Source organism: Littorina saxatilis, linkage group LG11 (genome assembly GCF_037325665.1).
Source record: "Littorina saxatilis isolate snail1 linkage group LG11, US_GU_Lsax_2.0, whole genome shotgun sequence".
Taxonomy (NCBI): domain Eukaryota; kingdom Metazoa; phylum Mollusca; class Gastropoda; order Littorinimorpha; family Littorinidae; genus Littorina; species Littorina saxatilis.
In genome coordinates, this window is record NC_090255.1 from 32153609 (window position 1) to 32225697 (window position 72089).

Consider the following 72089-nt stretch of genomic DNA (forward strand, 5'->3'; position numbering starts at 1 on the left):
ATTGTATCCATATTTTTCAACCTTGTAGCCCCGGAAAGTCATAAATAGACCACAGCTTTAAACACAACTTCTCTAAAGTAGGCGGGGTAGGATGTGGTTGTGTGTGTTTGTGTATATATGTCACAGTCTAGTACTGTGCCACGGCATCTGTCTTTGTCTGCGGCAAGCCCTCTTTCGGCACAAAACACCTCAAGCAGCGCACAGATGAAAAATAGCAACACGTGCATTTGCAGCAGAGTTTCATGAAGCGCGCGTAAAAGGGGAATCGCTGAAGCTCGCATTTTTCATGATCCGCTAACTTCGACCATTATTTTTGATAATCACTGAGACTCGGCATGTAACCTCTACATATCGCCCCTCCAAACTCCCCGCCTCACCCTCATTCAGAAAACCAATTACTTTAACATTTGTTCACTGTTTTCGTAAGCCCTTAGCTACTGTACCCCCTCGACGTAATCATGAAGTCATAAGGCCCTATTACGTCACGTTGAGAGACGTTCTATTGTCATCAAAAGGGGGGCAACTGAGGGTGTCAATGTGTTACAAGGTTGACAACTCGTGGCGGTAGTGCTGCAGGTGGTCAGAGCAACAGTAGCCGCCCCTTGCTACTTGTCATAGAATTGATGTCTCGTCACCTGGGAAAATCGGGGTAGTAGTACATTTGTAATATTGAGTGGGTGGGTTGAGGGGGAGGGGAGGGGAAGGGGATTGTGGTACGAGGGAAGAAGAGAGGGGCGGCGGGGAGGTGGGAGGTGTTAGATTGTTGGACTTTTTCTTTGACAGTTAATTAGTGTGTTTGGACTAATTATTAGTATACAAAAAAAAAATATGGCTGCACAAACAGACACACAAACTGATATACAAACAAATCAAGCAATAAATAAACAAATGAACAGATATACTAACGACTGAACCAACCAACTAACACACTAGCGAACCTGCTAACCACCCCTCGCGGGTTAGGAGTCCCATATTGGTTGGGACGAGAAAGAATTTACCCGATGCTCACCAGCATGTCGCAAGAGGCGACGAACGTATTCTATTTCTCCTTTTACCCTTGTTAAGTGTTTCTTGTATAGAATATGGTCAATTTTTGTAAAGATTTTAGTCAAGCAGTATGTAAGAAATGTTAAGTCCTTTGTACTGGAAACTTGCATTCTCCCAGTAAAGTAATATATTGTACTACGTTGCAAGCCCCTGGAGCAAATTTTTGATTAGTGCTTTAGTGAACAAGAAACAATTGACAAGTGGCTCTATCCCATCTCCCCCCTTCCCCCGTCGCGATATAACCTTCGTGGTTGAAAACGACGTTAAACACCAAATAAAGAATCTGCTAACCTAAACAGTCGTTAACTAACTAGGAAAACTACCTATCGACCGACTTATCATTCACAGGAAAAGCAGGAAAATGTGGAATTTCGTGTGCGTGTGTGTGTGTGTGTGTGTGTGCGTGTGTACGTGTGTGTGTGCGTGTGTACGTGTGTGTGTGCGTACGTGTGTGTGTGTGCGCACGCCTGCTGTCGTGCGTGTACGTGTACGTGTACGTGTACGTGTGTGCGTGTGTATGTGCATGTGCGTGTGTTTGTGTGTGCGTGCGTATGCGTACGCGCGTATATAATTATGTACGATATATTTACAAATGTGTATTTTCTGATTGCAGATGCACATTCATGCCCTGGCCGAGAGGGAAAGGGTGAGAGTGACATCATAAACGAATGGCGTCTTATCTTCGAATGACGTCATTGCGACAGTTGAACCACAGGCTACCTTGACAAGCACAAAAGAAAGGTAGGTAGATAGTTTTGTCTTGACGAGTTCGGTCCATGGGAGCAACATCATTTTTCGTTGTCGTAATCATACGCATAAAACACTCATTCCAAACAGTTTTGACCGTCGACTTCTCTTTTGGTGGAATTCTGGAGTTTTGTAACTGCCTCCTACAAATACAGTTGATTTACCACTATCCGGGACAGTGGGAAAACCAGTATCTTCAATGTGTTCGTGCTCCGACCATATTGAGACCAGACAGATGCTTGCAGGAGCTTAATGTACCGATCTGTTTAACAAATAAAGTGACTGATCAGACTATTTTTTATAAGGAAGAATTTCCATTGAAGATAGAACCTAACATTGATTGTTTTTATTCATGTATACTCATTTATGCACCTTTGGATTCAAAGTGAGGAAAGGAAAAGTTTTGCGTCAAGATGATAATCGCTTTCATGCAAAGGCAGACTTTTTGTCATACGTTTGAGGACTTGCCAGACGGCGTAAAATGGTGTTTGCTCAAGTGGACCGAAAGAATAGTATTGTTCTGTGCAGTTGCTTATTTGAGTTACCTGTCTGTCTGTTTCTTTGTTTGTTAGAAGTTCCCTTCTTCTTTAACTTGATTGGTTTTACACATTTTATATTGTTTTCATGTCACTTTTCCATAGTTTTCATTATCTTCACCATCATCATTATCAGCATCATCGTCATCGTCAACGCCATCATCTTCATCTTCATCTTCATCAGCATCAGCATTAGCATCATCATCATCATACATCATTTGCAACCTACCAGAATGCAATTAAATGAATGTGACTAGGTTGTCTGCAAGAAACAGCTTACATGTATCTGAACAAGCATTCCAACTATTATACTTCTCACGCAAACCAGCGTACATTCGCTTGCATCAGAACAATACCAACTGACGATATGTACCGTCACAATTCAGATACAAATTGAACACTATTGTTGCATTCGTAAAGTGCGTGTGTGTGTGTGTGTGTGTGTGTGTGTGTGTGTGTGTGTGTGTGTGTGTGTGTGTGTGTGTATGTGTGTCACTGTGTGCGTGTGTGTATGTTTGTGTCTGCGTGTGTGTCTGTGCGTGCATTTTTACGTGCGTGTCTGCATGCGTCTGTGTTTATGTTTTTGTGTTCACAACACTAAATATACTAGTTGTGTTTGTCTTTTGTGGGTTGTTTTCTCAATGTGTAAGTATTGTTTATTTTTGCGTTTTTGTGTCTGCGTGCGTTCATTTCTTGTGTGTGTTTTTGTGTGAGTACTTGCGCACAGACTCATGTAGATGTGCTTTTCGTTTGTGTTTGTGTGTGCAAGACAAAGTAACTGATTATTAACCAATCAGAATCGCCGATTTTCGAAAACGCGTACCGGAGATGACGTTGCACTGACTCCGAGAACAAAATGTGAGAATGTTGACAACATAATCTCTCAGGATTTTTGTCTTGAGAGAACATGTTATTTACATTCAAACGATAATGAAAAGTAAGAGGGGTTTGCTTTTCATCATGGTTCAACAAAACACATGTAAACAGAAACTGAAGATGCTGCTCATCTATCCCTTGCGTTTTTGGTACACTCACGTTCTGCCGTAAGATCAAACAGCGAAGGGAGGTAAGCTCTCTGAATAGAAGACAGAAGGGAGAGTTACGTGGAATTGTTGTGCAATTAACCCTCAGACGCTGCATGACAGCATCAGATTTTCGTCCTGAAAAAAAAGCTCAACGTTTTTGTTTATTCCAGGTCAGTAGTTGTACAAAGGCTTCACTTTAAATATTTTAGGCCAAAAAAAAAAGGTCTGTTTACGGTAACATATAGGCCACAAAAATAGGGTCGCTAGGTCGGGATAATTTTTATTTTTTTATTTTTATTTTTTTTCTCCAAAAAAACATATTTTTACGTTATTTTGCACAAAAAAAACCCCAAAATTTTTTTAATTTTTTTTTCTTTCTCCCAAATGCCAAAAAAAAGTCTAGGGTCGCGCGAAAAAAATAGGGTCGGTCGGGTTACCGTAAACAGACCTATTTTTTTTTTTTTGGCCTTATTGAATCAATAAGTTTTTTTTTAGGAAAATTTTGCCTCTTCATTTTCATTATTTTGTTTTCCCATTGCTCGAATCGCGTAGAAAGAAAAATATCAGAAGCTTGATAAAGCTAGTTTGTTTGTGTCTTTGGTTACATGACACTACTAGATCACTGGCACGGTTGGCTTAGTGGTAAGGCGTCCGCCCCGTGATCGGGAGGTCGTGGGTTCGAACCCCAGCCGGGTCATACCTAAGACTTTAAAATTGGCAATCTAGTGGCTGCTCCGCCTGGCGTCTGGCATTATGGGGTTAGTGCTAGGACTGGTTGGTCCGGTGTCAGAATAATGTGACTGGGTGAGACGTGAAGCCTGTGCTTCGACTTCTGTCTTGTGTGTGGCGCACGTTATATGTCAAAGCAGCACCGCCCTAATATATGGCCCTTCGTGGTCGGCTGGGCGTTAAGCAAACAAACAAACAAACAAACAAACTACTAGATCATTTACGTAGTTAAACGAGACAGATGTATAGAAACTTGATAGAATTTTAAATGCTGATTCAATATTATTGCCTTTTGGCAATGCACACACATAATGCAATGTACTATGATTTATGACCTTCAATCGGACGTTTATTACTTGCTAACTTTTCATACTATCAATACCACAACAGTAGCAAAAAGCATTTATTCTTCACTCTTGAAGGCCGAAATATATCTGCATATAATTATCTTTTTCAAAGATTCCTGCAAAAGAATCGCACTTGATACAACTATGAAGTTTCTTTCGTGTATAAGATTCTTGCAAAAGAATCGCACTTGATACAAGAGAAACATTGGGGGTTTATATTAAGAATCATGAGAAATAACCACACCTGACAGATATAAAGAAAATGCTGGCCTGTCTTGTCTATACACGCACAGACAGAAGATTCAAAGATCAAACACTAGATCCTAAAAGGTTTGAGAACAATAACAGTTTTCCGCTACTAAAAGTGTATTTTTAATATCCCTCACGTGGTCTTTATATAAATCGTCATGGAACGCTTCACGCACTATTAGAAAACAATGTGTTCTTTCGGTTTGCCAAGCGTAAGAACATGTCGATTCTTTCTCTGCCGAGTTTAAGGGCACTGACTGTTCAATATAGCCTGAATGGTGATCGAAGATTGATTGATTTGCGCGCAGATCCTAGGCCGGATGAATGGGACATTTACATGTGCGCACAGACAAGTTGAGGCACGCACTCACGCTTACACGTACATATTGCGCACAGACACATGTGCACGCTGACCTTCACACTGAGGTACATGCGCGCACACACGCACGTACACGCACGTACACACACACACACACAGTCGCACGCACGCACGCACACACATGCACACACCACACACACGCACACACACACACACACACCACGCACACACACACACACACCACACCCACGCACACACACACACACCACGCACACGCACACACACACACACGCACACGCACGCACACGCACAAGTACATACACATACACATACACATACACATACACATACACACACACACAGATTCAGACACCCCCTCTCTCCCCGTTACACACGCTCCCTTCACACATCTCCCTAACAATTCCTTCCTCAACCCCCCCCCCCACCCCCACCCACCCAAAAAAAACCAACCTACCCCACCACAACTTTGATCTTACCATCGTAACAATCAGTACAGCAATCCTCGGTGTACAAATATTTCAAAGACGATCAGTTCTGTTCCCAGTCTTCTATTGATGAATGGGGGTCTGTCATGATTTATAGATTCATTCCTATCTTCATGATATATATGAATCGATATTTGTGACTGCGCCAACAGATTCACAAAAGGGTGTAATTCAATCATTCGTGTCAAAAAGCAGTAACTTAGCAACTGATACTTGTTTGATTTTTTAATAAGGGTTTTTGACTTTATTGATCGTGTTTAGCTCATGCTCAGTGAACAATCACTTGCTAACGAGTTATTTGGCCTTTTTTTTTTACGAGTTTGCAATTGTCTTGCAATACTTTCATTTCCTGCGTTTCATATAAATCAGTCTCGTTGCGATATAGAGGTTTAAACAAGATTTTCTTCAGACAGATGATACAATTATAAAAAGGAAGAAGACATGGACGCGAATGCTAGACTAACGCTTGAGTCATTTTGAGTAACTTTTAATTTTGAACGTGAAATTAAATACCTTAACTGTAGTTTGATTTTACAAGTTAGTATGGTTAGTTTTCGATTGCGTTTGATATCAAAAATTATCTGCATAATTATTAAAGAACATTCAATTTGCGAAATCGTGTGCACCTTTCGACAGAAGTACTCGATTGCGTTCGATTTCTTTCATCGGCAGAATACTTAACAACGTGAAGTACTTTAAAGTTGCACTGTCGAATGCTTAAGGATCACTTTGACTAACAGAATTTTGTTCGGACTTTGGAAAATCCTGCTTAACTCCAAATTTTAGTTTCGAAGTCCAGAAATCATCACTCAGGCAATATGCACTTAGTGTTATAAAATAAATATTTGTGTAACTTTGAGCGCACAAGTCTATTTACTGTACAAGTGTCGGTCAGTGCTAACAAGTGTACTGCTTTTCACTCTAGCACACAACGCGCAAACTGTAGCTCACTTTGAGTCACTTAAATGTTTTAATAAACGCTATTAGGTTCCACTGTAGTAAAAAAGGAATCCCCCCGCGGGTTAGGGGGAAGAATTTACCCGATGCTCCCCAGCATGTCGTAAGAGGCGACTAACGGATTCTGTTTCTCCTTTTACCCTTGTTAAGTGTTTCTTGTATAGAATATAGTCAATGTTTGTAAAGATTTTAGTCAAGCAGTATGTAAGAAATGTTAAGTCCTTTGTACTGGAAACTTGCATTCTCCCAGTAAGGTAATATATTGTAGCCTACTACGTTGCAAACCCCTGGAGCAAATTTTTGATTAGTGCTTTTGTGAACAAGAAACAATTGACATGTGGCTCTATTCCATCTCCCCCCTTTCCCCGTCGCGATATAACCTTCGTGGTTGAAAACGACGTTAAACACCAAATAAAGAAAAAAGAAAGGAATGGGTGTGAGCCTTGGGGATGGTGCGGGGGTCAGAAGCGACTTAAAAGGAGTATGCCGACACACCTTTACCTTTGACACTGGGACCATCTCTACAGCTTCAAATCCGTTTTTCATTAGTTGAATCTAAGCCCAGTGTTTTCTTCCAAACATTACGTTGTCAAGCTAATGCTTTGCAGTATTTCTATAGAGCTGCACACACAAACTAAACTAATGCCATTTTGAAGTCTCACGTAGTAGAGAGCGAGTCACGCCAAAACCATTCTCATACCGAGACCCGTCTTTTAACCGAGATCTGCCGAATTGTATGGGTTGGCCGGGACTCCTCTGTCAAAATCTCGGCGTGGGTCTCGCGCGTCTATTCTTCCAAGCTGAAGGTTTTTGCACGCATCGTTGCTCCGAGGTTTGGTATGCTGGGACATTTTAGCAACCTCGGCTTTTTTCAAAGCTTCGACACCCGTTCACTCGTATTCCTCCCACCCGATACCCTATTAAGTCCCCCTATACCTACCCCACCCGCCCCTCACCCCTAGCTTCCTTGCTCAACCCGCTCCCTGATCCATCTCGGGAGCCATCTTGATTTCAGTTTTTGGTTTTCCCCTCCCCCCTTCTTTTTCTGAGATATTCTTCGGCCGTATTTCAGCTTTAGTGTAGTGTTATTTAGTTTCACGTCGAGTCAAAACCAGGTATATATCCGTCAACTTAAAGACAAATATGGCTCCAAAGCAAAAGCAAAGTTATTTAATACCGGGTACACGTTCCTCGAAATGAACTTGAAGTGCACCACCGCACAATGAAATATGATGTTCCTCTTAAGATTTCGTCAGCAGATCGTTTCGCTCAAGCAGTTTTCTAGGGAAAAAAATGTATCATGCATTGAAAGTTTTATGAAGCCCTAGTCGTCCTTTTTATTACCGTCAGTGTTCTCAACTCTTCCTAGAAGTGTCTATTCACATAGAATTCACCGATTTTGTTTTTGACAACAGAGAAATTTGCGTTGTTTAGAATTCTTTTCGAGCTATGACTGACAGATCCTGTTACTTTACGTACTAGTACATATACTACTTAACTCAGGTCACAGTCACTACAGTGTAATTATCTGTAACAGGGTACGTTGTCTTCGTGTACTTCGTACCTGTGTACAAGTGGTACAGTAGTAGTTTGAAGTGTAGCAAACCAGAGACCGCCACGTCACCCATTGTCAAAGCACCCAGTACTAGCAGGTCAACCAGCAACCTGCCAGCAAGTTTTTCACTCGGCACTTGTTCGTTCACTCCCACCTCTCGATCCCCGGGCAGACTTACAGTGCCATAGCGATTCGCTGAAGCGTGCAGAAACTCCTAGCTCAGCCCCGCCGACAGCCTTCCACGCAACTGTCTTTTGCAGAGGCACCCAGGCATGCAAAGAAAAAGGGGACCAGCTTGGTTGGCATTCCTTTGCTGTGCGACTCGAGGTCCTGCCTGGCACAGTTGCAAAAAAAAAAAAAAAAAAAAAAAATCCAGGTAGATTTTCTCAGGTGTGTGTATTGTGCTTAGCCTGCTTGCATGGTGTTCACCTGACACTGACAGTCCGGTTTTGAGCCTTCCGATTCAGATTAGAAGGGGGGAATACTTTTTGAAGCCACACACACACAAAAAAAATCTGAATGCTGATCGTTGAGAGTGGGTTTAACTCAGTGATGTGACACAGGTTGACACTTTTCAATCGCCGGTCAAGGCATTTTGCTTTTCATGGTGAACTAAGTAATAAACGAAGCGTTGACACTGTCTGTACCCAAGTCTGCACACTTTTAGCGAAGGGTACAAGTACCACGGTGCAGGGACGATTGAGGCTTTGAGGGTTTATTTATTGTTTTCTACAAGTCTCGTCTAGATATATAACATTTTTAGAAGCAACTGGTGTCAGATTAATTGTCATACAACACACACGCACAAACACACACACAAAGTCGACTGCGCACGCACGCACACACACACTAACACACAAACATACACACACACACAAGCAAACACAAACTCACACACATACACACCCCACCACCCCCAACACTGACACACACACACACACACACACACACACACACACACACAATCCCAAGGGTTGTGACCTCAATAATAAAACCTGTGAGCTTAGTTCTGTGTAGCATTGTGAAGCAAAAGGCCTGCCAGTAAAGTATAGCTTGGTCCGCTGACTACATGGAAATTGGAGTGAATACAACCCGGAGTTTGGGACCATTCAAATCTCCCCGGTCTTTTGTCTGTCGCTGAAAGCCGACCCCGGGTGGGGAGGCGGGGTGTGATGGGCGGGTGAACAATGAGGGTGGAGGTGGGTGGGAGAGGATCGAGACGAGAGGAGGGGGAGGGGCGGTGGTCATGTGTGTGAGAGAGGGTATGTGTGTGTGTGTGAGAGTGTGTGTGTGTGTGCGTGTGTGTGTGTGTATGTGTATGTGTGTCTTTGTGCGTTTGTGTGTCTTTGCGCGTTTGTGTGTGTGTGCGCGCGCGTGTGTGATTATGTATGTGTATATTCTAGCCGGCTTCTACTGCAGTTGGGGTGAAGAAGCTACCACCACTGAGCCAGGCTGTAGAGGGCGCGTACAGAGTGGGGCAGGATAAGGGTAGAGATTTAACCGAACATGGTTGGGGGGTGGGTGGCTTCTCTCGCTGTTGAAATTCTTGGACCCGGGTGGGTAGTTAGGGTGGGTGAGGGTGAGCCAGGTTCTCTTGCCGTTCAGAAGTTGAAGGCTCCCCAGTGATTATGGCGGGCGGTAAATATAGACGCCATTGTGTAGAACGGCGCTCGCTATCTTGCTAGACAGGTTTTTAAGGCCGCGCAATAACAGCCTGGCAGGCAGACAGGCAAGCCAAGCCAAGCTAAACCAACCGCGTGACAGCCAGAGAATTCTAGAAGAAAGACTGGAACACCACTCTTTTTAGACCCACTGGTTTAAGCCTCCCCCCCCTCCGCCGAACACCCTCCTTCTCCGCCCTACTGCATGTTAGAACCCTGCTTTGTTGAGGTTTTCTGTTCGTAAGTTCTTTAAATTTATCTCCATTTCAGGACTCAGTTCAGTTTTCTAGACCCGATATTTCTCAGATTTGTGATCGTCTTAAATGGCGGGTTCGACAATCAGAGCGACACGTTCTGCCGCGTCAACCACAACCAACGCTAAAGGTAAAGCGTCACCTACTCCCCCCCACCCCACCCCCTCAAGCCCGCCACCCGACCCTTCTCTCCTACCCGTGGTGAGGTTGTAGTTCTCAAGAGCCTGTCCCAAGTACTGACGGAGCAGTTGAGCCCCGAGTGGAAGAGGTCCCCGCAAACGGGACGTTGCAAGGTCTCCCAGGTTGAGGCATTCCTCGACAGGCAGGTGCAGATTATTATGGCCTGGGAACGGCTCGACGACACAGGACCGAAGGAATGCGAGAGAGATTTTCTCTCCCAAGTCTGGCGAAGGGGTGGATTAAAGTCGAAGAAAGTGTAGAGCGCGCAGGGCAACTGTACTTCTACTCCCACCGCGCTTAAGTGTCGAGGTCATAGCTGTGGTATAGCTAAGACCGCAAGACGGATCACCGTACCCCGGGTAGAAGAAGCAAAGAGGCGTGGTTTTGGGGGGTAGAGAGAGGTCGAGAAGGCGGGTACAGTGAGGTGGTAGCTCGCGCGCTTTCCTTCCCACCCCTTTCTCGCATTTTTTTGGCCGGGGGTACCCGACGCTACCTACCCCACCCGGGGGCGGCGAGGAAAGCACGGGTGGTGTCTGGCTTCATTGGGTGTTGCAACCACAGCGTTCGTGCGGCCGACTACTGCAGCAGACATCTCGAGATTCCAATCCTGTAGCTTTCTAAATGACTTAACTTGTTTCAACCACCACGCAGCGCTTGAAGAAGTCGTCAAAACGGTGAACTTTCTTTGAGGTTATGGCAGTCTCGGCATGTTCGAGTTGGACAAGGTGTGAGAGAAACCACCAAGCGTAGCAGTGCCTAGCTTGCCAGTCGACTTCAGCTAGGTCCTTTCAACCGAGAAGCGTCCCCTCGGTCTTCGTCTTCGTTTTTGTTTGGTCATGGTCTGATCTTCTATGGGGGTGAAACCGACGTGTCTGTGCGCATGCGTAATTGTGCTGCAACTGAGAAAGCATTGAAGCATTGCTGAATTGGCTTGGCTATTATGTAGCCTGCATGAGAGACGCACATATATACCCACACCTGACACAGACGCCATAGAAGAAGGCCAGTCTGTGTGGGACCCCGGCATTGCCCAGAGCTGCTCCAGTGTTCTGTGCCCTGCGCGAATTATGGCGGTAAGGTTCCGATGAGAGGTTCACTACATTCTACGCTTTCAGTTTTAGGTTTTGACTTTTTTTGTTTGAAGATAAAATTAATTCTGTAGCAGAATACAAGTTTTGATGTATTAGTACTATTACGGAAGGTATTAAATGTTCCACTGAAATCTTAACTTGTCATCGAACATGTGTACTTGCTTTGTTGCTATCTTGAGTTGTAAATGTATTGTACAATCGTTAAATACCAAATAAGTCTTATTCTTCGTGAGTCACAGAAAGAGTAGTTTTTGTCGATTTAATGTTAGACTTAGTCTTCATGTATTTCTGTTTTTACAACGGTTGAGGTAAGCTATATTTTGTTGTTGTAAATATTTTGTTGAAAATCGAGAAGAAAAAATCCAGATACGTAGGGTGCATGTCAGCGTTCTTTTGGCAGTGGTTGAGGCAACGTTCTTGTTAGTCACAGGAATTGTGCTAAAAATAGGAATAAAATGCTAGTACAAACAGAGCTACGAGTCCGACATTAGTATCTTTCGACCCCCCCAGCGGGTTAGGGGGAAGAATTTACCCGATGCTCCCCAGCATGTCGTAAGAGTAAGGTAATACATTGTACTACGTTGCAAGCCCCTGGAGCAAATTTTTGATTAGTGCTTTTGTGAACAAGAAACAATTGACAAGTGGCTATGAACCCATCTCCCCCCTTTCCCTGTCGCGATATAACCTTCGTGGTTGAAAACGACGTTAAACACCAAATAAAGTATCTTTCGTTGCAAATTCAACGAAGCACGGACTTTTATCATTTATGACACAAATAAGATATATTCAACTACTACCAGTACTACAGTTTAATGCCAGTCGAGCGCGTGACACCATTTCAGTTTACACTGAGTCGAAATGGTCAAACGACACTGATAAGTGATAATATAAAACAGCGTGATACCTGGCAGAAACGGGAAGACTGGACAATTTCAATTTCATTATCAGCAATAGTCGTGTCATTGTCAAGAGCATGGCCCAGTTTCTCCGGAGGGGGTTATAGTACATATTTAAACTTGCCCACTTGGTCGTAGCTGTAAAACCGGTCGGTGTCATGGAGGTTTACTCTCCGCCGTTTGAATCTCTTTGCCAATATTGTTCTTCTTTTCGGTCGTAGTGTTTGGTTAGTTCCGTCCCACAATGGTTGAAGGTGATACTGCAATTGTTTCTTAAATAAATATCAAGTTATTCGTGGTTTAGTTAGATTTGTCGTTAATGGTAGATTATGTATTCTAAGTCTGTAAATTTCAGAGTGTGCTCTTAAAATGAAATCGCCCGTATGTATACCGGTGTGACGTTTTCATTTTTCGCCGTGTTATTTCGCTTCTCGGCCTCGTTGATCTGGTATAAACTCTACACTGAACAAAAAAACACCCTTCGATAGTACTGATGAGCGACCTTGTGTACCTTACATTCATTAGGCCAAATTTTTCCAACCAATTTTTTTTATTTAACTTAGAAATTTGATTCATCCTAAAATGTTTTTCTTCTTACTCAAGGGACGTAACCACTCAGTACACATTTTCGAAGAATTCGATTTTGGGGGTGAAATCTATTAAATTTTACCACCAATTTTCTTCACATGCAAGAAACTGACATGCTTTTCGTCCATAAATAATTTCACTTCTTAATTTTACCAGGAAACATTTCAGTCTTGAGTATATGTCGAGGGCGAAATATGTACACAGGCGAAAGATGAAACCGTGACACCGGCCTAGATTTATCCTCCGAAATTGTCTTGAATATTATTGCACATTTTGTTAGTTAATTGCCTTTTACTGTCACATTAGACTGATGTATTAATTTATATTTGAAAAGAGATGAATTGAGTTTGTATTTCGTAGCCAAAGATAATGTGTTTTTTGGCGTCAGCGACGTTAGCGTGGCAGTTAACATTTTTTTAATTAAAAATATGATTCAAAAAAGTCATGTAAAGTAATTATCTGCTTTTATGTGTAGGGGAGAGGTATGCACACTCTATCAGACAAAGCCATTTTGTTGTATATATATATACGAATATCCCGGCTTATCCCCTAGGCGAGTTTGGGGGTGTTTTACGATTTGTTTAACATGGCTTTTTAATGCCCTTTGACAACTTGGCCTGTGTTTCTGTTAGTCACCATGTCTTTGCTCTTCAGCTGTTGTTCTTATCGAACAATCGGGTTGGGACCGATTTTACACCCCGGCAAGAATGTGCAGATAACGACTGAGGTTAATAGAATGGGGGGGGGGGGGGGGGGAAGGGGGTGGTAGGTGTACAGGTGGATTGAGATCTGGGGGGGGGGGGGGGAGTGACAGTGCAGTGATAAAAGGAACTTGTATACCGGAGGCTAAGTTCGACAGTGTAGTCCATTGATTCAATAGTGCGATAGTTTGGGCTATCTGTGTTCCCCCCTCCCTCCAATCACACTTCCCCCTCCCCCTGAGGGGGTCACAGGCTCATGTCCCTCAATATTGCTCATCTCTGTGTGTGGGTTTTCTTGACTTGCATGTCACATCCGTGTCCTGTAAGACGTGTGGGACAGGCCTCTGAAAGAAGCTACTTGTATGTTAATGTATAGGTTTACACCACAGAGTTAGCCAGGTAGGTTCAAAGTATTGTGTACATAGACAGTTATGAAAATGTTAGATCTATTTCTTTGGTTGTATAATGTTGTGCGAATAGATATGCTTCTTTAGTGGCAGAAATGTACATGAGTTTTGGGTTTTATATTTGCCATGGAAGAAGACCTGTTCTCTGTTGCGGAGATCAACAGACCCATTCAATTGAAGTCAGTTGCTCACGTGTCCTTCTGCAATAAGGCTGTGACTTAAGTCAGGGATAGTGGATGTGAGCGGGAGGTCGTGGGTTCGAACCCCGGCCGGGTCATACCTAAGACTTTAAAATTGGCAATCTAGTGGCTGCTCCGCCTGGCGTCTGGCATTATGGGGTTAGTGCTAGGACTGGTTGGTCCGGTGTCAGAATAATGTGACTGGGTGAGACATGAAGCCTGTGCTGCGACTTCTGTCTTGTGTGTGGCGCACGTTATATGTCAAAGCAGCACCGCCCTGATATGGCCCTTCGTGGTCGGCTGGGCGTTAAACACCAGGGATAGTGGATAATATTTCTTCCTATAGGTATAGTTGTGGGGCTGGTCCTGCAAAGGGATTTTAAGTTTAAAACAATGGGCCTACAATGCAATCGTTTTATGATTATTCCAGGTGTGTTGCAAAGTACGTTGACAATTCTGATTAATTCATGTCACGTATTTGAATTCCTCGTCGTTAGCGCGTTCCACCGTAAAAATTGTTTTAAACAGAAACGCTTCCTGTTTGCTTTTGAAAAGAAAACTTTGAAGTGTGCAAATAGCTTTCAGTCCTTGAATAATATTGTCTCTAAACCCTCTGCTCTTCAAACTTATCTCTCGTCGAATTCACGGTCCTTGATTGAAAAGAAAACTTACCGTTTGCAGTTTAAATTTGAACCCTGCGGTGAGCTAGGCTCTCGGGCTGATATATATCTGCCTTGAATAATATTGTGCTTGAATCCTCCGTGGCCCAAAACCGATGTATCTTCAATTATGTTGCACTTTGTGTGGTTTGTGTGTCCCACTCTGCTGAATGATTTGTACAGAAAACTTACCGTTGGCAATCAACTCTTTAATTCAGAAGGACTCAAGTGGGTAAAATAAAGTATATCTAATAGTGCGTCTTAACCATCCCTGTTCAAACTTGTGTTGTGATTGGTGACGTCACTTTTTCAAACACTTATGTACACAGTGAAAGGGGAGGGGGGGGGGGGGCAGGAGATGGAGAACGATGAGACGAGCAGCCAAAGTGTAGATGATGGAAGATTGAGCTAGGTGATAACCAGGCTTTGATGACATGCCGAAAGGGAGGGGGGGGGGGGGGGGGCACATCTCGGGTTCAACACCTGTACTACTACACCTGGTCGCTCGTTACCATTCCATTGTTATCCCCAGAGAAAAGTTGACAGGAGTGAGACTCCATACGAGGCAGGTTGACAAAGTTTTATTTGGTTTAACTGGAGAAGTCAGTGGAGTTATCTCAACAGAGCAAGACGAGAAGGTTTGTTTGGGATTTTAATTGTTTGTAAAGCTTGTAAATGTATAGTTGATTTAACAAGCGTCAGGTAAGATTTCTGTACAAGGTAAGCTAACACGATGTACAAAAGGGTAATTTCGCTTTTGTCGAGGCCTCTTTTTATTGAACTAGCAAAAATCAGTTCAGTTTTCTTCACAACTTGGGCAAGTTGACAAGGTTGACAGCAGATATTTATTCTTTCTTCATTTGAAAATCTTCCCACAACAGTTCTTAGTGCCTCTTATATTCAACAACTAGTCCATTCTTGGCAAAAGCCGTTTAACGCCCATCCTGGCATCAGAGCAAAAGCGCTCAGCTGAGCTCAACCACCGTCCACTGAGTTGCAGACAGATGGTCAACCAATAATACGACCATTACCAAGCAGGTGCAAAGAGTTAATGACCAGTTACAGAGACGGCCAGTGTCCACCACAAGCCCATCAGAACGTCCCTCGGACATTCCGTGACCTTTCACGAGCTTCTCTAGACATTGGGATATTGTCACCGCTGCTAGCAGGGAGCAGGGGGTGACTGTGGGAACTGGCAATGGTCAAAAGGTCCCCGTTCGTCCATTTTCGGACATCAGTTGAATAAATCTTTACAATGGACTGAAGTTACTGCGGACCGTTACAATAGTCGATCGTCACTGGTCATCCAATGATCCATGAAATTCAGTAAATGTTCCTGAAATGTGCGACCAAGAATAGTAGCGGGCGAAAGCTACTGGACATACATGTTTTGGCCATGCGTTGAAAAATCTTTTGAAATTGCTGAGGTTTATTGGTTTAAACATAAGTTTATTTTAACAAAGGTTACAATCATGACATGTATACAAAGTTCACAGAAACAGCAACAAGCTAGAAGCTTCAGGTGGTGTTCCTGCATGACAGTACAACATAAGGCGGTAACGGCTGAAAAATGTCTCAATAAACCAAATCTATTAATAACGTAATGAACGTTGCATAATGATGATAAAGAAAGACAGTAAAGGAAGGAAGGAGGGGGAGGTGAATTATGTGATTGGGGAGGGTACAGTTTAATTGCTGAGGTTTATTGGCACCTCTTCAGATTGCTCTTATTTTAAGAGATGACTCATGCGCTTCCGTTTAATACTTTTGTAATTTAATCCATTTTCAAGACCTTCTTTCTTCCGTTTAGTAATAATAATAATTAATGAGCATTTATATAGCGCAACATTAGTCACTAGCTAGCGACTCTTCTTCGTTTCTGTTCAAGTATTATTCAAGGACTCTTCTTAGTTTCTGTTCAAGCTTTATTCAGCAATCTTCTTAAATCCTGTTTAATCGTAAACGAGACTAGCTATTAGTTCTTCCTTGTTCTTCTGCGTCACTTTCTTTGGCTGGTTGTGGCTATTCATATCTGAGGTGACTCGCATTACAGTTCAACTTTGTTTATTAGTGTCCTGTCCACGAATGAGACTTCTAAGGGATGAGCCCTGTTTTCGATTTTCTGTAGATCCTGTTTGAATTTCTGCTTTTACTGCATCGATGTGTATGATGTTCAAAAGTCTCCATTAACTAGTACATAGGGGTCAGTTTTGATTTTAATAAACAGCTCAATTTGGAGTCAACAACCACCCTCGAAATAAACTCAGGTTGACTCCAAATTGAGCTGTTTATTAAAATATTCGAATATTCAAAACTATCCAGCACATTCGGGTTCAGTTTTGATTTCAATAACTCGAACTTTCATAAAGGTGCGTCCAATATTTATGTGAGTACAGGAACAGCAATTCAGATCAACCGATAGTGACAGTACCCTCATTCACTCCAATATTCCCTACTTTTTTCACTTAAATGGATCTAAGTATAGTTCAAGTTAGAATGTACATGTAATTCAAATAATGTTTGAACGTCTACAGTCTTTGTCTCTCTTTGTCACACTCTGTCTGCGGCTCTCTCCTTGCCCTTTCTCCCACTTTTTCTCTTTCTCTCTCTCTCTCTCTCTCTCTCTCTCTCTCTCTCTCTCTCTCCCCACCCCCCCTGGTCTCCTACCTGTTCCTTTTCACCGTGTGTTCCAAGCAGCACGTTATTGCATTCCGCGGCCTGCTGCCTTTCCCTAAAAGTGTGTTGGGGGAGGGAAACCTGGGGGGCGTTTTATGGCCTATCGGGACCGGGGATCGGACTTTATTGAAAGGCCCTTAACCAGTTGGAGGCCCCTTTCCATAACTGTTGGTCACTGCGAACACCAGTGACACTATCGAGGTTGACTTGAGTGTATGTGTTAAGTCGTGGCACTCTCAGTATCGAGGAGAATTCTCAGTCTCGACCATCACCGAGGTATATGACTGCTGTGATAGTTTTCTTTTCCATGATGACGCTGCGAACACCAGTGATGCTAGGGTTGACAAGAGTGTATGTGTTAACTTCTGTGAGGAGGTGTCTTTCCCGAGGTATATTTATTACAGCCAAAAATGGTCTTACATTTCGGATTCCACAAAATGTGTCTATTTCTGTAGCGTTTTTTCTGTGACCACTATTGTTTTTGACAGAGTGAACACTTTTGTGTGAGGGAAGATTCTGGTCTACCATCATGGGTTTTATTTAGCTCACTGAGGTTTCGTTTCGTTGGTTGACATTATCGTCCTCTTGGGTCCCTTTGGCTAATGTCACATGGACATGCTATGAGGTATATTGCATGTTGCTCTTTTCTGTTTCCTATTACAAAACATGCCCATAGTAGGTCTCTGATGACGTTAAGCTGTTTTGGTCAATCGATCAGTCAGGCTATTATTTTAATGCTAAGGTTTGACAGAATCTGTGTGTGAACTCGCAGCACTCTGGCGAGGACGATTCTACTCGATCTTCTGCCGGAAGGTAAAGTTGTAGTTCATTTCCTTTTGCCCTTTTCTGTAAGTGACACAGGAGTCGTCAGAGTGTGCGTATGTGTTGCTCGCAACAATCTTGTGTGGAGAGGATTGGTCAGCATTGACTGCTTGACGCTCATCGAGGTAGAGTTCCTGTTCTTTCTGATGCATCAAGTCAAAATCACAATGTCCTTCATGCAGGATGCGTGGTTAGGTGGTTGTTGACTAGGGGATATAGCTCAGTTGGTAGCGCGCTGGATTTGTTTTCAGTTGGCCGCTGTCAGCGTGAGTTCGATCCCAGGTTCGGCGGAAATTTATTTCACAGTCAACTTTGTGTACAGACTCTCTTCGGTGTCCGAACCTCCCCCCGTGTACACTACATTGGGTGTGCACGTTAAAGATCCCACGATTGACAAAAGGGTCTTTCCTGGCAAAATTGCTTAGGCACAGTTAATAATTGTCTACCTATACCCGTGTGACTTGGAATAATAGGCCGTGAAAGGTAAATATGCGCCGAAATGGCTGCAATCTACTGGCCGTATAAAATTTCATCTCACACGGCATCACCGCAGAGCGCCTGGAACTGTACCCACGGAATATGCGCGATATAAGACTCATTGATTGATTGATTGGTTAGGTGGTTGTCGACTAGGACAGTACAAATAAAACTAAACGAAGGCTGTATGCAGGTAGAGACACGGCTGAGGTGCTGAATAATCCTGCACCGTTCGGAGTTGTATACGCTTTAGTAGTTCGCTAGCACTTTCCGATGTTGTGTATGTTGGAACATGCTGCGTTTATGGGCCATTTCACGTGAGTCTGAACTCGAAGTAGAATGGGCACATTGTGTCAAGCTAGACATTAAGGCGTTTGGAGTCTTAATTTGCCGGTTGTCAATCCATGCATTCGCTTGTCATCGTGAACAAAGGGTTAACGTCTAACTTAAAAAAAAATCTTTTTGAGGTGTGCAACCATTTGAAATGTGTTTTGGAATCCGAAATGTAAGACAATTTTGTGTGTTGTGTGTCGGAATAGACCTGTGATATTTCCATGGCCTGTGTTCGAATCTAACACAAACAGAATACTATTTTCTTGTCAAATGCAATAATCAGATATGAGGGTAGGAGAGAATAAGTAAATAATGTCTTAATTCAACAATAGCAATGACAATGGACGTGCTGATTACTGACATTAGTTTGTGTAATGGTGCAGTAGATGGCAAAGTATACCTCAATAATTATTTGCCACGAGTCAAACATGATAAAGAGTATTGAAGTAGCCTGCATTCAGATGTCAAAAGTCTAACAGAATAAAGAGTAACAAAGTAGTTTGCCTCAATCTGCCAAATGGGAACCGTGACTAAGAGTAATAAACTAGCTTGCCTCGAGCTGCCAAAAGCCGAAAATGACCAGCTTTAGCTTGCCTTCATTCTGTCAAAAGCCGAAAAAATGACTAAGCTGACCTCAACCTGTCAAAAGCCAAAAATGACAAAGACGTAAGCGAAGTAGCATACCTCAACCGTGAAGCGATTCGTAAATCAACAGCCACGTCAGAAACCGTGACTGAAAGATCAATTGTTGCTATGTGACAACAATAATTGTGAACAAGACAATCGAACAGTGTGTACAACAGTGAAGGAACGGTAACATGTCTTTTAATGATGAAAGTAGAGTAGTTGTAGTGTAGTACGGATCAGTTGTAATAAATATAGTTACGTTTAATAGTGTACATGAAAATCAGTAGGGTGAGGATCAGTTGTAATAACTATAGGCCAGTTCGATAGTGTAATTGTAGACCTTTAGATCAGATTTACTACCCAGTTCAGCTAAGCTCTGACAGTGTTTTAGAAGATCGATTCAATTGTTTTTTTTAGGTGAGAGCCGAGCCCTGCAGTGACGTTTGTTGAGATTCTGCTGGTCTCAAAATTGGGTGATACGCATGCTTGAAAGCGAACCACAATCATCAGTGCAGAGAATGTCGTCACGTACCAAGAAATCGTCACCAAAGAACTGAATTTGAACAAAAAACAACTGTTGAAGCCAAACTGAACACCCTTCTTAATCGCAAAACTCCTGAAGTGACGTCTACAGTGCGAAACGAGAACGCCAGACAACTCTAGCGAAGTATGCACAGAACACTCAGTTCGAATTGTCTGCCTGCAGCTCCGCCACAGGCATTGTTCCTCGAGATGTGCTAAGCAAACATTTTTGAATATTTAGCAATACTTTTTTTTGTGCCAAGGACATCTGACTTTTTAAATTGACAGTCAGCGTCCATTGGGCCATCAAAGAGACAGACGTTTTGTCTTTCTCCGCACACCATACATGTATTTTTCTCTCTCTCCCCCCCCCCCCCCCCCTCAGCGAATTGTCGAAATGTCCTTTTTTTGCGGATGGTTGTTGGTTTAGTCCATGTGAACTTATGAGCCTCATGACTAGATCCACACTCATCCACAAGGATTGGAAGAGCGCGTCAGTGCAACGGCCGGTTTAACTGATGTAATAACCAAAGAGTCGCGATCGAATTTGTGTGTGGAGTGAATGAAAGACGTTCCTTTGTTTCGCAGTGTTTGTCACTTGTGTGTGTTACTCAGTGTTTAAGTTTGTGTTTGATTTATATTTTGTGTGTTTTATGTGTTCCTTGTGTCAAGTGAATATGATTATTTATCAGCAAATATAATTATGTTGGATGGTAAGTTGTGTCTTAATGTTTTTTTTAAGTGTCCGTGTTTTGTGTCAGTCAATTTTCAGTTTGATGTGCCACAACATAGCTTTATACTTCAGTAGCTTTTGATATTACGCCCTTCCAAGAAGGCGTTACTTTGTTAGTGAATGTAGTTTTAGTCTCCCTAAATGATTTTAGTCAAGCAGTATGTAAGAAATGTTTAGTCCTTTGTGCTGGAAACTTGCATTCTCCCAGTAAGGTCATATATTGTACTACGTTGCAAGCCCCATGAGCAATTTTTTGATTAGTGCTTTTGTGAACAAGAAACACTTAACAAGTGGCTCTATCCCATCTCCCCCCTTTCCCCTATCCCATCTCCCCCCTTTCCCTCGTCGCGATATAACCTTCGTGGTTGAAAACGACGTTAAACACCAAATAAAGAAAGTTTCCCTAAATCAGCATATACACATACCTTTGAACTTTGAACTTTGAACTTTATTTATTTATTTATTTATTTATTATTCTACGAGTAATGTACCTTAGAGGACACTTAAGATTAAATACAAGCTAATCGAAGTCATTACGTGTTGAATGTTTTATAGTGAGCACAGAGACTGTATGGGTCGATAGATCCATTTGATTCCATACCAGCGATGACGGTACATTTTAATGTTTCCAAAGTCATCGCAGAATAGCAAAATTCACACAGAAACTGTCCAAGTCAACAGTCACACCAGTTAAGTCTTTCACAGTCTGTACAAGTCGCCACGCAAATACCTTAAAACCAATGTTCATAGGAATGCGAAGAATGCCAGTGCCACTGAAGGAAGTCTCGCAGTACCCGTTTTTAGTCCTGTCTAAGCATAGCTGTGACCGTTTAAACGTTTCTGCCTCGGTTATCATCTATACGCGGCAATTTAGGACTTAGGATTACCAATGAAGGAGTATGGGCCCTGCGTTTTGAAGGTTACGTTCCTGAGACGACTAACTTTTGTAACGCATTGCCAAATTTAAACAGCCTTCGTTTTTATTAGGCAAAAAAAAAAAGGTCTGTTTACGGTAACATAGGCCAAAAAAATAGGGTCGGTAGGTCGGGATTATTTTAATTTTTTTAAATTTTTTTAAATTTTTTTTCTCCAAAAAACCATATTTTTACGTTATTTTGCCAAAAAAACAAGATTTTTTTTTTCTCCCAAATGCCAAAAAAAAGTCTAGGGTCGCGCGAAAAAACTAGGGTCGGTCGGATTACTGTAAACAGACCTTTTTTTTTTTTTTGCCTTATCTTTCCGATTTCCTTCCACTCGACTTTCTTGACATAGGAATGACAGAAACGTTTTGCCCAGGCGCCTGTAGTAACCGAAACGAGCCATAAGTGATGAGTCGTTGAACCTAACACGAGCAAAAACTTGAATTCTATTCAATCGACGGAATGTGAAGTTTAAATCAAATATTTGCCAGGACGTGCATTTTTGAATAGAAGAAAAACCTGAGCAGAAGAAAGTGGTGCTCACTAATCAACTATATTTATTCAAGGATAGTGCAGTTATAATGCAAAGGTGCCCAGCAGAAAACATATCACACAAAGAAAGAAGAAAGAGAAGAAAAAAAAGAGGAAAGGGAAAAGTCGTATTATTATATGCAGTCTTATATCGCGCGCGTATCTCCAGACTCGGACTCAAGGCGCAGGTATCTGTTTATGCCGTGCGAGATGGAATTTTGTACACAATAAATCACGCATTCACATCGACCAGCAGATCGCAGCCATTTCGGCGCATATCCTACTTTTTACGGCCTATTATTCTAAGTCACACGGGTATTTTGGTGGACATTTTTATCTATGCCTGTACAATTTTGCCAGGAAAGACCCTTTCGTCAATCGTGGGATCTTTAACGTGCACACCCCAATGTAGTGTAGTTGTCCAGATTATTACTTTCAAGCCAGGACTGCTTTCAGGGCGGCTTTTAGAATACAAGGTTAATTTATAAAAAAAAAGAAGTAACATTGAGATGAATTAGCTGTTTTGGTAAGATTTTCTTAAGTAGCATACCATAAACACCACAACCCTACCCCCAACATAAGTCCATGAAATTCCCTCTCTATCCCCAAAAGCAAATGAAGTGAATACAATAAATGTATACAGATTCAAAAAGTCTCCAAACATCCACTCCCTGTGGTCAATACCAATGGAGGGTTTTCCCAACCGGGCCTCAAACATTCTTCGACACCGGTGTTATCTGAGTGTGTCGCAGTAAAATGCATATGAATACAGGCCGAAGACGTGTTAACTGAAATCCCAACACCCCCACACTTAAGTCCCCGGCGTGGATTTTATGGGCAGTTCGCCCCCTCTTCTTTCCGTTACGGTTAGAGCTGTGACCTGTCGTTCAATCGGAACACGATATGTGCTGGTTTGAATTGAAGTAAAATACAGCGCTCTACTCACGTCCCCTAAGGATTACGACCGCAAAAAAAAAAAAAAAAAAAAAAAATCTTGGAAGGAATGGAGTCTTAACATGGAGGTAAATTTACGGAGAATCTGAAAATAGTTCTTAAAAGAAGAGAGGTCCTGAAAGGAGGTTCCACTGTAAATGCAAAGATTGGGTGGCTGGGTGTGCTGTTGCGTGTTCCGATGTCACGAAATTTTCTTTCGCCGAAATATTTTTTCTCCCCCACCAACACGTTTCACTCATTTTTGTACCAAAACAAATTCTTATGCAAAACCATCCTCTGACTACGGGTTAGGGGTAAGTTTGGGAATGGGTTAGGTATGTAAACAGTTTTAAAATGCGTCAATTTCTGGCGATGTTTGTGAACGAAGATTTCGGGTATGTCTTAATACCGAATTCTCGCGGACGGCGTCGATTGAATTCTAAGTTCACAAATGAGTGAAACGTGTTGCACGTTGGTGGGGGAGAAAAAATATTTCGGCGAAAGAAAATTTCGTGACACCGGTATTATATGTGGAGGTCGAAAACTGAGTTCGTTTACCATTGCTCTCAAAGTTCGTCCTTGGTAAAGTCTCAGCGGTTTGCTGAAGCTAACAAATTTAGACATTTCAGTGGGGAAAATAGCAAAGTGCAAAGATTATCCTTTTCAGTGCTGAAAATTCTTTTTACGTTGACTTTTTGTGTCGCTATATGCGTAACGGGTTTTTAATGGAGTTTAAAGAAAAAAAACCACAGGTTTGCTGGGATTGCTTTCAATAGATCATTAGGAACAAGTTTTAGAAAAGTCGAGCAAAAACGAATAGTCGCTATGGGTTAATTGCATGGACGATTAATACGTGTTAGCAACAGTTTCTGAACGCTTTTTTTCTTCTCCAAAATGTAAGCCCAAGTAGTGTGTTCGGAAGCAGACCACCTCAGTAGCTATAAAGCCTCTCAAAAGTGGTAACTTCCGGCTTATCGGACGCCATGACAGAAAATGACGTCACGCTCATTTGAGAACTAAGCGTCATCCAGGAGCTAGGCCTGTAGGGGTAATTACTTTGTACTAGGTATTTGCAATGGAACCAATTCATTGTTGGCTGAAGCTCTTTCAGTCTTGGCACGCTACCACTGCTGTCTTATTTTAATCTGTCCTGGGGGTTGAATTCTTGAGGGTTACATGACTGTGTGCTGCCATTGTGTTTTTGTTACCCGTCTCGGCGTGGCGTGCCCTCTCAGTTCAATGAGCTCCCTTGTATTGTAAGTTGGCCGAGACTAATTTCGTTAAACCGATGGACTGAACTATGGTGGCGAACTACCGCCAAAAGCGAAGCCCCCCCTCCCTCTCATCTGTTGCAAGTGAAGTTATTACTTACACATTTTCCTGTGATGGGTCGCAAACATTTAGGTCAGACAAAATATCTGTTACAAGAAATGGCTATCAGCTCATACCTACCTTACAATCCATTTGAACCTGTTAGGATCCTCATCCAACTAATTTGAAGTTTTTCTTTTCCGATTAGCGTGTGTATTTAAAAAGAAAATGGTATCCACTACTTTTGAAACAAAAACTCGACCATTAAGGACAACCTTAAAAGTATCAAAGTCATAGTTTTGCTGTCAAATATTTAATCTACAATGTAGAAGTGGCCCATTCCCTGCATTTTTCTTTTACCACATCTTGCAGCTTAGCCCTTTATCAATGTGTGCTCATTTTGTGGGCTCCAATACAGTGGTGTATTATTTAGCGGTAGGTTGTCGAGTTGAAGCCTCTACTTCCTTACATCTCATAAGCGCTCTTCTGCTTTTGAATACAATTTTAGGATTAGTCGGTTAGGGGGCTTATGTATAAGTTGTAACTCTTCCTCCCTCTCTCCCCCTCCCTCCCTGTCTCCCCCTGTCTGGCTGTCGGTGGGTCTGGCGGTCTGTCCCGAGTCAGTCTGTCTCTCTTTCGTACATTATGTTCAGAAGTACTTAGCTCTAAATGAAAATAATGGAGATACTTAAATTTGTTCAGCTATGTCGTTCTTTGGTTTCGGTGACATCCAAGCTGACTTGAAAAGGATAGAGCGCGCGTCAGCATAGACAGGCGATACTTGAATTGCAGTAGGCTACATCGCACATCATAGACCCCCACACCCCTTCCTATAAAAAAAATCCATATCAGCGATATTTCAGTATATCCGACTATTCACAACCCCTTCAACGACCACTATCTTCCCTCCCTATCTAAACCTCTTCATACGGGTAGAATTTCGCGAGGAGGTACCCGGTTCAAACGACCCCAGTATGTCGTCTGGTGGGTCCTTGATCCCCCCCCCCCCCCCCGCCCCCCTCCCTCTAAACACACACTTTCCCGCTTCGTCCTCGATTCTGTACTTAGCTTACGTCAATGTTTGCTCTCGAAATAAGTCTCCCCGTTTCATACAGACTTGGTGACAGTGTCACTGCAGAGACTCAGCTTGAATATACACATAGTCTGTGTGTGCCTCAATACATGCTTGCGGAAAGGTTTTGTGTGCTAGAATACAGTTTGCGCTCAGTTTTTGGGAGTGTGTTTGTGCTGTTTGCATAAGCTATGAAGACGTTAAAGTGTATATTGCACAGGCTGTGGGCTTAGGTTTTTCTATAGGAGTTATTGTATACTTTTTTCCCACTCCTCAATGGCGAAAGGGCATAGATGGTTTCTGCCGTAAAATGTGTTCGGAAACGTTTAACTTTTTATATATGATATATATATGGTACATGTATAAGTTTTTTTTCTTCCTTATACTTTTTCCCCCTTGATTTACCCTGGCCCCGACAAACGGAATATATATATATAGCTGCTTTAACGGCCCAGCAGAAAACGATGTAAATGTCCTGATTGTAGGTAAAGGATTCATGGCATTGAACGTGACACATTTTTGCATTGTGGGAAAAGATCGGACGCACGCAGACGACGAGGTCCTAGTTTGTGGACACGTGTCTTGTCGTGGTGTCTAACAAGAACATATTCAATACAATACAATACAATAATCTTCATCTCTAAAAGAGAAATTACAAGCTTGACTGTGTCTGTAAAATCAATCAATTAATCAATCAACCATGCATGTAGTAACATTCACATCGCATATTCACATCATATCGTTACACGCAAACATTGTACCCACACACTTACTAAAATAAGCGTATTCTTCACCATACCTGTCCCGGCGACTGACGCCCTGGTAGATTTAAAAAAATAACTCCCTGAAACAAAGTGTTATTTTAGAATTTTCTTGTTAATATCGTACGCAGAATTTTTCGTTTCGTTTTTATTTGTGTACGCTTCTGATTCCTCAAAATTGGTAAATCGTTAGAGAGAGGGGTAACGATAGGTTGGAGGGACCTTGGTTGTGGCTTATTGTTCTGTTACTTGTCATGGGCGGGGATATAGCTCAGTTGGTAGCGCGCTGGATTTGTATTCAGTTGGCCGCTGTCAGCGTGAGTTCGATCCCAGGTTCGGCGGAAATTTATTAACTTTGTGTGCAGACTCTCTTCGGTGTCCGAACCCTCCCCCCGTGTACACTACATTGGGTGTGCACGTTAAAGATCCCACGATTGACAAAAGGGTCTTTCCTGGCAAAATTGCTTAGGCACAGTTAATAATTGTCTACCTATACCCGTGTGACTTGGAATAATAGGCCGCGAAAGGTAAATATGCGCCGAAATGGCTGCAATCTACTGGCCGTATACAATTTCATCTCACACGGCATCACTGCAGAGCGCCTAGAACTGTACCCACGGAATATGCGCGATATAAGCCTCATTGATTGATTGATGTTCTGTATTTGAGCAGCGTAAACGCAGCTTCATTTCTGCGTTCGCTATTGTTTGTCATTGTGTGTTTTTTGTGTTAGAGGAGGCTATCTGTCGTGTCGTGTTGTGTCGTGTGTCGAGTCGTGTCGTGTCGTGTTGTGGTGTGATTTGCTGTGTGTACTTACGTATACGTTTGTTGTGCAAGTGTGTGTGTGTGTGTGTGTGTGTGTGTGTGTGTGTGAATGTTTGGGTTTGGTTGTGTGGGTATGTGTTTGTGTGAAAAAGAGAGAGAGAGGGGGGGAGGGGTTATTACATCACCACAAAGGTAAGTGCCATTGATTACAACACTCTTATATTTTGTATTTGAAAAAACAGAAGAAAATAAAAGCAAGTAAAATCTCATTGATTACGTATTTGTATGTAACTGTACACATCTATATTCGTGTCTTGTTCGTGTAGTGTTGAGTGTTTGTTCATGTGTGCAAGCGATTGAGTCACGTTTTTATGTGTGTGCGCGCGCGTATATGTGCAAGTGTTTGTTTGCCTGTGTAAGCATGCGTATGGGCGTGTTGTATGTATGCATGCATGTATGTTAGCGTGCGTGCGTGCGTACGTGTGATTTTAAAAGAAAATCCAGGGAAGATGAACACTTCAATTCACTGTCCTGAAAACATACCTTAACGATTACAATCAGCAACATGACACAATTACAAGTCTCTCGGTGCATGTCTTGATTTTTATTTTAACATGCTTTGGTGATTTGTGTATGTTCGTGAAATTAATTGCTTGAAAAAAATAAGCAAAAACTAAGACAACGAAACAACAAAGATACAGCCCTAAAAAAAGTAGTTGGAACGGAGGAAAAGGACGATAAAAAGATCAGAGCTTTTACTTTATTGAATTACCAGTTGCGCACCCACACTGACACACGCACAAAAACACGCACGCACCCATACACACACTGACATACGCGCACACGCTGACATACACGCACGCACACCACACACACACACACACACGCACACACACACGCACACACACGCACACGCACACACACACACACACACACACACACACACACACACACACACACACACACACACACACACACAATCAGGCAGACACTCACTCTCTCCTCTCACACGCACAAATTAACACATACACTCGCATATCCAGTGACTCGATATTTCCGGTGACAGCTCGAATACGAAAGACATGACATTGTAAAGACACCTGTCCTGCTACCGCAAGAAACCTGTTTTCTAGAACTTTCGCCTTGCACCCTCCAAGATCTTGCTCCCATTATATGACCGCCCCCCCCCCCCCCCCTCCAAACATCGTTCTCACCCTTCCCCACCCTCCTTCTTTTGTTCCTTTCACACAGGACGTGTCCTCCTTCCTACCCTCTCCCCTTGGCCACCCCGTCCCTCGATCCTCCCGAGATCCTCCCTATTTGGCCCGGTAAAGAGCATACTGGCGAAGGTAATTTAAGTCTGGCAGGGACCGAGTTCAACAACTTGGTCAGAACAGGTGATGCGTGACCACCGCGGGCTGTGTTCTGTTCAAACAGTTTGAATCAAAGTGCGGCTGATCTTCTTCCTCTTCGTTCATGGGCTGAAACTCTCACGTACACTCGTGTTTTAGGGCCGGTGTAACACGAAATTTTTACTCCACGAAAAATTTACTCCGGAGTAAATATTTCGTACGAAATAATTACTCCGAGTACACTTTTCTTACGAGAAAAGAACTCCCCAAGGCGCGAAAAAATGACTCCCTCCACGAAATTTTTACTCTCCATTGTTTTTTAATTCCAGTAAAAATCTCGTATCTCGTACGCAAAAATGCGATGCGGGCGAAGGGATAATGCCAATAAGTGATCTCGCGCACACGAATGTCGCGCTACCCTCCTTCCACCCCTTCCACCACCCAGACTAACAGGGGACAAGGGAGTAAAAATGTCGTACACCTGGCATGGGAAGTTGAATTGCTCGTGTTGGGGTGAAGTAATTTATTCGTTATTTATTCGTCAGGGGAGTAACATTTTTGTACGAAATGTTTACTCGGAACTCAACTGTCTTGGGGAGTAATTTTCTCGTGTAATGGGGGAGCCCTTTTTTCGTAAAGGGAGTAACTTTTTCGTATGAAATGTTTACTCCGGAGTAAAAATCTCGTGAGAGTAATTTTCTCGTGTTACACCAGAAAAAAGTGCCGATATAGACAGGCTTTTACTGTGGAAAGGCAAATTACATAATATAGAAAAAAATCCTCGTCGGAGATCCTATGGGGTGATCGTTGTGGGCAGGTGATTGTTATCGAGAGGTGGTCGCCAGGGCAGGTTTGCTTGTATGTTGCAGAAAACGATTGTCAATGGGATTCTGAAACGCTATCTGAATCTCAATTGTTCTCAGGTTTGCTGCTTTATTTACTCCCGTCCTTAAAAAACTGCGGCCAGTTCTGTTGGTGTTGAATTCTTTACGAACATTACACCTGAACACTACCCATTTTTTCGTGAAGATTTTATAAGTTACGAAGTGAGTACACACCTGAATGGCCAAGCAGGGTGCTTTCAGACTTTAACATTACCGTGTACCCGTATCGCCCGATCTTCCCCTCCCAAACTTCCACCCCAAAAAGCAACGCTTATTTTTTTCTTTTATGTATGTTAATTGTAACCGCCATTTTGGTTTTCAAAGCGAACCTTTTTTAAATCTTTTTCTTCGAAGGTAAAGGATTTATGGCATCGAACGTGCCACATGTTTGCATTGTGCACAAAAAATAAGACTTCTCCCTGCTTATTTGGTAAGCCGGTTGGGGTTGAACATTTTGAATGCAGCATGAATAGTTATTATAATAAATCTGCATCATGTTCTCAATCTGTCATCCTCCTCTTTCACCCCCATTTTAGGGACGACCCCCCCCCCCCCCCCCCCCCCCCCCCCCCCCCCCCCGTACCCCTGTCATTCGATATCTCCCCCTGCAGTTTAACCTGTGCGTGTTTAATGTTAGGCCAAAAAAAAAAAAAAGGTCTGTTTACGGTAACATAGGCCAAAAAAATAGGGTCGGTAGGTCGGGATTGGTTTTTTTTTGTTGTTTTTTTTCCAAAAAACCATATTTTTAAGTTATTTTGCAAAAAAAAACAAGATTTTTTTTTTCCCCCAAATGCCAAAAAAAAGTCTAGGGTCGCGCGAAAAAACTAGGGTCGGTCGGGTTACCGTAAACAGACCTATTTTTTTTTTTGGCCTTACAACGGGTTATGAAATCTGGCTGACTCATCTTGAAGAGGAGGGGGGGGGGGGGGGGGGGGGGGGGGTACATATCTTATAACCAATTGTGAAGTGTTGAGAAGAAATCAAATTTGTTACATGCTATTTCATGGTTACGAAGGACCAGCGCGCGCAAGAAAACCCGTGTTTGTATCGCTAAACTTAAATTCATTGTGGGCAAGCTTCACGAGAACGTCTTTGAATGAGTGAATGATGAAACCTGCGCGTTCGCACTGACGAACACGCACGCACACACGCAAGCACGTACGCACGCTTGCCGCGGCACTCATGCACACACGCAAACCACACACACACACCGGCACACAACGCGGCGCGGACGTACGCACGCACGCACGCACGCATGCATGCACACAAGCAAACCACGTGCATGCATACACGTACACGCACGCACACACACGCACACGTGTGTTTGTGTGTTTGTTTGTTAGTGTTTGTGTGTGTGTGTGTTTGTGTGTGTGTGTGTGTTTGTGTGTGTGTGTGTTCATGCATACCTCCGTGTGCTCGCGTGCGTTCGTGTGGGTGTGAATGTGTGTGAATGTTTGTGCACTCAGTTACATAAAACATCTGCCTTATAAGCATCGATGAATAAACACTGAGCATTTGTATTTAGAGTCCATGTACCATGCTGACTTAATTATCCGTCGGATACGCATGAAAGGATCTATAGCTTGGGGACACTAGCAAGAAGGGTAGGGTACAGCAGTATTTTAACAAATAGGAGCGGGAAACGAAAAAGGGGGAGGGGGTGGGGAAAGTTGTAGGACTATGAAATGAGTTGCACAATTTGGGGTAATCTTATTCTCTTATAACTGTCAAGTCAGGTGAACAGCGAAATACGATCCCTAGTTTTCACTTCCTTGTGTGTGTGTGTGGTGTGTGTGTGTGTGGTGTGTGTGTGTACGTGTGTGGGGGGATGGCTATGTATTGCTATCGGGTTGCAGAAGGAAGGATGTATGTGGCGTTTGTTCCCAGGTATAGGCCCCAAAGAGGTGTATGGAATGTATTTGTTGCTCTTCCTGGTGAACATACAAACTCGGTGTCAGATAACATTGCAATGTGCGCATACAGATATAACAAACCGTATTTTTTGTTCGACCATCCTCCTCCTCATCCTGATCATCACCCTCATCGTCATTCTCCTCATCCTCATCACCCTCATCGTCATCCTCCTCATCATCCTCATCACCCTCCTCATCGTCATCCTCCTCATCATCACCCTCCTCATCCTCATCATCACTCTCATCGTCATTGTCATCGTCCTCATCACCCTCATCGTCATCCTCCTCATCCTCATCATCACCCTCATCGTCATCCTCGTCATCCTCATCACCCTCATCGTCATCCTCCTCATCCTCATCATCACCCTCATCGTCATCCTCGTCATCCTCATGACCCTCATCCTCATGACCCTCATCCTCATCATCACTCTCATCGTCATCCTCCTCATCATCATTAGACATCATCGTCGTCGTCTTCGCCAAATAAAGCATTTTCCCCACGTAACAAGAAGAGAAGTGAAATCCATTTCTAAAGAACAAGAAATGAAATTCTACAAAATGCAACACGTTGAAACCTATATATGAGTTTTCCTTTGCAAAATGCACACATAGCTCGTTTAGCATTTGCGGAGAAAAAGTAATCTGAAACATGTTGAAACGTGGCATGCCTTCATTTCGTTTTTAAAGTGCTTTTTTTTTGTTCGTTCAGGCGTTGCCTTTCAAACCATTCTATAAACGGCCAAAGCTGTGCCTTTTCATGGCCATATACGGTGAAAAGAATACTTGCATGGTTTAACTCTGGGCAGTACTGCTCCGGTGATTTCTTTTGCAGAGTTTAGTGTGGAGGTTTTCTTTTCAGGTATTGCAACACAAAAGATTGGAGTCTAGATTTGGGTGGGAGGTTTTTGTGTGTCAAGACGATAAAGATTTATTAATTTTGATGTCGCTTCGCTTCTTCTTTTCTCAGCCCCTCGATCCGACTCCGCCCCACTGCAGAAATATTAATATTATGAGAGAGACACTGACACTGACACAGTTTAATTGAACATGGGCCTTTCAATGGGGGGGGGGGGGGGGGGGGTACACATGAATCACTGGAAAAAATAGAAAAAATGATATTTAAACGTATGCAAAATACACAGTGGTTTGTTCCAAGCTTTCCTCTAACAATAATCATGCACATCAATGCTGCCTAATCCCGTCGCGATATAACCTTGAATGGTTGAAAACGACGTTAAACACCAAATAAAGAAAGAAAGAAAGAATGCTGCCTAATATATACATACAACATGCAGAACAATAAATACAGCAACAACAAAACCTTCAGCGATAATTAATCCTCATTATTATTTAACATTGTTAATCTTAACTGAAATGCAAAAAACAAACTTTGCTAAATCTACAATTGTTTCTGTGTCTTGTTTTTTAAACATGGTAATCATACTGCCCAACTGATCACCAACACTTAAAAACTGTGCTAAATACTTTATTCTTAACTCACAATATGTTTGGCATTCAAACAAAAAATGGATTTTGGTCTCTAATTTATCTTCACAAAAGGGGCAACACTTGTTTTCTGTTGAATTTTGGAAGCGATATCTGTGGATATTTATCTGTGAAACACCCATTCTAAATTGAGCGATGACATTTCTGTACACATCTTAACATAAAATGTCCATAACGTTCTTTTTCAAAACAGGCTTTATATTTTCCATACAGTGATAGGCGCTCACTCGAGTCCAAATGATTACGCCAATCATGACAGAAGGAACTGCAGAGCCGCTCCTTCAGTTCTGCAAAAAAAACGCCCTCTCGTTTCCACATCCAAACATTCAAACTTGGTAAAATCCATTTTCACACAACTGCCTTTACATGCGTTACCCATGTGATACCACCTTTTTCGTGGAGGTTGAACAACATTTTGTATGCCTTCTTTGAATAAAAATTGTCTGGCTGTCTCAATAACTGTAACCAATATTTAATCAACCTTGTGACTTGTCACCCAAAGAGGATACCTACCCAATTCACCATACACAACATCATTGGGAGTTTTATCTACTACGTGCAGAAACCGTTTACATGCAAATAAATGAACACGTTCCAATTGGTCATACTTTTCATAACCCCACATTTCGGCTCCATATAATAATATTGGCAATACTTTCGCATCAAATAACCTAAAAAAAATACATCAAATGAGTTACAACCCATGTTCTTTAAAGTATTCAAAATTTCGATCGTGCTTCGCTTTGCTCTTGTTGCTGCGTCTGCAATTGCGACGCCATAAATATGTCTTGTTGAAAAGGTGAGGCCAAGATATTTATACGAATTTACAACCTCCAACTGATTCCCATCAAAAATCCATTTTTCTCTTGCACTTAAAAATCCGCCTTTTCTGAAGACTTACTTTTGATTTATCCAGATTTACTGTAAGACCCAGTCGTTGCATTGCTGTACATGAAACCGTAAGAGAGATGAGAGAGACAGAGAGAGTGTTTGTGTGTGTGAGGCACAGACGCGTGCATTGACATGCACATGTACGCGCACACACCACACGCATACGCACACACACACACACACACACACATGCACACCACACACACCACGCACACAGACGCGCGCACACGCACACACGCATGACCACCCCATCCCCCTCCCTCGGCCCTCACACACCCTCGTACTCACACAGAGACAATTCTTTGGTTCCCGCTTTCTCTCTACACTCACAAGTCCAAAAGTGTTTCACGCACCAACTGTTATAAATAGTGGCTTCAGCAATCATTTCCCCCGGTCTTTTCATTCCCCCCAAACAGTGTCGACATACTTGAATGTTTTTCGCCCACAACGCAAAAATCTGAGCAACATGTCGCACAAAAGCGAGTCAGATTTCAAGACGATCAGCATTTCAAGAGAGCCGCTTTATGAAACGTTTCATACATTTTCTTTTCTGCTAGGAATTTATCGTTGATTCCTTTGAAAAGAAATCTGAAAGGTATGTATTATGAGAAACGCTTAGTGGAAGCTTCCATTTGATTGAAAGCTAGTGAACCATTGAAAACGAAAGAACGCGTATTCAAATGTCATTCACATGGGTGGATAAACAATACTTTGCGTATGAGTACTGTTTTCTACAAGTTTGCCAGACATCTGACATGCGTTAGGACGGTTTTCATATGAAAATGAGATTTCTCGCGCACTTGTGTTGGTCAGCGCTTGTAAGCGTAACTGTTTACGCGCGCGCGCGCGTGTGTGTGTGTGTGTACTCTTGCTTGTGTACGAGCTCGCGCGCGCGTGTGTGTGTGTGTCCACGTGCCACCACAACCATTGGCACAATTGTGAGAAGTTGTGCTATCCAGACGTCAGCTGGACACTTTTCAGATTACAGTGCACGAGAGACAGGTTCCCAATAGGTTGGTTCTCAAATGTACAGCAAGCAATTTCCCCATGAGGTATTGCTAAACTTCACCGCGCAACTATTCTATGGGCAACTGTTCAATAGGTTCGTCTTCGATCATCAAATATCCGATAAGCAATCGCGAAAACGGGCAAGTGTCCGATGGGCAACTATTCAACAGGCAAGTGTCGGCTCATCAAATGGCGATAAGCAATTGTCCTGTAACCGCAACCACAACTGCTGGTATTCAGCTGTAAAGCGTTGTACACCACGCATGTACATGGACATGAACACAAACACATGGAAGGCGATTGCAGAACGGGCAATTTTCCGAATGGCAACTGTTCAATGGATTAGTCTTCGATCATCAAATGTCCCATTAGCAATTGCAAAACGGGCAAGTGTCCATAGCCAACTATTTAATTGACAAGTGTCCAATCTGCAAATGTCCAGCAGACACACTGATGTCCGGTGCGACACCACTGCTAATGTCCATATTCCTCCGGACCACCTGGCTTTTGGCTCCAAAGCCTGCAAGTGTATATCGTCACATCCATACGTGTACAGCTATACGAAGGAACGCAGGGCCATTTTTCTGTACATTTCCCACGCCACTTTTCTAAAGCGGGTGACTGTCTTTTTTCGCTGCCAACTGGAGCGTGTCAGAAGAAGAATAAGAGACAGAGAGAGAGAGAGAGAGACAGAGAGACAGAGAGAGAGGAACAAAAGAAAAGGAGAGGGGAACGTCGGTAAATGTATGCTTTTGTAAGAAACAGGAGGGGTGCTTTTTAAACAGAGACAGAGGGAAAGAGAGAGGGGGGCGGGGGTTAACTACCCTAAATAATAGGTCGTGCGTGGCACCCCCCCCCCCCATGAAAAACGATATTACAGGAATTCGCTGCGTTGACACTGCCTTTTGTGCAAAAAGCTGAAATGACATAGCCTGCATTGCCTTACAGCCAGTTGGGACTGAAAGTTTTTAAACAGATACCTCGTCCTATAAGCAGTTAGGGGTGGAGGGATCGGGTGCGGGTAGGAAGGGGGAGGGGTCAGTAGAGGGAGAGGTTGGCGGAATGAGAGTTCGGGTCATAGGTACGACAAAAAAACTTTGCTTTTTATATTTAGTCAAGTTTTGACTAAATATTTTAACATCGAGGGGGAATCGAAACGAGGGTCGTGGTGTATGTGCGTGTGTCTGTGTGTCTGTGTGTGTGTGTAGAGCGATTCAGACTAAACTACTGGACCGATCTTTATGAAATTTGACATGAGAGTTCCTGGGTATGAAATCCCCGAACGTTTTTTTCATTTTTTTGATAAATGTCTTTAATGACGTCATATCCGGCTTTTCGTGAAAGTTGAGGCGGCACTGTCACGCCCTCATTTCTCAACCAAATTGGTTCAAATTTTGGTCAAGTAATCTTCGACGAAGCCCGGGGTTCGGTATTGCATTTCAGCTTGGTGGCTTAAAAATTAATTAATGACTTTGGTCATTAAAAATCTGAAAATTGTAAAAAAAAATAAAAATTTATAAAACGATCCAAATTTACGTTTATCTTATTTTCCATTATTTGCTGATTCCAAAAACATATAAATATGTTATATTCGGATTAAATACAAGCTCTGAAAATTAAATATATAAAAATTATTATCAAAATTAAATTGTCCAAATCAATTTAAAAACACTTTCATCTTATTCCTTGTCGGTTCCTGATTCCAAAAACATATAGATATGATATGTTTGGATTAAAAACACGCTCAGAAAGTTAAAACAAAGAGAGGTACAGAAAAGCGTGCTATCCTTCTTAGCGCAACTACTACCCCGCTCTTCTTGTCAAGTTCACTGCCTTTGCCATGAGCGGTGGCCTGACGATGCTACGAGTAAAATGGCATTGCGTTCAGTTTCATTCTGTGAGTTCGACAGCTACTTGACTAAATATTGTATTTTCGCCTTACGCGACTTGTTATTTAATGATTGGGTGTTTTTTTATGTAAAGGGGTGGGTGGGGGGGGGGGGGGGGTGGGTGGGGTTGGTGGAGATTTTTTTCAAAACTGATTTGCGTTATTTATTCATTTATGTATTTATTTCTTTGTTCGTTTAATTATATAATTATGGGTGGGTTTTTTTTTTAGATAAGACGTGGAAAGTTAACTAGGACACTGGTGGAAAAGTCGGCTCCGTTAGTTAGTAAGCTATGCGAATAAAATGCGTTGTACTTTTAGCATTGTGTCAATTTAATATATTATTAGTATTGTTAATGGTGCTATCGTCATCGAAACAGAGACATCATCCTCATCTTTCTCCTCCTGCTCATCATCATCCATCATCGTAATGTCATGTCTATTTTGTGTGTTGCAGATGACGGGTCAGGGGAGGTAAGGCGGGACGTACCAGACCGAGGGAAGCAGTTGCCGATGATCTCCCTTCGTCAGCAGGCGTCTTAGAGGCCAATCACTCCATCAGACATGCATACATACACTAGTCTTATTCTCAAACGAACGCATAGATATACGGTTGACAGACTGACTAACACACTGTCTGTCGACCCCCCCCCCGATCGAATCAGATACATCGGACCGACGTACACTGCAACCAATTGCAGAAAGAAAGACTAACTAATAAAAGTTAAAATCAATTGAAAAAAGTTTACCAAAACAAATAAAAAATTGCCTAAAGCTTACTCAAACATTCCATCAATAAATCAACCAATGGATGAATGGAAGTCAATGAATAAATTCAACAAAAGAATTAATAGCTGATCAAGTAGTTGCTTTGGCTAAATTGATCAATCAAATGTTTGGCTTTCAACAAGTGAGCAGATGATTGCCACGAAAGTGAAACAAACGAACAAATAAATTTAAAAAAAAATTCAAAGGAACAAATAAACATCAAATTCACAAACAAATAATGAATGAAGGAACGAAGAAACAAATGAACAAACGTAAACACACAAAAAATAAAAAAAAATAAAAAAAAATAATGAATGAATAAATGAAAGATTGGATGAATAAACACATTTATACAGGAACGAGTAAAGAAACTAAAATAACATGAAAATAATCTCAGCTTCGCCATCTCAAGGTTAAATGTGAGTAAGAGAAACTGCATCAGTTATACGGTTACTGTCAAGTCAACGGCAGCCACCCAGAACATGAACTAGTGAGAGATGAACTGGAAGGCTGTGGGGAGGGGTGGATGTGCACCCTGGTGGATGCGTGTGCCCCAACATCACCGGGTATACATTCATCCGCTTCCTGCAGCCACTGTCTACCTGGAGAAGACATTAGCTCGGCAATACAGTGTTCTAGATGGTCGAACGTATAGCAAAGGCCTGTACGTGTACGTGTAGATATTGCGTCACCCGTGACTCTTTTTTCTCCAATGTTCCCAACATTGTTTTGCTCCAACCAAGACTGCAGATCTTGGCAAACGCGTGACATAAAAACTATATTTGATGACGTTACCCGTACTCGTTCCCGTACACGTCCCAGTACACGTCCTAAAAAGTGCTAATCTGGATCTTGGCAATAATCTTGTCCCACAAGTTACACCTCAATTTGAACGTCAAGGCCTGTAAACTGGTGCTTAATACTACCCACAATCAATTTACAGAAGGAAATTTGAAACGGGCGAATTTGACACAGTTTGTTTAATTTTATGGAACAATGAAAACAATTCGAAAAACAAAATGTGGACCCTTGCTAAGACCGAACTGGTCACAGTAACGCAAATTTGCCTTTTTTTCTGCATTGTGTTAACCGCAAATCACTATTCCTTCCAGGGCAGGCAACTCTTAGAACCCTACAAGAGTGAGGTCCCTTAGCTTGCCATCAAACAAAATCTGTTTAGAGAAAGTAATTTTTGTCCCTAACTAGGCTGGAACTGGTAACAAGTAATTTTAGATGCCTAAATTTGAAGTAACGGAATGAATTGTACATATGCCATTCATTTACATGGCTTTTAGAAGGAAAACATCGGCACAGTCATGTTTTCGAAGGGAGGCAAGTCTGTTGATACTCAGTATTCATTTTCTCGTCAATTTCGTCGATCAAATGACCGAATTATTTGATTATGCTTTAGTTTGGAGCTCAATGTGCCAATTCGTTTCACGATTAATCGGTATTCCTTGGTTTGATTAAAGGAACTCGTATCAAGAATAAGTCGATAATGCCACTGGATTGTGAGATTTGAATTTTCAACATTACCCTGTTTTCAAGCCTCTTATAGTCCATTACATTCGGCTATTCGGTTACGTCCCTTGTCCCGTCAGTGTTGAGAGCAGTTTACGGGCCTTTCTTTGATTCTTCACAGTGCAATGTGTTCCCGCAACAACAATACATTTTGTAGTGACCCCCGCGGGTTAGGTGGAGTCCCATATTGGTTGGGACGAGAAAGAAATTTACCCGATGCTCCCCAGCATGTCGTAAGAGGCGACTAACGGATTCTGTTTCTCCTTTTACCCTTGTTGTTTGTTGTATAGAATATAGTCAATTTTTGTACAGATTTTAGTCAAGCAGTATGTAAGAAATGTTAAGTCCTTTGTACTGGTAACTTGCATTCTCCCAGTAAGGTAATATATTGTACTACGTTGCAAGCCCCTGGAGCAAATTTTTGATTAGTGCTTTTGTGAACAAGAAACAATTGACAAGTGGCTCTATCTTATCTTCCCCCTTCCCCCGTCGCGATATAACCTTCGTGGTTGAAAACGACATTAAACACCAAATAAAGAAAAGAAAATTTTGTAGTAATGTATAGGGGTGAGAGTGAGGCGCAGGAAAGAACCAAATCAAGGTAAGTCAAATCTATAGTCTTTGCTTCAACCCATCCACTGGTATACCAGATTTTTTCCAGGTGAGACAATATAGTACATCAATGGTGAGTGTAATTCTAATCAATTTGTTTGCTACGATACACACCAATTTCAACTAATCGTAAGCTAAATCCTGCTTATTTTGTGTGGATAAAGTAAATTGTTTTCTTGATGACGGACTTCGATAAAATCCTACTTATTAGTTTTATTTCTGTATTGATTAATGCATGTGCTTGCTTTGATATTTTTGATTGAAATAAAATAAAATAAAATCACAAGATTAATGTGTTCAACATGTGTGTGTGGTGTGTGTGTGTGTGGTGTGTGGTGTGTGTGTGGTGTGTGTGTGTGTGGTGTGTGTGTGAGTGTGTATGTGTAGATGAAAAAACAATTCATCAGGCAAACAAACAAATCTCTTAAAGTACCTGCAGTTCGATTAAGACTTTGACGTTATATACCTGGAATCGTAAAGCAGGTGTTCTCATAGTTAATCCTCATTGTGTCAGAGGAGGTTTGCGCAAATAAAACATTCAGCACTCATACGGTTCACACCCGCGCAGACAGACAGACAAACACAAAACACACACACACACACACACACACACACACACACAACTTGATTTAATGCACATATGTTGGCTTCAATCATTCCATTTTGATATAAAAATCACATCCACATATTCAATAATTCAGATTTTCAATATAGCACAACGTGTACAACAATAGGGCCTAGAGCAAACAATGGTGGCCTCGTCACATTTGTTTTAACATACAAAATCGTACTACTAAGCCACACAATCCATGTTTTTGATATAACACAAAGCGAATAATGCATGCTAAACGATAGTTGTCTTGTCAAATTCACAATAAGTATAAATAGACAATGTTCGGAAATAACCCCGTTTCTCGAATTCGTCTTTTAATTGTACACTCCTCGTGAAAACTTGTTCGACCTATAACTATCGCAGATCTGACCACCCGTCGCGATATAACTTTCGTGGTTGAAAACGACGTTAAACACCAAATAAAGAAAGAACAAAGGCAGATCTTAGAAGAGGGGTTCCACTGTAATTTCGTTTCTAGCTCTTCAAAACGTGGCCCTGATACAGTAACACAAAGTTTACAATCGTACAAAAGAAACTAAAGGTAACAAGGGAGATGAATAGTATACAAAATGCAAGCGACACATTCTTTTCGCGATCTAACGGAGTCTAGATAAATAAGAATGCATCTGTTTCTCATAATGATGATATTGACGATGATAACGACGGCGACGACAATAGCGACGGTGATGAAAGTAAAAACAGCAACAGCGCAGATGATAAGGCAAAAAAAAAAAAAATAGTCTGTTTACGGTAACCCGACCGACCCTATTTTTTTCGCGCGACCCTCGACTTTTTTTTTGACATTTGGGAAAAAAAAATTGCAAATTAACGTAAAAATATGGTTTTTTGGAAAAAAAAATCCCGACCTACCGACCCTATTTTTTGGCCTAGATGTTACCGTAAACAGACCTATTTTTTTTGGCCTAACTAAACCAGGTGACTGGCTACCGGTGACGACTTAACTAGGGTGGGAAAAAGTTTCAGACCTTTCAGGCTGTAGTACTGTAAATCATTCGACATGATGTGAATAAAGCAACTCCTGATAATGACAATGACGACGACGACGATAATAATGATGATGACGACGACGACGACGACGACTATGATGGTGATAATGATATGCCTAGGACGGGGAATCACAAATACCCTGACAGCTGAATAAGACAAGAAGTCGCGAATAATTCGTGGTTTTAATAACAGCAAAATGACCTAAGCCTGCTATTAATTGGACAATATTGCTATTTCATATGTTACGTGTATTTCCATTGGTCAATTGGGCAAAACTGAGCTCAGTGCAAAAGTGATATCGACGACATTTCCGTCGATATCAGTTTTGATATCGACGACCTCTTTATTGCTTCCCCACTTCAAAAACAAAAACACCTAAATTTAAAAACAAACAAATATATATGAAAATGTAATTATCCCAGAATTTAGTTGAACAAGTGACTAAAGACATTTTGAAAGGAAAGACATTTTAAAATACTGAAAAGTACAAGAAAAGAGTGAACAAAAAGAAATAATAATCAGAGGGAGGGATATGGAACAGCCAAAACTGAGACAAATACTTTTGTAATTTCTTTACAGTAAATACAAAATGTCCAGAGAATTAGCAATATATCTAACATTGACTGACTGTGTGATGATATCTTCTGCTATTGGTCTGTTTCGACAGTGATATCAAAATCTCGACCTCCGGTCTCGATTTTGATATCACTGTCTCAACACTGAGACCATAGCAGAAGATATCATCAAACAGTCCGTCAATATTGGGTAATATCATCACACAGTCCGTCAATATTGGGTAATATCATCACACAGTCCGTCAATATTGGATAATGTCGACTTCGCGAAGTCTTCTTCACAAAGCACGCTGAACAAAGCTGTGACACTGAATTTAATTTGAGAATCAAAAAGCAAGAATTTTAGGATATTGGACCGTTTCTTTCTTTCTTTATTTGGTGTTTGACGTCGTTTTCAACCATTCAAGGTTATATCGTGACGGGGAAAGGGGGGAGATGGGATAGGGGAAAGGGGGGAGATGGGATAGAGCCACTTGTTAATTGTTTCTTGTTCACAAAAGCACTAATCAAAAAATTGCTCCAGGGGCTTGCAACGTAGTACAATATATTACCTTACTGGGAGAATGCAAGTTTCCAGTACAAAGGACTTAACATTTCTTACATACTGCTTGACTAAAATCTTTACAAACATTGACTATATTCTATACAAGAAACACTTAACAAGGGTAAAAGGAGAAACAGAACCGTTAGTCGCCTCTTTTTACGACATGCTGGGTAGCATCGGGAAAATTCTTTCTCGTCCCAACCAATATGGGACTCCCCCTAACCCGCGGGGGGTATTGGACCGTTTAATTATTGACCAAACTAAAGTTTACATTTACTAGTACGTCGACCCAATGCCGACAGACAGACAAACATTTATGTTACAAATAATGATCTTCTCTCAAAATCGAAGATGAAACTCGCTTGCAAGATGCCGGCGGGTTTTTGGATAACTGAATTTTAAGTTAGAAGACTTCGGGCTCAATTTAAGGACAATTACCTTCACAATCATATTAAACAGGCAACATGAAAAATGAAAATGGAAAATATTTCTCAAATGTACACAAGACACATTGGTAGCACCCAGTAAGTAGTACGGTATAAATGACTCCATTCCATCAACATGGGCTGCCAGAGAAACAGAGATGAACGTGAGAGCAATATGTTACTGACCCTGCCCTTTGAGAGCAAGGTGAAATGAAAAAGCTATCACCTGAAATCGATACTTTTCACACAAACACAAGTGTCCTAATGTTTTAACATCCTGACAGATTGTTTGTTTGTTTTGTTTGCTTAACGCCCAGCCGACCACGAAGGGCCATATCAGGGCGGTGCTGCTTTGACATATGTATAACGTGCGCCACACACAAGACAGAAGTCGCAGCACAGGCATCGTGTCTCACCAAGTCACATTATTCTGACACCGGACCAACCAGTCCTAGCACTAACCCCATAATGCCAGACGTCAGGCGGAGCAGCCACTAGATTGCCAATTTTAAAGTCTTAGGTATGACCCGGCCGGGGTTCGAACCCACGACCTCCCGATCACGGGGCGGACGTCTTACCACTAGGCCAACCGTGCCGGTATACAGACAGATCAAGAGGCCGGCCGCTATAGCCTGGTATTAGGGAGATTTAAGAAACAGCACGTTTCGTTTTGCAGCTCGTTTCGTTTGGTGAATGAGTCACCCCGCGAAACGGAACGTGTAACGAGACGGCATAGGCCGCAGACAAGATTTAGATGTATTCACGTTTCGTTTCGGAATGAAAGGCCGGGCATGGCAGGATATGATCCGCTGACTGGGCATGGCATAATTTCAACTCCACGAGTCAATAAAGGATTGACATACTCGCATTGCACGCACAAGAGCTTCACATTTTTCAATTCATGCACCTGATCACATACGAAGCCAGAATAAAAATTCGATGCGATGACCTACTTCTGCTTCGCCATTTGCTTTCTCACCATGAAGTTGGATAAATGTACCAGGATCAGCACCCTTCAAAATATTTCAGTTCACAACAGTTGTCTACCTCCAATGAACACATTCTCAGCGCTGAAAGACTGTGAAAGGGTTGATGAATCTAGCAATGCATAAAATGGCCAACAAATAAAACTGTTAGTGTGCAAAAATACTCACAAAAGTTGACGAAATATTGTTCGTTTTTTGGGGGTGGAAAACGTGACTGCGTTTTGACGTTCCACGTACCGTTTCAGTTGACCTTCACCTTTCCAGCGAGAGACCCCCGAAATAATGACGTTTACCACAACTTCAAAACGAAACGTCCCAACGTTTCGTTTCTTAAATCTCCGTATTAATTAGGTTAAGTCGACTTCGCGGGGTCTTCTTGACGAAGCTCGACACATGAAGCTTTGGCACTGCATTTTCGGTAAAAAAAAAACACTTCGCAAATCAACTTTTGGCTAACTTTAAGGACTGTCTTCTCAAAAGAGAATGGATGAATCTTAGCTGGCTTACACGGGAAAGAATGGATATGTTTAACAAGAACAACAATAAAAGGATGACGTTGATGGGTAGATATACTCAGTCTAACTCTCAAACCAATTACATTTTGATTGGCAGAGCAGTCAAAGTTTATGGCATTCAAGAAATGATGCTTTAAAACAAAAACCTGACACCTGGGGTGGTGAGGCAGAACATTGTTTGAATGCATAAACTACACACACATTCTCCCTCTGTCTGTCTGTCTGTCTGTCTGTCTGTCTGTCTGTCTGTCTGTCTGTCTGTCTGTCTGTCTGTCTGTCTGTCTGTCTGTCTCTCCCCCCCTCTATCCCTACAAATGTCTATAAAACCCTACATTTTTAGTTCATGTGACCATGTATTCAGACGTATCGGAACAATCAACATCATTCCATCGTAAACTTCTAGAAATCGTCTTACATGGTTCTCTTCTGCTGCATTGTAAATATTCATACACGTTGAACAGCATGGTGATTCACATTTGATCGCTTGCAAAAGATTGCCATGCTATTCCGTATCTCTGTTGCATCAGCCAGGATAGACCTGTCTCCTGTCTGGCCAGTTTTCTACACTCTCACGTACGTAAGCTCGATTATTTAAAGCCATATGTACTCGATGACTATACACGCTAATTGCTTTACCAACAGCTGGAGACATGCTAAATTAAGTTCCCTGCAAAATATTGTGGTCTAGGACCCCTTCAGTGTTGAGATATGTTAATTTTCATTTTGATCTGGATCGTCCTATTTATAGATTTGGCAACACATGTAACGTTGATGCAAGGGAGCTAACACCGCGGCTTTGTTGACATCCTCACTTTTTCAGAGGCTAGAACAAGCTGTAATGCATGTATTATGGTCCGCGCATGGTGACATATCGTCATTATATGGTCTTATGGTGCGTTTGACATCGATTGTGGGCAAACTACACTTTGTAAACACGGGAGTGCGTTAGTATGCCTTTAAAAGAGAGTTCATACTCCTTGCACACGATTCAATTTTTGAAGAAAATGTGTATAGGTAATCATGCGACAAATGCCCATCTCTGCCCATTGACGAGTCGGTCATCGGCACCTGTTGTGCATGTACAGGCTGGCCGCTGATGTATACTTCTGTCTTCTTCTGCATTCATGGTCTGAAACTCCCACGTACACTCATGTTTTTGCGTGTATGGCCGTTCTGTCCCGCCATTTAGGTGGCAGCCGTACTTCGTTTTTAGGGGTAACTGCCAAAGGACGACAAGCCGGATTGCATTTATAGCCGTCATTGCTGGTTCACTGGTCGTCTCTTATTATGGATATTAACCCATCAGTTCATCGCGGCACTTCTTCTATAAACAATTCAAATAATACGTCAACAATACCTGGCCTATCTCGTCTTTGAAGGCCTCGGTGGCAGGCTAGCCTGTCAACCATTTTCTTCTTCTGTAGTGCCATGGAATGTTACATTTACCACCATGAGGCAAGGAAATTGTGGCTGAGATGACATTATTCGGCTGTCGTACACAAGGAAGAGAGATCGAGAAATGAAGGATAAATGATAAATGGCGTGTTCCCGTGTTCCCTCCCCGCTGCAAGTTGTAACGAATGTCCTTCCTACCATACACACTGTCCAGTACCATACACACTGTCCAGTACCATACACACTGTCCAGTACCATACACACTGTCCAGTACCATACACACTGTCCAGTACCATACACACTGTCCAGTACCAAACACTGTGACGTAAGTTTCTGTATTTCACTTGCATACGTGTAGATCTATACCCAATCTTGAGATATAAGGCCAAAAAAAAAATAGTCTGTTTACGGTAACCCGACCGACCCTATTTTTTTCGCGCGACCCTAGACTTTTTTTTGGCATTTGGGGAAAAAAAAAAAATAAAAAATAAAAATGTTTTTTTTGGGGGGGGCAAAATAACGTACAAATATGAATTTTTTGGGAAAAAAAATTATCCCGACCTACCGACCCTATTTTTTGGGTCTATGTTACCGTAAACAGACTATTGTTTTTTTTGCTTACCGACTTATATTGGCCAGTTATAGCTGTCTAGATTTTAGGGTGTCCCAATGACCCCCCATCGTTTCTCATTTCAAATGCACAAAAAGAGCGAAGGACACTTTTAACGACCACAGAAAAGCAGCAGGTTCAAAACCCCACACTGTCTTTCAGTCCTAGTTCTGTCCTGCTTTCCGGTTTCACTGGTCAAAATGATTGCTTTGAATCCCGCCGCTGTCTTTCCCTCACTTCATATTTCGCTTCCGGCGGTCCACGCAGACTTCCGCAAAGGAAGAGAAGCGTGGCGATGAGAGAGAGGATGAAAGCGATGACGGTCAGTGCAAAACAGTAGTGGTACTCGAACTCTTGACCAATCGAATTCTTGCGTCTCTCCACCTCTCCCGAGAACACGGAGAACTCGATAAAGATGAAGAACGCTGAGAAACAAACACAAACAATATAAGTTATTGGCAAAGAAAAGGATTAGAACAAAACCACACATTAGAAGCGTACGGTGTTTTCTTCTTCTGCGTGCTGAAAGTACAGATTAACACCCCGAATCGAATGTAGGCCTACACCTAACTGGATGGATCATCTGAGACGCACAAAGCGTCGATCATTGGCAATTAGACGTATTCCGAAAATAACTCTGTCGGATTTGTATGGGTTGTGAAAGAGTGAATGCCCTTGCTTTTTGCTCGGACAAACATTGGAGGCGCCAATCACAGGCGAGGGGTGTGTCGGAAACACGTGGACAGGAGCACGTGTGAAAGTATTTGTCCGAGGAAAAGCAAGGGCATTCACTCTTTCACTGACAACCCATTCAATCAGTTATTTTCCGAAAATCGTCTTTTACACGCTTATAAACAACTGTGATCTAGAGTATTTATATAAAAATCATCTTGTATTAACCATGCAGGTTTGTTCATCGTGAAGCACGGCACATCTTGCAGTGTTATCATTCTTATTACATGTAGTTTCAATCAGCCTAAGGCATGTCAAACTGAAGTATAAAGTGTTATTCTTTACATACACAAAGCTTCAATCAGCCTTAGCTATAGGCATGTCAAAATGATCAAGTGTTATTCTGTACATACACGTAGCTTCAATCAGCATTAGGCATGTCAAAATCATGCAAATGATTCTTTACAGACACGCGGAGCTAGATCAACCTGAGATATGTCAAAATCATCAAGTGTTATTCTTTACATACACGTAGCTTCAATCAGCCTTACGTATTTGAAAATCATGTAAATAATTCTTTACAGACACGCGGAGCTAGATCAACCTGAGATATGTCTAAATCATGCAGTATCGTCCTTACACTTACATGCCTTCCTTAATTGAGCCCGAAGTGGACTTCGTGAAGTCTTCGCCCATTTAATACCAGGCTTTATCCTACATACGTGAGAGAGACACTCGTGAGATAATAATCGTTCAAATCACACGTGTGTATATCATGTAAATGAGGTCATGTCATGCATGTCTGCCAGGGACCTGTTTTTCCACTGCTTATGATGCCAAAGTCACCGAGACAAACGTCATTATAGAAAAAAAATTGCGCTCGCTAATTTCCATCGATGAATTTTTAAAACTAACACGTCACGCCACACTTTCAGAGTGACGTTTCTTTACTTTGACGTAATAGATTGCACGAGGCTTTAGAAGAGATCGAGGTTCCAAAACAAGCGTCTTCAATTTAGCTGCCTCGACTGCAGAACATTTTCAGTAAAATACACGTAAGTACAGTATGTAGGATAAACAATACTACATGGCTTGCTGTTTCGTACCAGATTTACACTCGTTGCTTTTTCAAATAGTGAACAGCTCGCTTTCGCTCGCAGTTCAATATTTAAAAAAACAACTCGTGTAAATCTGGTACGATACAGCAAGCCATGTAGTATCATGTTCTCTATTTACATACAAGCTGTTTTGTCATCTTAAAGCATCTTAACTCATGCATACTCAAGTTTAAACTGGCTTATATTTGTGCTTGCAATGAACACCCTTCTTCAGTTATTATCTCTAGAAAGTACTCACATGCAAGAAGCGACGACACTGGCGCGATGGAGTAGAAGACTTTGACGTGGCTGACGAAACAGACGAGGAGGGTAGACACAGCACACAGCACCAGTGCCAGAAATCCCATGATGGCAAAGGCACGTGACGCCTCCAGCCAGGCTGACATGACACACATTGAACAATTACAGACTAATTTATCATACTGCACAATAATAAAACCCGCAAAATTCAACCACCACCACCACCACCACCACCACAAAAACTAAAACAACAACTACACACACACACACATACACACACACACACGCACGCACGCACGCACACACACACACACACACACACACACACACACACACACACACACACGCACACACTCACACACTGACACACACGCGCGCACACACACACACACTCACACACAGACCCACCTCCCCCACAATCTACTTTTTCTCCTCACTCATTCATCTAGCCCACCCAACTCACCGTCAACTTTCCACATGGTGTCAAAGTCTTCACAGTCATATTTGGGCTCGTCGTGACAGTATCTCCATAATCCCACCATAGCATCTCCCTTCTCTCTCAAAATTTCACGCCCCCCCCCCCTCCTTCCCTCCTTCAACCCACTTTTTCTCATCACTCATCCATCCACCCGGCCCATCCTACTTTCCACTGGCTGTCGAAGTCCTCGCAGTCATGCTTTGGCTCGTCGTGACAGCTAGTATCTCCACAATCCCACCACGGCATCTACCTGCTCTCTCAAAACTTCACGGCCTCCCGCCCCCCCCTCCCTCCTTCCCACCTCCAACCCACTTTTTCTCCTCACCGGCACCTCCACCCGACTCGCCGTCAATTTTGCACTGTCAACTTTGCACCGTCAACTTTGCACCGTCAACTTTTCACCGTCAATTTTGCACTGTCAACTTTTCACCGTCAACTTTGCACCGTCAACTTTGCACTGTCAACTTTGCACCGTCAACTTTGCACTGTCAACTTTGCACTGTCAACTTTGCACTGTCAACTTTGCACCGTCAACTTTGCACCATCAACTTTGCACCATCAACTTTGCACTGTCAACTTTGCACCGTCAACTTACTGTCAACTTTGCACTGTCAACTTTGCACTGTCAACTTACTGTCAACTTTGCACTGTCAACTTTGCACTGTCAACTTTGCACTGTCAACTTTGCACCGTCAACTTTGCACTGTCAACTTTGCACTGTCAACTTTGCACTGTCAACTTTGCACTGTCAACTTTGCACCGTCAACTTTGCACTGTCAACTTTGCACCGTCAACTTTGCACTGTCAACTTTGCACCGTCAACTTTACACCGTCAACTTTACACCGTCAACTTTACACCGTCAACTTTGCACTGCACCGTCAACTTTACACCGTCACCTTTGCACCGTCAACTTTGCACCGTCAACTTTACACCGTCAACTTTGCACCGTCAACTTTGCACCGTCAACTTTACACCGTCAACTTTGCACCGTCAACTTTGCACTGCACCGTCAACTTTACACCGTCAACTTTGCACCGTCAACTTTACACCGTCAACTTTACACCGTCAACTTTTACACCGTCAACTTTGCACCGTCAACTTTGCACCGTCAACTTTGCACCGTCAACTTTACACCGTCAACTTTGCACCGTCAACTTTGCACCGTCACACCGTCAACTTTACACACGTCTTCACACAGGGCTCGTCATGACAATATCTCCAAAATCCCACCATGTCATCTCCCTTCTTTCCTACAACTACACGCCTCCCTCCCCCCCCCCCCCTTTTCTCCCCCACAATCTACTTGTTCTCCTCACTCATTCATCTAGCCCACCCAACTCACCGTCAACTTTCCACATGGTGTCAAAGTCTTCACAGTCATATTTAGGCTCGTCGTGACAGTATCTCCATAATCCTACCAGGGCTTCACCCTTCTCTCCCAGTCGCACGTAGAACCATCCGGGGGCAGCCAGGCCTATGAGCTGAAAGATCAGAGAGATGGCGCACAGAACAGAGCCTGCCAGCATCGTCGCGTGAGGCTTGACGCAACCCATGACGTCATAGCCCAGTGACGTCACCAAGGGATTTGTTTTGGGGTCCTCCTTTCTGGGTGGTTCCTGGGTGATGATTTGAATGTTATGGTTGACTGTAGAGGGAAGATTTTGATCTGTGAACAGTACATGTATGTAAATGTTAATCTAATACAGTCATCCAGTATCATAACTATGAGGATATGATGGTTGTATATGTTGATAATGTACAGATCTATCTATTGATAATTCATTGATTTGCTGACCTGATAGAAAGATTCATTCTTCTCGAAACCCTACTTAGTAAGCGAGGGTGAAGGAGGGATGTCTTCGTTTGATTTAATGATGTCGTTTCTGTTCAAGATTAATCATATTCCATGCCAGAAAACACACACACACACACACACACACACACACACACACAAACACACACACACACACCAACACTCACTCACACACATACACGCACAACACACACACACACTCACTCACACACACACACACACAACACACACAAACAAACACACACACACACACACAAACACACACACACACACACACACACATGCACACACACTCACAGTCTGATTTAGGCTATTTATTTTAAATCAGACGAAATACAGTCAAGTGAATAAGTCAATAACTGACAAATCCTTATGTTCGACCAGTCGACTGATTGACAAATGAACTCGAATGAACCAATGATTTGATTGGCGATTGAATTTTTAATGGTGTGTAGGCTTTTCTCTCTTAAAGGTGGTCGTCTACATTTTTGTTTTTTTCAATTATCTTATGGTTGATTTCGATACAAAATTACCATGGGGAAAAAAAGTTATAGAAAAAAAATATGTAAAAAAAGATTTTATTTTTGGGTAGCGTGACTCACGCTTCCAATATTTTGTTTTCTGTTTGCTGAGAACATGTGCTTTGCCTAAAAATACTGACCAATCAAATTCATGTCACTATGCTTATAGCCACGCCCAAACAAGTGCAGCAACAGTTTGACACTGGAGCGCTGTCCAAGCTTTTTTTTAAACGGCACGAAATGCACGGGATTTGAGAGGAGTTTTACGCTTGGCATTTTCCAAATAAGGATATCCTACTATGAGTACTACGCTGGAATACTACAATGAATTTTCAAACGGCTACACTGGCTTCGTCTTTCCTGATCGAAAGGGGGTGTATTGTTGATATTTGTAGATAATAGACCTTTAAAGCGCACTGAACGGGTGCACCCTGAACGCAAAAAAAGAGGTGCTTTACTTGATCGAAAGGAGGTAACTTTTGTAAACGCTCCACCAATGTTGTCTGGGATTATCTACCTTGCACAAACCTGAATGCGGAAGTGTCCCCCTAAAGAAAATCACACTCGAAATAATGGTTATACTAGCACACAAAAAACAATCAGTCTATTAACCAACACCGCCTGGCATTTCAGTAGCTCTTTCAGAGCGAAACTGATGTCTTTTTAACCAAATAGAGGCCGAGATACGTGACAGGATGAATGCCGGACTAATTTACCCGCTGTACACCTCACCTGTGCTACCTGCGTATATCATTTACAACAATTTTACGAATAATCAGTTCACAAATAATCGGTCAAACTAGCCAGTTATACAAGCCTATGCAAAACCAGCTTCAGAATAATCACCCAAGTTCCGTAATCTGACACCTAGCTAGACTAAAGCAGACAACGTTTCGCCAGTCAGATCAAAACGTTATGCCTTGCGAAACTTTACGTAAAACACTGCAATAAAGTCGTCTTCGTCAAGTTGAAGTCGAGATAGTCGCTCGATCGTCAGCTACGCAGACTACTGTCTGCAATGCTAATAAAATGTCAGCGAGACCCATATTACATGTATCAACAATAAAAGACAAGGTAATAATCCTCTTACCTGTGACTACACAGCATCACTTGGCCCCGTTGTGTCCAGGCAAGCACGCGCCGCTGTGGCTAAATTTAGAACTGTGCCAAAACAGTGTCGCGAGCTTTCTTTCACCTGTGCTCAAACATTGCCTAGCTGTCAACGACACACGCTGTACGAGCGATTGAGCAAGCAATGGCGTGCGTAACAACACACCGCACAGGGCTCGCTGTGTGTTGTGTTGCTCTGAGCTGCAAAAACTGGGTCAGGTAAATAACACATTCTGAGTTTCAAATGAATGCAGTTATGTGTAACAACACACTGCACAGGGCTCGCTGTGTGTTGTGTTGTCAAGTTCTGAGCTGCAAAAACTGGGTCAGGTAAATAACACATTCTTGACACATTCTGAGTTTTAAATGAATGCAGGTATGTGTAACAACACACTGCACAGGGCTCGCTGTGTGCTGTGTACTGTTTTGAGCTGCGAAAACCGGGTCAGGTAAATAACACATTCTTGACAAATTCATTGGTGTTAAATGAATACAGGTGTGCGTAATAACGCACTGCACTGGGCTCGCTGTGTGTTGTTCATCGTTCTGAGATGCGAAAACCGGGTTAAGTAAAGAACACATTTTTGACACAATCTGAGTTTCAGAGGAATAATAATAATAATAATAATAATAATAATAAATGCAGGTCAGTACTGTGGTGTCGGTATGCTGGCATATTCAGTTACGATTTTGTAATGATCGTAGCATACATCTCTGACCCAACATTTCTTGAGTCGAGTCTCCGATTGGAAGACTTGCACTAATGTACGTCAGTGCCCCCCCTCCTAACACACACACACTCACACACGAAAACACACACACACACACACACCCACCCACAGACAAACATACACCACACACTCACACACACAGACAGACAGACAGACAGACAGACAGACAGACAGACACGCACACACACACACACACACACACAGTTAAAAGAGTCAAAGAAAAGAAAGAAAGGAACGAAAAAAAGATGAAACAAGTCGCGTAAGGCGAAAATACAATATTTAGTCAAGTAGCTGTCGAACTCACAGAATGAAACTGAACGCAATGCCATTTTTCAGCAAGACCGTATACTCGTAGCATCGTCAGTCCACCGCTCATGGCAAAGGCAGTGAAATTGACAAGAAGAGCGGGGTAGTAGTTGCGCTAAAGAAGGATAGCACGCTTTTCTGTACCTCTCTTTGTTTTAACTTTCTGAGCGTGTTTTTAATCCAAACATATCATATCTATATGTTTTTGGAATCAGGAACCGACAAGGAATAAGATGAAAGTGTTTTTAAATTGATTTGGACAATTTAATTTTGATAATAATTTTTATATATTTAATTTTCAGAGCTTGTTTTTAATCCGAATATAACATATTTATATGTTTTTGGAATCAGCAAATGATGGAGAATAAGATGAACGTACATTTGGATCGTTTTATAAATTTTTATTTTTTTTTACAATTTTCAGATTTTTAATGACCAAAGTCATTAATTAATTTTTGAGCCACCAAGCTGAAATGCAATACCGAAGTCCGGGCTTCGTCGAAGATTGCTTGACCAAAATTTCAATCAATTTGGTTGAAAAATGAGGGCGTGACAGTGCCGCCTCAACTTTCACGAAAAGCCGGATATGACGTCATCAAAGACATTTATCAAAAAAATGAAAAAAACGTTCGGGGATTTCATACCCAGGAACTCTCATGTCAAATTTCATAAAGATCGGTCCAGTAGTTTAGTCTGAATCGCTCTACACACACACACACACACACACACACACACACGCACAGACACACATACACCACGACCCTCGTTTCGATTCCCCCTCGATGTTAAAATATTTAGTCAAAACTTGACTAAATATAAACAAGTCGCGTAAGGCGAAAATACAATATTTAGTCAAGTAGCTGTCGAACTCACAGAATGAAACTGAACGCAATGCCATTTTACTCGTAGCATCGTCAGGCCACCGCTCATGGCAAAGGCAGTGAAATTGACAAGAAGAGCGGGGTAGTAGTTGCGCTAAGAAGGATACGCTTTTCTGTACCTCTCTTTGTTTTAACTTTCTGAGCGTGTTTTTAATCCAAACATATCATATCTATATGTTTTTGGAATCAGGAACCGACAAGGAATAAGATGAAAGTGTTTTTAAATTGATTTGGAACATTTAATTTTGATAATAATTTTTATATATTCAATTTTCAGAGCTTGCTTTTAATCCGAATATAACATATTTATATGGTTTTGGAATCAGCAAATGATGGAGAATAAGATAAAGGTAAATTTGGATCGTTTTATAAATTTTTATTTTTTTTTACAATTTTCCGATTTTTAATGACCAAAGTCATTAATTAATTTTTAAGCCACCAAGCTGAAATACAATACCGAACCCCGGGCTTCGTCGAAGATTACTTGAGCAAAATTTGAACCAATTTGGTTGAAAAATGAGGGCGTGACAGTGCCGCCTCAACTTTCACGAAAAGCCGGATATGACGTCATCAAAGACATTTATCAAAAAAATGAAAAAAACGTTCGGGGATTTCATACCCAGGAACTCTCATGTCAAATTTCATAAAGATCGGTCCAGTAGTTTAGTCTGAATCGCTCTACACACACACACACACACACACACGCACGCACACACGCACGCACATACACCACGACCCTCGTTTCGATTCCCCCTCGATGTTAAAATATTTAGTCAAAACTTGACTAAATATAAAAAAGAACGAACGAACAAAAGAAAGATAGAAGAAATACAGAAAGAAAGAAAAAAGGAAAGAAAGACAGAAAGAAAGAGAAAACAAGTCGCGTAAGGCGAAAATACAATATTTAGTCAAGTAGCTGTCGAACTCACAGAATGAAACTGAACGCAACGCAACGCAGCAAGACCGTATACTCGTAGCATCGTCACTCCACCGCCCGTGGCAAAGGCAGTGCACGTGGAATGGACAAGAAGAGCGGGGTATTCGTTGCGCTGAGAAGGATAGCACGCTTTTCTGTACCTCTCTTCGTTTTAACTTTCTGAGCGTGTTTTTAATCCAAACATATCATATCTATATATTTTTGGAATCAGGAACCAACAAGGAATAAGATGAAAGTGTTTTTAAATTGATTTCGGGGAAAAAAATTTGATAATAATTTTTATATATTTAATTTTCAGAGCTTGTTTTTAATCCGAATATAACATATTTATATGTTTTTGGAATCGGCAAGTGATGGAGAATAAGATAAACGTAAATTGGGATCGTTTTATAAATTTTTATTTTTTTTTACAATTTTCCGATTTTTAATGACCAAAGTCATTAATTAATTTTTAAGCCACCAAGCTGAAATGCAATACCGAACCCCGGGCTTCGTCGAAGAGTACTTGACGAAAATTTCAACCAATTTGGTTGAAAAATGAGGGCGTGACAGTGCCGCCTCAACTTTCACGAAAAGCCGGATATGACGTCATCAAAGACATTTATCAAAAAAATGAAAAAAACGTTCGGGGATTTCATACCCAGGAACTCTCATGTCAAATTTCATAAAGATCGGTCCAGTAGTTTAGTCTGAATCGCTCTACACACACACACAGACAGACAGACGCACATACACCATACCCTCGTTTCGATTCCCCCTCGATGTTAAAATATTTAGTCAAAACTTGACTAAATATAAAAATGCACAGGAATATTAAACTGAAACATATTGAAATTCTCAACAAGCCAAGAAATAAACAGTCATCTGAATATTGACCCTGAATAACCTACTGTGACTGATATTGTCCAAGAAAGTAAAAATAAAGAAATAAATACAATAAGATAAAAATTATGATAATATAAAATTGAAAAAAATAAATAAGAAAGGCAGAAAGAAAAGAACAAATAATGAAAACACGGATTTTGACCCTGAATGACAAAGTGCGATTGAAAGGTTCAGCAAACAAAACAAAACAAAAAACAAAAAAGTCTCAAATAGCGAAAGCCGTGTTGAAAATCTTTTATTGATGTGACAGGGGAGGCTACCGCTCCTTTCACAGCAGACTCTGCACCCGAGTTGTTGGCCTTTAAAAGTCAACACCAGTGGATTGTAGAAGTCTGTTTGTGATGGGGTCTGGTGGTTTCCGATTGTCTGTATGTTCATGGAAACCTTCGGGTTTGCATAACAGTTTTTATAGGGCTAAGAAATTAGCCCTAACATTTTCAATCCTGTTTGATTGCACTTCGCTTCCCGAGGTGATCGTAGTGTTTCGGCACACGGTTACATCTGGCGCTTGCGAGCAGGGATGGTACTCGGCATGATATGTTCAGGTAATGGCATAATATGACCACTGAACATTTTCGTGCTGTTCCCATTCTGCGAACTTGGGATGGACAGTGGTCCCCCGGTTCGGAACTTCGGGACGAAGTTCATTCAGACGGGGGCGATTGTGACAGGGGAGGCTACCGCTCCTTTCACAGCAGAATCTGCACCCGAGTTGTTGGCCTTTTAAAGGCAACACCAGTGGATTGTAGAAGTCTGTTTGTGATGGGGTCTGGTGGTTTCCGATTGTCTGTATGTTCATGGAAACCTTCGGGTTTGCATAACAGTTTTTATAGGGCTAAGAAATTAGCCCTAACATTTTCAATCTTGTTTGATTGCACTTAGAGAAAGGGGGAATGTACGTTCTGGCTCACCGATTCCGACAGACCCTAAATATTAACGCAAAATAGGCTTCTGGACTAAACTTTTACTAAAATGAAACATGCGACAAAATCAGAAAAATACTGCATAAATCCATACCAAAAAAAAATACAGTAAAGTAAGGTTGTTTTGAACCAATGCCGGGTCTGTCGGAATCAGTAACCCAGAACGTACATTCCCCCTTTCTCTTATACAACATTCTTAAGCTCAATACGCTCTCTCATTTACAAACTTTACTTCATGTGTTCTTTCACTGTTAGAATTATATCTGATACATGCAATGTGACTGTCTAAACGAATAGTTAACTCTTTACAAGTGATTCTATTTTTACTTTTTCTTCCCGTCCTATTTGAATCCCCTTTTTTAAAAACTGCTTTTTCAGATCTTCTATATCGAGTGGCTTGTTATATTCAGCTCGTGTTTTTGTTTGAATACTTGCTTTCTTACTTTTGTAGTCATCAAAGTCTGTTTGTATCTGTTTGAATTCTTCGTCAGAAACTTTTGAATCTTCAAGTGCTTTACTGATAGACAGTTTTAGGCTAGACAATTTTGATGATGCAAGAGTGGAAATGGATTCGTGTTTTTCAAGCTTTTTCACAATTTTTTTCATTATAGCTGATGCTATAAATGATAAACCACCAACTGCTGCTGCGACACCACCTAGGATTAGAGAAACTGGAGTCCCTACTCCGGTAGCTAACAGAATTGTTCCCGTTACACCTGCAGCTGATGCAAGGATAGTAGAACCAGTGCTGGCATTAGAAAGGCTGTTGTAAGTTGTTGAGTACTTACGTCTAGCGCGAGAATATTTTTCTAATTCATCTTCTAGTTGTTTTTGTATATTACTAATGTGTGCCAGTCTGAATTGTTGACTTTCTGCTGCACTTTCATCAATATTAGGATAAAGCTTCACACTGCTAGTCATCTTTTAATGCAAAATATAAAATATTTATCTTAATTCTCACTGGCCAGTGTTTCTGCTAAGCTTTGAAGCTGTTCATTGCTTAACACCTTATCTGTATAGTAGAAAGCAATCAAATCAAGATAAGTAAGATTAATACTTCTTATTTCTGTTAAATTATTTATATCTGCGTTAACAACAACATTTTGGTTTGACGTCTGTTTTTTTATTGTGTTAGAATCCTTTTGAACAGCAATAAATACTCTGACTTCTTCAACATTTAATGGTCTCCAGTTGAGATTTATTCCTCTCATTAGAACAGTGTTTGTGGTTTCTTCCCTTTTCCTGACAACTATATCAAATATCATAGTTGCATTCTGCCCTATTGGAAGCTTGGGTATAAAATCGACAATGGTGTCAGCGTCCTTTTCAACACTTTGTTTTCTGTGAATGAGATAGTTGTTCTTATGGAAAGGTTTAACTGCAACTTCTCCCCTGCTGTTAATCGCAGGAACAAGGCTAACAATTAGTGGTTTAGCATTGATTGACTTACGGAATGTGTCGTCTTTTCCAACAAGAGTGTATGGACTCACAAATTCAAACTTCATTTCCCAGTCAATCTTTTTTATAACAGGACTAAGTACCCATTTTTTATTCTGATGTTTCCACATGTAGTATATGTCATCGACAATTGGATCAGGTACATTAACATCACGGATTTGGCCTAGTTTGAGAAATCTTGGTTTCTTTTCATCGTCGATTTCCTTTCTCTTGTAATGACCAGTGTCTGTAAACTCGAATGCATACACTGCACCAACTTCAGCATTGCTCTCAAAGTCGATAGCGTCTGCTAAATCTTTCAACTCTATAGTTGAACATGCAACAGGATAAGCTATTGTAGGTCCACTCGACATTTTAATACTCAATATTTTATGGAACTATTTCCAATGTAATGTTAAACAAACAATCAACTGGTTGTCCACTTTGATTTTTCAGATCAATGTGTAGGAATTCATGACACCCTTCCTCCAAGTCCTTGAACTGAAGTGTCTTAAATGTTGGCACGTGCATTTTACAAAAAGAGGCATCACTCGGTGGAAGAATCCTAAGCAGATCAGAACGCTGATCATTAAACAGATTATAGGATGTGTTAAGCTCTCTCATGTGAACAAACAGTACACTGTTAACATCCATGTCAATGGGACGTGTTCCCTTGTATAAATTTGTAATTCCAAGCATATCAAGGAGTTTGGTTGGAAACTCAACGTTTACTTCTCTAGTTTTGGGCATAGTAAGAGTAGCAATGAGACTTGCATGATTTAAACTCGCTGTAATACCTACTGGAGCAAACAATTCTTTCTCTAAAGTGCAGAAGTCATAGTAACCATCTTCTACAGAATGTGTTTTACCATTAATTCTAACCCAGTTGTTAGCCTTTTTTTTACTGATATTATACCAAGTAACCTTGTACATAATTTCATGCAGTGCAACTTTCATTCCTCCATTTTGATTGTTGATAGGGTTTGCAAGTTTAACTGGCACACTAGTCTTCACATTTGTTAGTGTGATAAACATTTTTTATTCAACAACAAAAATGAGTCAGTATAAATTCAACAAAGATGTTAAATACAAAACTGGACCATATTACAATCCAAAGACTATTTCTTTCCATGAGTTGGACTTTGCTGTAACAGAAACAGAATCCATTCGCGTTAAAGTGCCTGACCCATTCCATTCTTACCTAAATCCCCCAATCAAAAATGATAGTGTTCCAAAGATGTGGAACTCTCACCCAATTCAGTTCTATCAGAATCAGTTAAACTTTGCAATATTCTGTGCAACCACGGGATGTGGAGTGTCCTATGCAGACCACATGAATAATTCAAACTTACTGACAAAGTGTGTGTACACATTTCACGTTTACTATCAGTGCAGGAGAATCTTGTCTGAACTTCAGGCACCAATGCCGCATGAAAAGAGCTGGAACCCATTCAACAATAGGATAAACATGAAAGTGTATGAGCGTCTCTGCAATGAATTCAATATAGATTTTAAGACCGACTTTAGGCAAAAGCAAGACAAAAACCATGGCATGGGAACACTATATTTATGGGGTGTCCACAGGAGGTATAATTTTGATTACTGGCCAGGTCATACATCTTTTTCTTCAAATGTGCAGGTACAGTTAGGATCAATAGAACAACAGCACCACAATGCATGGACTACTTTTATATTAGACACCGGCAAAGGTTTCACTGGATCAGGTGTTGAAAGGATCAATGAATCTATCCGAACATATGCGTGGTGCTTGCTAGGCTCGCAGGCACAGACACGATCAAACATAATGAGAACAAGCACAGGGTTTGGTGCACAGAAACAGTTGTTATCAAATTTAGAAGATGTCATAAACTCTGCAGTTGATCTGCCTTCCAGCATCAAAAGGTATCAAGACTCTCTCCGTTATGCAAGATCAAAAGTTGACTTTGCTGTTGGTAACGGCCTTTACATGTTACCTTCTGATCTCCAGCTGCAGATTGGAACAATAACAAATTATAACAATGAAATCATTATTGCTAGTGACACCCAGCCGCTTGGAAAGGGTGAAGAACTGAATTCAGAAATCAGAACGATGCTACAGCCATATCACAATGAACAGAAACAAAGCGTGACAAGTGAAGATCGGGCTGCAGGTGAAGATCATTCTGTCACTAGGGATGATCAAGCTGTTAGTATTAGTGATGATCATGAATCGCAGAAGACTGCTCTAGTAATTGGTGGAGTGGGTGTAGGCTTACTTTTGCTTTATTCTCGTTAGCAGAACACCTGCAATTAAAACTATTAGAGTCCAGAGATGTTCAGCCATGAAACCAACAACTTTACCTGCAAAAGATAACAGCCAGCTAACAATTGAACCAATGATTCCTGGAAGTGCATCCAAAGCTTTTGCTGCTAGTTTCTTTAATAGTTCTGCAATGTGTTTGAGTTGTTTCTTTACCCATCCCGGATCAGATGGAGATGAAGGTGGAGGTGGAGGTGGAGGTGTGACAGTGCCACCTGTGAGTGTTAACACTAATGTGCTTATTGCAAATCCTAACGCAGTTAGTATACTAGCTATTGTGATTCCCTGCTCTCTGAAAAGCGTTCTAATTCTTTCAGCAAGAGTTGTGTCTTCGTAAAGGATTCTTTGAATTGTATTTTTTATTCTGCTGACCTGTGTTCTCAGTTGTTCTCTATTGTTACTTAGAACTTCTAACCTTATGGCTTTCTCCTCCTGCAAATCTTTTAAACGCTTAGAAATTCTGTTTTTTACTTCTTGTTCTAGGTTCAAATCATCAGCATCAGCAAGTTTTTGTTTCTCTTTGTTTATATCTTCATCCAGCTGACCTAGTTTTGACAGATTATTTGCTATTTCACCTCTGATGGTTTGTAGTGATTGATTAAGGGCTTCTATTTCTCTCATAGGTAATAGTTCATGTGGAGTCTTCAGTGAAGTTTCCTCAGAAAAAGAAGTCTCTATCTCTTGTATAAGTTGATCAGCCTCATCTGCAAGTTTATTAAGATCTTGCAATGGAACAGATTCTATTTGAGTAGCAGTTGGTAGTCCTAGTTCTGCTTGTTGAAGTAAGGAAACAACATGGGAAGGTGATGACCGTGTGCTAGGCACAATATCTAATTGCCTAAGTCGATTAGCAGTAAGTTTTTGTTTTAGTGAAACTTTTGATAGAAACTTAGCAGGATTAGATTTATATGTAAGTTGGACTTTTTCTCCTTTATCGCTAGTTGTATATAAATGATTTGCTTCCATTTTGAACTGGTTTGGATCTAAAACATCAGGTTCTTCTCCTAAACTTTTGTAGAAATCTCTAACTTTACCTTCCAGAAGTTCATGTCGTGCCACCTCATAATGCAGTGAATGATGGTAGGGAACCAAAGGGATTGCTTCGCTCATGTCGTCCGCTGGCTCAAATAAATCTTCAAATCCACCTTCTGCCATTTGTAACTTATTTTTTATTTTGAAAATAAAAAAAGATGGCACAATCGTTCGGTTCTGTTCTTGATCCTTACAGAAGGCTGAAAGAACCTCTCGGGGTAAAAGGAATAAGGCAAACAGTTATAGTCACAAATAATCCTTCTACTATTGATCAGAATGAAATACTTACTGTTAGGTTTCCTAATCTAGGTAAGAACGATGTTATTGTACCAGGCACTGTAAGACTATCATTCAAATTAGAATTAGAATCTGGCTCAGATGCAAATAGGACTTTGGCTTATAATGTAGGAAGAGCAATTGTGAGGAAGATTACTGTCAAACTGGAAGGGCGGGAAGTGATGTCATTGAATAATGCAGATGTATTTTTAGTTTATGCAGATAATTGGTTAACTGACAATGAAAAGAAAAACAGAGTGTTTCAAGGGATTCAGTCAGACAATGGGATAAAAGTTAGAATAGGAGCCGGAGATAAAGCTGACAACAAAAAAGATAACGCTGTCAATGTTGCTTTTGGAAACAAATTTTGTATTCCACTTGACTTTGAACTCATAAATTCACATCCTCCCTTCTATCAAGGAGCATTGCGTGACAGGCTGTCATACGACCTGACTTTCAATAGTTATGATCGTGTTATGCTTTCACAAGACCCGGAAGCAAAGTATAAGGTGTCTGGAATTTCTTTAGAGTTTGATGTTGTAAACCATCCTGAACTGGCTAGACTTATAGAAAATCAGTACAGTTCTAAGCTGCCTATCTATTATGAAAGAGTGTTGAATCACAGTACACTTTCAAAAAGCCAGGCTGATCCAATCTGGAACATTAACTTGAATACACCAGCTAGGTCAATGAAGGGAATACTTATGTTGTTTGAGGAACCAAAAGATTCATATGAAAGGCAAATAGAAAAGTTTTACAATCCACTAATCAATAGAGTATATTGCACAATTGAAGGGCAGCCAAACCAAATATTTGCATCTGGCATGCTGCCATACCAACACTATGATGAAGCAAGAAAGTACTTTACTGGAGGAAGATTGAAAGACCCAACATCTGATCTTGTGGCTAAAGATCTGCATTTACACGGTGTTGGCGTAGAAGATTTCTTGACAAATAAATATGCGTTATGGCTGGATCTCAGAACAACTGACGACAACAAACTGCATGGAAGTGGAAGGCGAATTGAAAACGGATCAGAAGGAATCACAATACAAATTGAAAAGGAAGTAGGGAGTAGTAGTAAATCAGTTAAGATCTACGTGTTTGTTGTGTCAGATGCGCAGTTAAACATCTCTGAAAGCAGATTACAGGATATTGTTTATTGAACGTGTTAAAATGAAGTATCTAGATTTTCTTCCAAAAGATCCACACTGTTCTTTGATTTGTGGGGCAACAGGTTGCGGCAAAACAAGATATGTTTTGGATTTATTACAGACTGTTTACATAAATCACTTTGAACACATAGTCATATTCTGTCCAACCATAAAGCATAACAGAACATACAAGGAGAGAAAATTCATATGGTCTGATCAAAATATATTTATTGTAAATCCTTCTGATCGTCTAAATGTTTGCTTGGAGCATTATTTCGATCTTTTTCAGAACACACCAACACTGTTTATTATTGATGACTGTGCAGCAGAACGTGACATTGTTAGAAAGAAAAGTGCACTAGCAAAGCTTGCATTCAGTGGACGACATGCATTAATATCAGTTTGGATATTAACACAAAAATACAATGCAGTTCTGAAAGACTTTAGAGAGCAACTCAAAACAATAACATTGTTCTATTCAAAGGACCGTGACAGTTTTGAAGAGTGTCTTCGAGAAAATGATGTCATTGAAAACAAACAGGAGAGAGAAAGAATAAAGAATAATCTGAAATCTTCTAAGCACTCGAAACTGGTTTTAAAAACTGATCAACCAGTTCAGTATGTATGTTTGTAGAAATCCTTGCTAAGTTCTTGTCAAGTTCTTACTCAAGTTCTTACCAAGTTCTTGTCAATTTCTTACTCAAGTTCTTGTCAAGTTCTTACTCAAGTTCTTACTAAGTTCTTACTCAAGTTCTTGTTAAGTTCTTGTTAAGTTCCTACCTAAGTTCTTACTCAAGTTCCTACCTAAGTTCTTGTCAAGTTCTTACTAAGTTCTTGTTAAGTTTTTACTCAAGTTCTTGTTAAGTTCCTACCTAAGTTCTTACTCAAGTTCCTACCTAAGTTCTTGTTAAGTTCCTACCCAAGTTCTTACTCAAGTTTAATTACTAGATTTTTATTTTATTCTGCATCAAAATAAAATGAACTGTGATGAATTGCTGATGCAGACTTCTACAGATATTGAAATCTGTGACAGTAGGACTATACCTGATAAAAAAGAAAGATTGTATTCACTTGCTGTTTGTGGAAAAACAAAACACTACCTTGGGCGGCAGTTAACTGTGGAAGAAGTACAACATCTTTCCTCAGAAGATATAGAAAAGTATCATGGACGGTATGAATCAGTGCTTGGTTCTAAGATGGTTAGAAGTATTGGACAGACTGTTATAGGTTTGTACACAAAGATTTTTGGACATTTTACACCTCTCGACTCGGAGGAAGACTTAACACATGATCTAACTCATGACCCTGTTGTTTCCAAGTCCCTCGAATCTCTTGCCTGTGGCCTGTATTATCGATTTGGTGCTTTATTAGTACCATTTGTTGCTGGATTAATTACTTTCAAACACATTAATTTTCAGAATAAAAAAGATGACAGATCAGTTGAAGCAGACAGTGGAGCAGACGAAAATACCAGAAGTGAACACAGTGACAAAGAAACCTGGTAGAGTAGAAGCAGGAAAAAAACTAGCCGAATGGAACAGACAAAAAAAGTTAAATCAAAAGGCAAAGCAGAACATTATGTCTGAGGTTGAGCAGACACCAAACATTCCTGAAGTGACTAAGGTCACACAAACTGATCAAGAATTAAAATCTTCATTTCTATCATACAGAAAAGTAGCTGTAGCAGCTGTTGTTGGAGGAGGTGGATACTTGCTTTACAAACTTTGGCAAGGCAAATATAAAGTGTCAGAAACACCAAAATCAGAAACACCAAAACCAACAAACAAAGCAGTACAAACAATAAAAAAGCCCACAGTAGTACCTGCAGTGGATTCATTTCATATGGAATAATTTTAATATTTTAATTTTGATAACATAAAAATGAGTTCTGAAAAGACAATAGTTAATCTAGTTTATCACGCTGCAGTGATTGGAGGCTTGAGTGTAGGTTACACAATGCTGGGTAAAAGTCTCCTCAGAATGAAACCAGCCGACTTGGGAAAGTTAGACTTCGAAGACGGTGCTAAACTAATTGGTGTTGTGACAGCTTCCTTTGCAACAAAAGACTTCCTGGTGAAGCAAGGAATTATTCCAGAAAATATAAACATGTAAGACAATAAAATGGCTAGCTTGGTTATGATGGTGGGAGGTGCGATTGTAAATGCGCTTGCATTTTCTGGCAGCAACTATTTGTTTTCTAAACTGCAAAATGGTGAAGAGAGGGAAAGGCACAACAAAGCCATGGAACAACTGGCGAAAGCACAGGATGAATACGAGAAGAAACGAATTGCGCAGTTAGACTTTATGAATGATAAACTCAGGCAGCAAGGACATGCAAACAAAACCTTTGCCAATGTTGATGCAGCCATTCAAGAATACTATCTTGTAACTGGAAAGAAAATGAAGACAAGTGCTCCTCCAAAACTGGGTGACTTTTATCAGCCTTCAGAAGAGCAGAAGGTGGGCGAGATTGTTTTCATTGTTATTGGTATGGCTGTTGTTTACTTTATTGCGCGTGCTGTCAAATCTTAATATTCTGTCATTTAAAAAACCATGAGTGATGCTTTGTTATCTAAAATATATTATTCCCCAAAAGGATACTGGAAAGGAAGAACTGCTATTGACAAGCTCAGTGACGCAGCAGGTGTTTCTCAAGATATAGCAAAGAAATGGTTGTCAAAGCAGGCAGTTTGGCAGATCTATTTACCTGCACCAAGAAACATTACACGACCACACTTTGTTAACATTAAACCGAATGACACTCATCAAATAGACCTGCTGTATTTACCGCATGACACAGTCAGAAGGAAGAAGTATAAGTATGCACTGACTGTAGTTGATGTTGCAACAAGATACAAAGATGCTGAACCGTTGACAGAGAAAAGTGCTATAGCTACAGCTGTTGCCCTGCAAGAAATTTACAGACGTGGACCACTAAAGTATCCCAGAATGATTCAGTGCGATGATGGTAAGGAGTTTAAAGGAGCTGTCAACCAGCTTCTGTTAAAACATCATGTTACAGTGAAGAGAGGTATTCCAGGAAACCACAGGTCACAGGCTATTGTTGAGAGCTTTAACAAACAGTTGGCAGAAAAACTGTTTTCATATCAGTACCATCAGGAATTTTTGGACACAGAAAGTAAATTGCGTAACACTGAATGGGTCAAAAGATTACCATCAGTACTTAGAGCAATGAATCTGGAGGTATTTAAAGCTACAGGGTTAAGACCAGTTGATGCAATCAAACAGAAAACAATACCTGTTGCTCCAAAGTCAACAACACCAGTGGCATTACTACCTTTCAATCAGAAAGTCAGATATTTATATGCACCCGGTGAAGCTGAGGGTGACAGCAGGAAGCGTGCAACGGATCCAATCTGGAGTATTGACATTCATGAAATCAAGAGAGTAGTAGAGACAAATCCACCTATATATTACTTGAGAGAACCAGCACCGCAAAGAGCCTTTGTAAAAGAGGAATTACAATTAGTTCCACGTGGTACAAATGTTAAATGATTTTTTATTTCAGATTTTATAGTGTTAACAAAAATGGAAGCTCTGAGAAAGAATTCTAAGCAACTTCATTTTTTTAATTTATATTTTTATTTTGAGTTATAAAATCAAACTCACAGCGATGGAAGACTCTGTATTAGAATCTTTATCGACAGTATTTGACACCGTTGAATTACAAGTAACGGATCCTTAAAATGTGCAGTCCAGTGTGCAAGACGCCATTGAACAAATTCCAAACAATTTGTTGATTGAACCTCCAGTAAAAGTGCAGATAGTCAGTTTAATAAAATACAAAACAGTCAGTGATGAGGTGCTAGAAGTTCATGTTTCAACCAGACAACTAGCACTTAATTCTATGGCAGAATTGAATGGAAACTGGGCAGATGAAATGATGAAACGGTTTGAGCAAGCTGCAGAGGATGCAAAGATGAAAGGATCCGGATGGTCAGAAGGTGAAATTCTAAAAATAGAATTGAAGCTAAGTAAATTTGCCCCCATCAGAGGTAGAAGTTACATACCTTTACCTCCTGCTCTTGTCAAAAAACGTGCTGTGCTGAACATAAAGAATGATGATGACAAATGTTTTATGTGGTGTGTTCTGGCAAGACTGTACAGTGTAAAGAAAAATGCAGAAAGAGTGTCTAACTATCATGCATACAGAAATAAACTAAACTTTACTGGTATTGAATTTCCTGTCAGCATTACAAGCATTGACAAATTTGAACAGCAAAACAAACCCATCACCGTAAATGTTTACACGTGGGATGAGGAAGATGAACTGAAACCAGTCAGAATATCAAAGAACTCACCAACGATTGGTGATTGTGATACTAACCATGTTGACATGTTACTAATGACTGATGGTGTAAAATATCATTACACTTTGATTCGTACAATGAGTAGACTGATGGCGAGCACAAGCAATCACAATAGTAAACAAGACTTTTGTAGGCGATGTCTCTTGCGTATTCCATCAATTCATGCAGCACTTATACACAAGCAACATTGTAAGAGCGTTGATGATGCGGTTGTGAAGTTAACAACACCACCGCCAGACAGCAAAGTGTATTTTAAGAATGTATGCAAACTACAGAAAAGTCCTTATGTTGTTTATGCTGACTTTGAATCTATCATTGTGCCATATGAAGGACCTTTACCAAAAGACCTACCTAAAACAGTAACTCTAAGTAATCATCAAGTCTGTTCATATGCATTTATTGTTGTTAGTTCAGATGGTAAACATTCTAAACCGCAATTGTACAGAGGACCTAATGCAGCAAAGAACTTCTTACAGCAAATGAACCAAGTGCGAAATGACTGCTCCAAACAACTGAATCTTTCAGACATTGTTATGAAACCTGAAGACCAAGAACAGTTTAACTCTACCACACAGTGTTGGATATGCGAACAAAGTCTAACACCAAACACAGACAATCCAATAGTAAGAGATCATGATCATGTAAGTGGGCAGTTCCGAGGAGCAGCACACAGCAAATGTAATCTACAATTAAAGTTTGATCCTAAGACTTGGAAGCTTCCAATCTTCTTCCATAACTTGCGCGGTTATGATTCACATCTGATCATGCAGGCAGTAACTGATGAATACAAAGCAAGATGCATTGCGCAGTCTTCAGAAAAGTACATGGCCTTTACTCTGAATAGTTTACACTTCTACGATTCTGCTCAACATCTGATGGGAACACTTGAGTCTTTATCTTCATCACTAACTGCTTTCCCAATCACATGTAAGTACTTTGACAGTGACTTAGTTAGAAAGGGAGTCTATCCATATGAATACATGGATTCGTGGGAGAGGTTTGATGAAGATGAGTTACCACCAAAGGATGCTTACTTCTCACGGCTGAAGGGTAAAGGTATAAGTGACGAAGACTATGAACACGCTAAGACTGCATGGAATAAATTAGGATGTAATACAATGGGTGATTATCATGATCAATATTTGTTGGCTGATGTTTGTTTACTTGCAGATATATTTGAGAATTACAGAAGAACATGTATGAAGCACTACAATCTAGATCCTTCACATTACATATCTGCACCAGGCATGAGCTGGGATGCATTTCTTAGATTTACAGGAGTAAAGATTGACTTGCTATCAGATCTACCTACACTTCAGATGATTGAAAATGGACTACGTGGAGGAATCAGTATGGCTTCACACAATTACTGCAAAGCCAACAACAAATACTTGGACGACTTTGATCCTATGAAACCTTCTAATTACATCATGTATCTAGATGCAAACAATTTGTATGGTTGGGCAATGTGTCAGACGCTTCCACTTCGGAACTTTAAGATCTATTCAGGGCCATTTTCACAATGTGTTGTGATGACAATATTAAAAGCAGGCCCAGACAGTCGAAAGGGATGGATACTAGAAGTTGACTTAGACTATCCACTATCACTTCATGATCTACATAATGATTATCCTTTAGCGGCTGAGAGGTTAAAAGTAAACCCAAGAGAACCTCCAAAGCTGGTGCCCAATCTGTTTCACAAAAAGAAGTATGTGTGTCACTACAGACTGTTACAGTTTTACATTAGACATGGATTAATTTTGAAGGCTGTTCATCGTATAATTTTATTTGATCAAGAACAGTTTATGAAACCTTACATCATGAAAAACACAGAACTGAGAACCAAAGCCGCTGATGCATCAGAGAAAGACTTTTTTAAACTGATGAACAACAGTTGCTTTGGTAAGACAATGGAAAACCCACACAAGAGAAAGGATGTTAGACTTGTTACAAGAGAAAATGAGGCCATCAAGCTGACATCCAAACCACAGTATCAAGACTTTAAATACTTTCATGAACAGCTGTATGGTATCTTAATGAAAAAACTTGTAGTCAAGCTTGACAAACCAGTATTCATAGGCTTTACTGTGCTAGAGTTGTCAAAACTGTTGATGCTTGAGTTTTTGTATGATTATTTGAAACCAAGATATCCCAAATCGAGAGTACTTTACACAGACACAGATTCATTCTTACTTGACATTCCAGCGAATGACATTTACAAAGATCTAGAAGCTGAAAGTCCTGCAGTAAAAGGAAAAGATTCTTTTTATGACACTTGCGACTACCCTAAAGAATCACCATTGCACTCAAATGTTAACAAGAAGGTTATTGGAAAGATGAAAGATGAAATGAATGGGAAGATAATTAAGGAGTATGTTGGATTGCGTGCAAAGATGTACAGTGTTGCAAGTGAGAAAGGGGTGGTTAAAAAAGCAAAGGGTGTAAGCAAACAGGTTGTAAAGTCGAGCATATCGCATGATAACTACAAGGAAGCACTGTTTCAGAAGCGAGTGTTTCACCATGACAACCCTAAGATCAGTTCCGCGCTTCATCAGATCAACACAACTATTGTAAACAAGAAATCTTTAGATGCTAATGACACAAAGCGCGTTTATTCATCACCAGAATATTCTTATGCAATTGGCCACTGGAGAATAAACGCGGCTTCAAATAGTCTGAGTGTGTAATAAGAATTTTTGTCAATCGGGAAAACCCGCTATGACAGCTTTGTTTTGACTGCAGCGGGGGAGAGGACGTTGCTTGCGTTTGGGAAGTGTTTGTGAAAGGGGAGTTAGTAGGCTTTGTTGAGTTTCAAAGCAGCCACCAAGTACACTTATCAAAAGCTTGAATAAAATAAACAAGTCAATTGAATAAGTTAACACTCGGCGGCCGCCCGAAGGCAGCCTAAATATTGAAGCGTAGTGAAGCGTAGTGAAGCGTAGTGAAGCGAAGCGTTGAAACAGAGTGAAGCAAAACCAATAACACAGCTGAAGCAGGGTGTTGAAGCAGGATGATTAAGAAGACAGCCAAAGCAGGGCAGGCGCAGCAAACCGTACATGCATGATCGTTACTATATTTAGAATCACGTCATTACTATTTTTGAAACCGTACATGCATGATCGTTACTATATTTAGAATCACGTCATTACTATTTTTGAAACCGTACATGCATGATCGTTACTATATTTAGAATCACGTCATTACTATTTTTGAAACCGTACATGCATGATCGTTACTATATTTAAACACTTGTCTAACAGTGCAGGCGCAGTGTGATACTTCTGTTGTTGCGCACAAACAAGCACTGTAAGTCTAAGACTGGGACTGTTGGAGCTCTGATGTGACAGGAATATGCGGCGTTTCTGACCAGTACTCTCTGTACTCTTCGATCTGGAGCATCTCTTCGATTTGTTTAAGTTTGCCCATGATAAAACTGATTGGCAAACCAACAGTGGTAAATCGCGGAAATGCATAAAGCGATCTAGCAACGGCGCGTAGTCTACGCGCATGAACATCGGAATAGCCAGTTTTTGCTTTCAACCAGTCAGCCCACGTTTCTTTCATTCTCCCTTCTTTTCTTTGCTTCTCCTGCCATTGTTTGCACATAATCAAAAACTGTCCAAACTGAATGTAAATTAAGATTTGTTGTGCGTCCTGTCTTTTGAGATTTCTCATCCCTTTTTGCAGTCTTTCCACAATATCTTTTTCATTTTCTGCTTGAGCAAAATAAGCATTTGTGAAAGCTTCTGTGGATATAGCATGGCTAACATCTGCTTGGTTTGAAACGAGATAGTGATGTAAATCATTTGGCGTTGTTGGTTCTACTCTCTTTTTCTTTCCGTCTTTTTCTTTGAACAAATCTTCTATCTTCCTTTTTGGTTTTTTGGGCAGTCTCATTAATCCTTCTGTTTTAGCCTTAACTGCTATTAAGGCCATCTGCTCAAAATATTTTCTATTCTCTTCTAGTACATGCTGTTCTTCTTCTGTCCAAAATTCTGATGGTGTTGGCGCTGGTAGTGGGACATTACAAGCTTGTTCCATGTCAGGTAGAATTAAAGTTGTTGACCGCCTAGAATAATCTAACAATTCTTGATGAACATTTTGCGATTCAAGAAGCTCTTTCTCTAATTCTGCGACATTCACCTTGTTAAATTAAGCACTTTTTTCACTGAAACACATACACGTCCTCACAGAACAGCACCGCAATACGAAATGGCGAGACAGGTCTGCCTGGTTGCTAACAACACAAACTAGATCGGGTTGTTATCAACAGACAGTGGTGGGCGGAAGTGACGTAACTGTTGCCAACACATGATTTAATCTTGTCTTGCCATTGGAGGAATATAGAAGACAGGCTTGCTGTTTGTTTTTACCAGATCAATACGGTAGTTATGGCTTACCGACGAACGGGCAGATTGGATCAATACGCACGCTGGCTGCAACTAGTTAATATTTCAATGGAAACTAAATTTAGCGTTGCACAGAGAGAAAGGGAGAATGTACGTTCTGGGTTACTGATTCCGACAGACCCGGCATTGGTTCAAAACAACCTTACTTTACTGTATTTTTTTTGTATGGATTTATGCAGTATTTTTCTGATTTTGTCGCATGTTTCATTTTAGTAAAAGTTTAGTCCAGAAGCCTATTTTGCGTTAATATTTAGGGTCTGTCGGAATCGGTGAGCCAGAACGTACATTCTCCCTTTCTCTCACTTCGCTTCCCGAGGTGATCGTAGTGTTTCGGCACACGGTTACATCTGGCGCTTGCGAGCAGGGATGGTACTCGGCATGATATGTTCAGGTAATGGCATAATA

General features: G+C 41.1%; 1 protein-coding gene and 1 long non-coding RNA gene across 4 annotated transcripts; one reads left to right on the plus strand and one right to left on the minus strand.

Moving 5' to 3' along the window:
• The first annotated feature begins 10522 nt into the window (after nt 1-10522).
• On the plus strand, nt 10523-27385 carry LOC138980628 (uncharacterized). The gene is made up of 2 exons (XR_011460403.1): nt 10523-11185; nt 19986-27385. It is a non-coding gene; the product is annotated as an uncharacterized lncRNA (long non-coding RNA).
• A 13502-nt stretch (nt 27386-40887) lies between these two features.
• Nucleotides 40888-52241, minus strand: LOC138980256 (uncharacterized). Of its 3 annotated transcripts, none has more exons than XM_070353104.1 (4): nt 52064-52241; nt 49982-50284; nt 48159-48299; nt 40888-46555 (listed from the first exon to the last, which is right to left on the minus strand). In XM_070353104.1, exons 2-4 carry the CDS (start codon nt 50190-50192, stop codon nt 46326-46328), a joined length of 582 nt encoding a protein of 193 aa, XP_070209205.1. In that variant the 5' UTR covers nt 50193-50284; nt 52064-52241; the 3' UTR covers nt 40888-46325. The 3 variants fall into 3 exon arrangements, with proteins under 3 accessions (XP_070209205.1, XP_070209204.1, XP_070209206.1); XM_070353103.1 differs by having other exon boundaries at nt 49982-50305; nt 52064-52240; XM_070353105.1 differs by lacking the exons at nt 49982-50284; nt 52064-52241 and adding an exon at nt 48624-48716.
• Between the last annotated feature and the right edge of the window lie 19848 nt (nt 52242-72089).

What these genes read in the sequence shown, in the direction of transcription:
- LOC138980256 (XM_070353104.1), bottom strand. Translation starts at nt 50,192, where the DNA reads ATGGGTTGCGTCAAGCCTCACGCGACGATGCTGGCAGGCTCTGTTCTG. An exon ending in CACCATGTGGAAAGTTGACG is followed by an intron (nt 48,300 to 49,981) that starts GTGAGTTGGGTG and finishes GTGTCATGTCAG; the next exon opens with CCTGGCTGGAGGCGTCACGT. An exon ending in AGTGTCGTCGCTTCTTGCAT is followed by an intron (nt 46,556 to 48,158) that starts GTGAGTACTTTC and finishes TTTGTTTCTCAG; the next exon opens with CGTTCTTCATCTTTATCGAG.